Source organism: Caloenas nicobarica, chromosome 3 (assembly GCF_036013445.1).
Source record: "Caloenas nicobarica isolate bCalNic1 chromosome 3, bCalNic1.hap1, whole genome shotgun sequence".
Taxonomy (NCBI): domain Eukaryota; kingdom Metazoa; phylum Chordata; class Aves; order Columbiformes; family Columbidae; genus Caloenas; species Caloenas nicobarica.
In genome coordinates, this window is record NC_088247.1 from 103,094,879 (window position 1) to 103,145,820 (window position 50,942).

The 50,942-nt window shown below is 40.9% G+C and overlaps 1 protein-coding gene across 1 annotated transcript; it reads right to left on the reverse strand.

The window, feature by feature from the left end:
• Nucleotides 1–231: 231 nt before the first annotated feature.
• Nucleotides 232–20,984, reverse strand: LBR (lamin B receptor). Its single transcript, XM_065632775.1, has 14 exons — nucleotides 20,864–20,984; nucleotides 15,973–16,153; nucleotides 14,214–14,402; nucleotides 12,488–12,571; nucleotides 11,650–11,827; nucleotides 10,867–11,063; nucleotides 10,012–10,066; nucleotides 8,373–8,567; nucleotides 6,951–7,054; nucleotides 6,412–6,537; nucleotides 6,149–6,317; nucleotides 4,810–4,890; nucleotides 4,590–4,712; nucleotides 232–3,149 (listed from the first exon to the last, which is right to left on the reverse strand). Exons 2-14 carry the CDS (start codon nucleotides 16,135–16,137, stop codon nucleotides 2,989–2,991), a joined length of 1,827 nt encoding a protein of 608 aa, XP_065488847.1. The 5' UTR covers nucleotides 16,138–16,153; nucleotides 20,864–20,984; the 3' UTR covers nucleotides 232–2,988.
• Between the last annotated feature and the right edge of the window lie 29,958 nt (nucleotides 20,985–50,942).

Consider the following 50,942-nt stretch of genomic DNA (forward strand, 5'->3'; position numbering starts at 1 on the left):
TTTTAAATGGACAGACCTCCTTTCCTTAAAATTCCCCACACAGGCTATGAGAAGCACCATGTATGATCATGTAACACACAATCCACAACCACTGACACAAAAGGAACTTCAAACTTGCATCTTTACTTAATAGATCAATGTGAATTTTTTTTCAGACACCACCAGGAATTGGCCAAGAAAAAAAGCACTTCATAATTTTAAGCAAAAGCTTTATTTTAGTTTATAGGCTTGTTTGTATTAAAAACAATTACTTCAAAAATCAAATTCACAGAAAACTCAGCATGTAAATAAACTGAAGTTATCACTGGTCAAGATCTGTTTCTAAAAGACAAGGGCTCTGAATTACATTTTAACAAACTTGCACGGCAACAGATAAAACTGGGACGGCTGGAGCATCTCCTAGTTGACAGGCTGGGGAGTTAAATCTGTCCCCCCACCTCAGCACATCTGAAAACGCCAGCTGTGAACTGGTGCAGTTAAACAATTGCCCTATTTCCCATTTATCCATGGACCAACCACTGAAAAAAGTATCCCAGTTTAATCCGCTACTTCACACAAGTGTGTGCTCTTGCACGTTGTTAACAGGCACTGGTGTTTTCTTCCAGGAACCAAAGTACTTGTCTTAAAACGTTTTCCTTACAACACCAACATACAGATTTTCAGAGGAGACTATCACAATCAAGCTACATTATATACACTTCAAATGTACAATTATCTTTCAAAAAATGCCTGTGTACAAAATAGAGAGTTCTTTTATTAAAAAAAAAAAAAGAAAAAAAATCACATGCTAGATTTCAATTACATCAACATTTTAAAAGAATTGAATATAACTGATGAATAATAGCAACATTCTGATTTATTAGGAACCTTCCTGCAAGCAAGTGTAAAGGTACCTGCACTATTTAAGATACTAAGAAGCTTTTTTGGACAATTTGTGCTATAAACCTCACGTATGAAATATGTGAAAAGCTATCAGTTGTGACAACAAAAGTTAGTTAATTAATGCAAGATTTTTTCAGTAAAGTATAAAATTGTTCTACTTATGAAGTACATCCTGCAAAGGCATCTGATTTACAGCCAGTTAGACAAAGAACACAACTAGCAACTAGAACACATACATTAGTTAAAAAGTCAAATATATACAAAAATATATTAGAAAGTGGTCGAGCTTAACCACAGGCTCATGTAAAAAATGTTGTTTTAAATAGCAATAGCAAAAAAATAGCTATTTTCTCTATCTGCAACAGTACAAAAGGCAAAACCTACATATGAGGTAGCAATGCCAAATTAAAAAAACCCATGACTTTGGATTGAGGATCATTTCCTACATTTTCATAGCATATCTGTCAATACAAGTATTTAAATGAACACTTCAGTTGTTTCAAGAATTAATACATTAATTTACAAAAATCTTTATTCAATTAACATTTTTTTTTAAATTACTGGAAGTTGATTTAGTTACTGATTTCTCCTGTTTCTAAGAAAAGCTATCGCATAAAGGACATGGACCTGTTGGAGCGAGTCCAGAGGAGGCCACCAAGATCATCAGAGGGCTGGAGCACCTCTCCTTATGAAGGCGGGCTGAGAGGTTGGGGTTGTTCAGCCTGGAGAGGGCTCTGGGGAGACCTTCTAGCAGCCTTCCAGTACCTAAAGGGGACCTACAAGAAAGCTGGAGAGACTTCTTCCAAGGGCATGTAGTGATAGGATAAGGGGTAATGGCTTTAAACTGAAAGACGGTAGATCTAGATTAGATATAAGGTAGAAATTGTTCCCCACGAGGGTGGTGAGGCACTGGAACAGGCTGCCAAGAGAAGCTGTGGATGCCCCATCCCTGAAGTGTCCAAGGCCAGGTTGGCTGGGGCTTTGAGGCAGAAGGCGTCCCTGCCCATGGCAGGAGGGTTGGAACTAGATGGTCTTTAAGGTCCCTTCCAACCCAAACCATTCTCCAATTCTATGATTTTCAAATCCAAACACTGTACAGCAAAAACTTGGAAGCTTTATTATACACACTTGATAAATGCTATAGTACATTAAGCCATAATTTACAAAGATCAGAATAAGCCAACTGTGGATGTTTTATTATTTTCTGCCAAATACGCATACGCTGCACCTTTTGCTACCTCATGTTCAACGCTCAGTGCAGGACTATGGTTCACTACTCACTTCCACAGCTCTGCCCACAGCTGAAACAAGTGTTTGTATCATCTACCTTCAGGAGCCTGAGCCAGAAGTGTGGCTTCTCTCTAGGGTCAGGGGCACTGCCAGGCAGCAGCTCAGAGTCCCCCTTGGTCCGGGCTTAAACTGCCTCAAGCATGTGGGGATAGGATGGGAGGGGACAGTCCTGCCCCTTCACTTGTCCTCCCAATCCCATCCCTTTATCCCTCCTGCAGCTGCAGGGTGGGAGTGGCCACCTGAGTCTCCCTGACCAAAAAAAAAAAAAATCCCATGAATGAGAAGCCAGGAGAGGACAACCACCCCGATGAGCTGTGACAGCTCTAGGCCCTCATGAGGGCCAAATCCTCCGCTTCCAGCTCCACTGACCAAAAAGACCCTGCTGCTCCTTCAATCTGGGCAACTGAGTCAGACATCTGAAGTTAGATGGTACAAGTAACACAAAAAATGAACTGCATGGAATTTCTGTATTTATTGTATTAAGAAAATAATATACTTTACATCACAGTGCTTAATTAAATGCAATAAAAAATGTAAACTCAGGATTCTAGATAAAATTTCACTTGAAAAATTAGGGCTCCAAGACTTTTTAAAATTCACAATTTTTAAAAAATTGAAGCAACAGACAGTCAGTTCACATAATTCACAGATTTAAGATTACTTGCAAATACCTGTTGATGCACTCCACTGTTTGGTCACTTTTTTTTAAAAAAAGCCTAAATAGCAGATAGACCAAGTGCAATGGTAAGAGGTATATTTTTATTTGCAAAGAAACTAACTTTAGAAGTAATTTGCAAGTCGGGCATCTGGAGTGCTCTAGTAGATGTAAGGAAATATGCGGTACGGTACACGCTGACAATACCTTTCCCATGCCAAGCCATATTTTTGCTTACAATGATGTTCATCACGAGCTTCTCTATGAACGAGCAAGCAGATGAAATATATCACGTAGAAATATGGTAAAATGTGATTAAAACCTGTAGAATAAAGGGAGACAGTCACTTTGGATACAGAAAAATCCAGAAGTGTTAGGTATTAACAACATGTACTAAACAAGTAACATATACTTCTTATGGACTGAAACATTTTGTACTTGTATTCTAAAGCATCATGTACTCACCAGGACAGTGCAAAAATTGTGTGACATGTTTACATGCAAACAGGAAAAGACCCACAAGAAAAAAAAAATCCTTAAAATTCAGAGTCTCAAATTCTACCAACTATACGCTCAATGAATGCAAAGCTGGCAAATATTTTACATTGTTTAGTTACCAAAACCAGAGAAATAGTTAAACCTCTGCAGCACTGAGCTGCTCCACAGAGTTTTCTCTGGTTTGTCTGCAGGTGGCCACTCTCGCTTTGCTCAGAGCACAACTTAATTGATCCTCTCCCACCCCCACGCAGCTACAGCAACACTTCTACTTCTGTCATTACAATGCTGACAGAGGATTCCAGACTCTCATTTTCATGGAGAGAAGCGTCTTCCAGGATACAGTCTACAAGTGCACATGCTAATCTAGTACTGTATACTTTCGATTAAAATCCAAAAGAAAATTAACCCCTGGAGGAACACTTGAATTCCAGCATCCTCTCTCAGCTGATGTGCCAGGCCAGGGCCTTAACCGCTTGGTGACAAAGTCCCACTCTACCAAATCTCCGTATGTCTGTCTGCAAACGTCACACTGTGCCTCAGTTCTGCCTCAGCAGGGCAGCTGTCTGCTCATTTCTGTGCTTTTATGGAAGAGAAACTCCTTCAGGCAAGGGAGGAGCCCAAAGCCATTTTTGACACTTGAATGACAGGGGGCAGGACTACCATGATCCCATCTATTCTTTGAAACTCTCACTGCTCTTTCTAAGCTCTTGCAAATAATCAGGGCTATAAAACTACACTGGCTCCCTAATTTCCTCCAAGTGCAAACTTAACGAAAACTAGGAAGTATTCATTAACAAAAATTTTGAAACAATTCCACTCCTTTCTGTTTTATGACTTAAAAGTATTTTGCTTAATGTACTTCCCTATACGTGGTAGCCCTTGTCTCCAAATAAATTCCCACTTTTTGAGAACTTCCTTTGAAAACACTATAGCACAGCCACTAGACCAAAAAAAAAAAAAAAAAAAAAAAAAAAAAAAAAAATCTAAGAAACAACTTCTTAGCAAGCAAGCCCCATCGTTACCGGATGATGAAGTGTCAGAAAGAAGAGTCGAATCTATGATATGTCAAATCTATACTAAGATATAAAGGATAAGATACAACAGAAAACAGGTGCTACATTAAGCTTACAACACAGAAATTTGCCATTCAATTAATTACAGATTTTATTGTCTCAGATAATTATCACTTTGTATTTCAAACCCAGGCAGATGCCAAAACATACAAGCATTTTTGATAAAATCTCCTTCAGTTTCAGGAACTTACCACAGGGTAGGGACCATGCTAGAGCCATGATGATGTCACCAAGATAATTAGGATGACGAACAAAACCCCACCAACCGGTGACAAGAAGCCCTTTTCCAGTTGCAGTGGGTATAAATTTCAGGTCTGTGAATAGAGTATTGTAGTCAATACAATAACAATTGAAATGTGTATTTAACAAAGAGACACTGTATAGCAATTAAATAAGAAAAAATGCACTTACAGGCCAATTTGGGATCTCCTGGATTCCTTCGGAAATTATTTTTCTGAGAATTTGCACTACGGAATATGTAATACCCAATACCTGAAAATAAACATTATTTATTTTGCATTTTCAGTATTTTCCAGTTTTCTTTCCTTCAACGAAAGCACTCTCATGCTCTCTGCCAGTCTTACTACAAAGTATTTTCCTAAGAGACAATAACTGATATCCTTCAGTTCTCACAGCTCTAACAAAATAGCAATGCTATTGGAAGTCTGCATTCCATATGATCTTACACATCACTGAGTAACTTTTAAGATTTTGGAGAAGCTTTATTTTCACATCTACTTTTACATTTATATCTGACTTAGTTTATTAACCTAACGTTGAATTTGAAATTAATATAAAGTGATACGCTGCAGTTTATAAGACTACAGCTCTGTTAGCAGCCCAGTATTTTGGTACAGTGCCTACTTCATAAACTGACCAGCTATTTAAAAGTTCACAATATTAAAAGTACCAAACGATGAAATAATATCTGGTTTTAAAATTCATTTCCCCCATCATTTTCACAACGCAGCTTAAATTTGCTTTTTTCTGAGGCTGTATTGAAAAAAACACGTCCACAACATAATTCAAATAAAGATTTAAAAAAAAAAATTAAATCAAGAAAAAAAACCCCTGAAAATTAAAAAAAATATGTTGTTTTTCTCAGGATTGCACATACTAAGTTGTACACCTTCATATTCTTTCCAAGTGTTCAAATTCTTTGTCATGTCTACAAAAACTTTTTCTTTTAGGTTTACTAAGATAAAAGGGACAAACTATAAGGTCATATTGGTGCAAATTTAAGGTCCCCTAAGGATACAAGATCCCTTCTCAAAGCAATTGTCCAGATCAAAGCACATGGATTTCCATTGACAAGAGTCCAATTATGGGCATCGGGGAAGGAAATGCAAATTAAACAACAAAACCTCTTTTTTTCCCCCTAGGTTCAATAAAGTATAGCTAACAAGCTATTGACTTACTTTTTATAAGGCACTCACAATCACTGACGCTGACTTTAAAAGACATCCGCTACACTTCATACAAAATGTTTTAAGTTGCTCCTGCAACTCCAGACAGCACCCACCAAAAGATGCCTCTCAACAGAACAATTACGTGTCCAGACTCTCATTTATCCTTCATTCAATAAAATGAGAATTATATTTTGTATTAAACAGTAGCCAGACACGTTTCCACCAGCTCTGATAATACAGAAAATTTGATCACTGCATCTTACCTGAAGCTTCACCTCACAACTCAAAGAAACAAAGCCAGTGCTACATTGTTACTACCAGTAACATTTTTTATAACTTACAGTTCAGAATAGTAATTGCAGCAGCAACAGGCCAAGAAATTGCAGTAGGATGACCAACTAAATAGAAGGCCTGCAGACTGTAGACAAACGGAACCCACACCAAATCACCGAATGCTAGCATGAATCCAAAGCCATCATGGGTAATATCCATTGTAGTCAAAACAGCTTCCTAGAGACAAGCAGAAAGGAATTTAGAATTCAAAGCCTCACTCATTTAACACTGTAATTAGAAATCCTAACAGTTTAATGCAATTGCCATTTACCTCATTCCAAAGAGCATCCACCACGTACAGAAGCTGAAAGCTGTTGACAAGTATCATGGACAGAGATGGCATACTTTGATTGTGTATCTTCATCTCAGCCAAGAGCATCGCCAAGTTTATAACAACCTAGTTTAGAAAATATTTTATTACAAATTTTCCTTGTAAAAGTAACTGGTCTTTTCTATTACACTACAGAATATTTTTATACAGACGTTTTTGGCCAATGTTTCCCTTAAAAAAAAAAAATAACCTATCTCACAAGCCAGAGTTTGCAACTAGCTACACTTCTGAAGCTGTACAACCTGAATATATGAGTACTTAAAGGTTTTCATTTTCCACAAAGCAAAGGAGACAATGTAGACATTTTCCTTAAGTGAATAAAACCAGTCACTAAAAATCTGGCAACAGGAAACTGTTAGTACTTTTTTCCTGTTTATAAATACATACTGTATACTTAATACCAATTATACGTGTATATATTAAAAGAATCTACTTGTGTAATATTTAAGCAAATAAAGCAACTAAGATTACTGACTCACCCAGCCCATTAATCCTGGACGCAACTCACAGAAGTATTTGAGGTCAAAACTGCCAATACGAGGGTTTAATTCATGTCCAGTAAAAAAATCGTAAATAAAATACCCTGCAGATAAGACACAGCCTTTGTTATCAATATTCTTCTTTTTATCTGCCACTACACTCCTCCCCCACAAAGCAGTTCCTACTTTCTACTAAAATTGTCTCATTACAAATAATTTTTTAAAAGCCTTTAGATTGGCAAGAAAAATGTGGGAGTATAGGCAAAATGCAAAGAAAACCCCATATGGTTTATATTTTAAGAGGCAAAAATACTGTATTTATTAGGAGGACTAAACACTTTAGAAGTTACTGCAGCCTTATTTCTCCTTGATAGTTGTTCCTTCTTTATTTTCAGCCTTATCCTGAAACTCACATCACAGTTTCCATGAACATGATCTTATGGTATTAATTAATACTACTTCTCCTCCTACTTCATTGCTCATCTCTGGGAGCAAGAATTCCTTTTAGCTGTGACAATTACCTGTCCATCAAAAGAGATGGACAAGAAGGAAAATAGAGTACCTTGACTTCAAAATATCCTGCACTGAGTCAGCAAATAAGTGCTTTGCAGAACAGCTACGGAATGCTACCATACCACTTACAGAGACCAGAACTGCACTTTTCAAAGAAAAAGCTATTTCTGATCATTTATTATTTCCCTTCACACACATACATGCTGCACTGACAAAGGAACTGAGGATATTAGAATACTTCATTTTAATACGCTAAATGTTCTGTCCATTAACTCCCTTTCTTAGTCACCCTATGATCATTTAAAAAGCGGTTTGTTTAATGTTTAATGCTAATCAACTTCTCAATCTATCGTTTATCCTACAAAAACATAAGCATATAGTCAATACTTTCTAGGTAGGTAGTCTAACAATTGCATTGAAATTTCTTCTGAAAACTCAATTTAGCTAACCAGATTTCCAAGTGCACAGTAAGAGTTAATAAATTAACAGTAATTTCAAGTTCTGTATCTAACTTCCCATTGCCAAAATATCTAGATTTTTCAGTTTTCCTTTCCATGCCCAGCTGTTTCAGGACAAGGCCCACCAGCACGGGCACTACAAAGCAACCTAGACAAGCCTCTTAGAAAAATGCTGAAAGGAAGGAACTGGGCCTCTCATCGCTAGGGGACTAGACCAGCCAAGAAATCTTTGCGTAAGCTATTCAAGATAATCCCACTAAAATTTTAAACATTTTACCATATCTGAGCGTGAACAAAAAATTGCCATTTAACTTGCAACATGAATTTGACATTGGTAGAAAGTAAAAGACACAGTATTATAATAACCAGCCTGAAATCTAGCCTCTTATTAATAAAAATGAAACTGTAGCAAACAATTGGAAAGAAATTATCCAAAATATTTATAACTCACCAGAATTTCCACCAGGTGCTAGCTCTTCCTGGGGTGCTTTCAGGGACCGAATATACAGATAAATGCTCAACACCATAGAAAAAGCTGCAGCTGACACTGCAAACTGCATGAAGTGATCATACAAATAATGAAGCTCAAATTGAAAGTATAATAAAGTTCCAATAACTGCAGCAGTCAAAACAAAAGCATAAAACCCTAAAGAATGTAGAAGAAAAACATATTAGCCAAAATTTAAAAAAAAAAAAAAAAAATCATTCTAGCAGAACCTACCCAGTCCAGTCTTTCTGCTTTCTTACTTCTTCCGAGATTTGTCTATATTCCAAAAATGTCTAACACATCCTGTGCTCCTGAGGTTCACACTTCTGGGCCACAGCAATATACCTAAAATGTTCTATCTATACCTTGAAATTTCCTGTGCTTCTGACTATTCGCAATGACAGAGACTCCACAACTTCTCTGTGACACCCATGCCAGAGCTCAGTTACCCTCACAGTAAAAAAAAAACTAAAGTGTTTACTGATGTTCAGATGGAACCTCCTGTACTTCAGTTCATGCCCACTGCCTCTTGTCCTGGCACTGGTCTTCTTTCTTTCCTCAAGATGACTTTCAAAGTTGCTTTGAGAATTTGCATTTGAAGCAGCAAGAAGACGGCTTCTTCCCACCCCTCCTTTTTTTCCCCTCCATTTTTAGTTTAAAAAGGAAAGAATAAAAATAAAACAATCCAAATCATGTAGCTTATTTCTTCCCTTTACCAGAATACAGAAAAATATTGCAGGACTATGTCTCTACTAAAGCCAGAAGTCCAAAACCAAAAACGTTATGAGGCGGCCTCAGTATGACTCAAATCCACATGATGTAATTCAATCTACTTCTATGACTTACAGCCCTACTCCAACTTTAACATGCTGCATCTTACCAGACTATGACAAAACCCCAGTCAACTTTTTAACGTAACATTTGGATTCCACTACCACCAGACAGTGTCCTCAAACTGACTAATTAAACAAATAGGTAGTCTGGAATACCTGCAAGGCAAAGTACACTTTTTTATTTAAGCCTGAAAAAGCAGGGCTGCTGAAATTTGTTAAACCATACCCTAAATCTAGACAAGAAACTTGCCTTATTCATAGGAAGTGAAATCAGGTTTAAATAAAGACTCAGAACTGTTCTTTGCCAGGCAAGATTAAGAACATCTTAAATCAATTTAAACACACTTCTTATTAGTCTGTAAACCAGAGACATTCAAGACTATCTAGACACATGGTTAAGATCTTTTCAGATCACTCCTGAACATCTCTTCCAGTGCAACAGTCCGTATTACATGACCATTACTAACACTGCCGATAGGCAACTGTCCATTTAGCAATGACACAAGGAATATGACAGGAGTCACCAGTCACAACTGGATGCACACCAGGTGCTCTGTTTAGTGTAATGTCTTGCTCTTGGGCAGTTAGTTCCTAAGCATTACTAACCTTCTTCTCCCAAAAAAGGGCTCGTCCTGTTTTATGAAAGATTTAAACCAGATACCTGGTTTGACCAGAGAGTGCATAGTTCATCATTTGTGTCTCATGGTACTGAGCACTGCAAATCAGATGGTAGCATCAATTTTCAGAATAAGCAACTGCAACTTGCTTACCATTTATCCGGTAATGCAGTTTCCTTCCATTTGAAAGAGGCAGGCCTTCTACAACCTAGGAAGAATAAAATACTAGTGTTTCAACAAAGGACGTTCTGGGGGCACTGGCAGAGGAGGGAAGTCAAGCATAGGTCTGCCACAAAGACATTCAATCAAATTAACCAGCTGGACACATTCAAATCTGAAGATAGGCATTGTTTTTGAAAGTATACTCTGGGTATCGAGAGAGTAACAATTTCAAATAAAAACATTAAAACAAACAAACAAACAAACCAAAACAAAAAAAACCCCTCTTCCTAACCAGACTCAAGAAAACAGAACAGCTCCAATCATTGTAAACACATACAGCAATAGAACAACATGACTAAACGATCTATTTATTCTAGTGTTCTTTCAGAATCTGCCAGTATCCTTCAGGTCATAAAAAGAGGGAAACCGAGTATTTGCCTGATACACATATGGCAATTATGGTTTACAGCTTCCCATAAGTAAAGATTAAATTCCAAAACACTGGATATCAATAAGAAACTGAGTATCAAATAGTTTGTGGATTTACAAAGTCAGATACCTGAAATACCTCTAGAATTCTATCAAGCAAATTTTATCCAAGCTTTGACTTGAACTCCTACATAATGCCTTCTGCCTTTTCTACTGTAAGACTGTGAAATGCACAGCCATCAAATTCTTAACAAACTGTACTATTTTAAGTTTACAGAATCTGCAGCAGCCATATTCTAGCTTAATATTGAAAACTAATTCACTTTCAAATTCACTGCATTAGGAACATACTCCACATTCCAGCCTGACGCACATATTAATTATCCTTAAGGGCTCAATTGCTACTGAACAACTTACCTTTCCAATTGGCAGTAAGTAAAAGAGAGCTTGCAGGAAAAACCACAGAAGAAAAACACCAAACACTCTGGCCTCCCAGAGACTTTCAAGTGGTGGGAGAGGAGGAGGGAAGTTCATCAGACTAGGGTCATCTTGTTTGCACATCAACAGCAAGTAGAATACAGCAGCCGGCAGGAAAAATATCAGTGTGAATGTGCCTGTAAACAGACATCATGCCATATTAGAAGATAAACACAGAAAATAAAAATAGTTTAAATCTCACTAATAAAGTTCAATATTAACTTCAGTAACAGAGGAGAGGTTGTCATTATCTATTCCTGAAGCAAGAGAGCAGAAATCCCTCAGTCACGTAATGGGATACAGAGACATTCTTCTCACTCCCATACAGGGTCATATAACTAAATGAAAAGATAACACCCATTGCATGCCTTTAAAACTGTTCAAAAAACTGTATAAAGAATACTGTAGAGTTTGAAGCACATAGGTTTTGAAAATGTAAAAACTTAGTTAGATAATTCTTAAATTTAGTTTTGAAATATTTAAATTGTACAGTGCAAGGGAAGCCTCAAGACCTTCACTATATTTCACAAGAGAACCAAGTGTAATAATGGTACTTTGACTGCCAACACCAGTACAGACTACATGAAGCACTGTCATATCACTCTGGATTCTGCAACCAGGGCCCAAAAACTGGAAAAACAGTTCTTGACATGACAGTATGGTCAGTAAATAAAAAACATAAAAGTACTAATTTTCAACTATTACAACAATCTGCACACATACCAATTCTTCCACCAAACTCCAGGTCCTTTGTTTTTGATGACGCTTTCTCAATTGTTTTTATTGTCTCAAAAACCTTTTTCTCTGAATATACTTCTTCTTTTTTCTTTTCTTCTTTTCTTGGACGCAAACTGTACTGTTCAATCACACGCTCTATTTGCAGGTCTGGTTTCAACTTTTGCTGTTAATGAATAAAAAGAATTTACTAAAAAAATTCCCAGTGATTTTACTGTATTTTACTCCATTTTTTATTTAGGAGGACATTATTCACTATAAAACACCAACACACAATGTATTCTACTCCTATACAGTACTTAAGTTTATGCATTCACATGAAGAGACTGCTAAACCCAGTTTCATTGTGATCACTTAGGACATGAATACATAACAGCAGCAGTTTCAGTACAAGTCATCCATTTGCACTCTCCTCCCCTCCCTTCTGCCATAACTTTGTGCATTAACTTACAATTGTGACTAAAGAACTGATTTGGCTTAACAAAATTTAAAAAAAACACCACACCACAAAAAACCACACCACACACTTTCTATGGACAAACATTCACTTTGTAAAAGCATGGGAATGAACACAACTAACCAGTGAGGGCTTCATGGAAAGCAAATAAACAAACAAACAAGATAAATGAATGCTATGCAGCTCTAATACTCTTCCCTTCTGACAACATCATTTCCCTCTGTCCTGAACTTAGTTAGCTGAACTGTAACCTATTCGATCTCTGAGCTCTATCTTGCATTCTATTTCTCCTCAATTATTGTATTGCCCTTTTCTAGGGACTTCTGAGAAAGCTAAGTTAGAACGTGACATAAACCAGAACGTTCATACCTCTGAGATTACGCGGGATGTGTCATTTCTTTCTGTACTGTCAGGTTCACCATTGTACCTTCTGGTGTTATTCTCACTCGGTTTCTGATTAAAAGAAAAAAAAACTAATTTCAGTTTTCTGAAAACAACAGCTGCATTAAGTGTAAGTATATAATGAATAATGAACACTAACTACCTAGTGGGTTTTTTTCAACTGCAACTGCTCTGGTTTTCTCCACAGGAAAACAAGTGGGTTCAATAACCAAAGTATGGACAGTTCCAGCTCACAAACAGGGGAAGAAAACTCATTTAAGAAAAGGAAAAGGTTACTAATTCTTTTTAATTAACAGTGAATCAAGTGAGAATACAGCTTCCAAGTTATTTTTAACTCATCATTAGAAAGTGTTAAGTACAAAATACACGTCTATTTAGTAATTCTATTAGGAAAGCATAGCAAATTTCAGTGTCCTATATATGACATTGCTCTGCAGGACTGAAAGTTTGGTTTTCCACTAAACGTCTTTCTAAGAAATAAATTCTCTTACAAAAATTATTTTAATGAGTCTAGGTTGCAGAACTCTGGGAAGACACAGCTCATCTGTTTTGTTTTATTTCAACTTCAGCTTTGCTGAAAAGGACCAGGTCCTTCCAGTCCTACATCAATAAAAATATTTAAACCTTTCTGTCTAAAGTGAAGTATAGCCACTGGCTACAAACTACTTAAAATGAGTACTTGGTCCACAGGCTACACACAGGGTCACACAGGTCAAAGCAGTTCACCACAGAACAAAAACTCACCGCAATTTCGGTGCCAAAGAATGCTTTTAGTAGTAGCAATTTACTAAACTAAACCCATCTATTTGGTTTAGATTGGTCTCAGTTTAGTTGAAACCTAACTAAAACCTACTTATTTTCAACAGATCAACAGAAGGTATTTCTAATTCCAGGGACTGCATCTCAGACAAGTATCACTTGCACAAGAGGCAGAAGAAACACTGTTTGTCTCTTAACAAAGAAGCATCACCTCTACTGTGCTTCACTTACAGAACACCATGACCATTTTTAGTACTCAACAGAACTTTCACAAGAAGGTGAAGAACAAACATCATACATTTCAGCTAAAAACCAGATATTTAATAAACTTACAAATCCATACAGAGTAATTTTTATTATGAAAACACTTCTGCAATATTATCAAGCAGCAAGGCCATATATATCTATATCCCACACTTGAATTCTGCAGTAATTCTCCTATAGAAGCTTCATGTTTTCCATTACTATTTTAATGAACTGTGTATGAAAACAAAACTCATTTTATTTCAAATTCTAATACCTATATGCTATGTATTGATCAATACATCTTAAAAGTAGGCTAACTTCCTTGGCCCCATTTCACAAGTAGGAGCATATGGCTAACAATGATTTCAATATTAAAGAACCTGTGTTTGTTTGAATTCTGAGAGCTTCACAGTACCACCAAATTCATATGGAACTTAACAATATAGGTTTACATTTCAAGAATTTCCTTACAACTCTGCAAGCTATAAAGTGTATTTTCAAAGTAAAAAAAGGCAGTTCTGAGATACACTTTTGCAGCTAATTATGTTGTTTGGGGAACATGAACTACAGCTTTCACAATAACAAACCCAGTACACGTGAAACAAATCTTTAGCAAATAGCAAAAATTTGTTTTTAAAAAAAAATCCAACAAACCCACACACAAAGAACACACAAACAAAACTAATACCAGTAGATCTAAGCTGGTTTCCTGAATGATTTTCTTTTTGTCATCTCTATGTTCTCTGCTTTGTGAAGAAGAACGACGTCTGCCTTTTCCTGGCCGACCAGGAGATCTAGATCGAGATCTGCTAGTACTTCTTCTGGAGGGAGAACTTGAAGAGGACTGGCTCTTCCTGTGTTTGAATGATGATTGTGACTAAAAGAAAGAGGAAGAAAGCAAAACGTTATTTTAGACATTCCAAAGACCAATTTGAGAAACTTGCTTTTTTTGCGATGAGGACTCTGGCATATAGTTCTAAAGAATTCTCTTATTTCCTTTATTGATGCTGTACAAAGGTTGTTAAGAAAGAGCAACTACAGCATACTCATTTCGCTGGTAATACCCAGATTATCCTGTCCCAAGTCTGACTGCTGACAATTCCTCTCCGAGCTACAGCAATCAGCACACATCAGGACACGGATGTGGGCTACCAATGTGAGCACCAAGCTCTTAAGCGTACCACCCTCCTTAAGCCTTTGCCTAAGTCAATGAAATGATAGCCACCTCTTAAGCCCTAAAGAGACGGCTATCATTTCAACCACTTAGCTTTATTAATACATTTGGCCTAGCAATCATCTCTTTAAGGCAACATAGCTCAGATCAACATCCAAGTCATCTAAATCATTAAATTAGATGACATAACTGATTTCATAAACAGTTTTCCCCAGTTTTTCATAAACGGTTTTTTCCCCAGTACTCAGTTTTATTTTTCTGTGAAGTCTACAATCCTCATTTTCCCATGTAAAACTTTCACCATACTTTTATAAGGCACAAATGCTTTATGACAAAGGAAAGTATTTTCTCAGCTCGAGTTTGCTAACATGCAAGCACAAAGTAATAAATAAGTTAGAAAGTCTTAAAGCACTGAAAATGTTTGTCTAGCTCAAACATTATTTCCCAAACAAAGAGGTCAATTACAGGGCACGTACACTGCTACCAAAGAGAGAAACTACAGTTCACATAGGCATGTTAACTTTGAAATCATGCAAGTTTCAGAACAGGCCTTAAAAATCAACCATAGCGAACATTCAAGTAGCTTTTTGTCTCATGCATTATTACATTTTAAACTGAACTGAAACTTGTATGCAGTTTTAAAGGCCTTTATTAGTAACAAAAAATGAAATAAAGATACGTAAAGAGGAAGGAATATGCTCATAAACATACGGTATGACCCTTTTTTAAAAGTCCCTAATTGTCACAAATAGAACAAAATACCTTTGAAACCTTTGGGGACCTAAAACAGCACAAGCTAAGCACAGATGCTTTAAGTATGTGCTTAAAGGGTACGCGTTATTTATATTTACAGTGATCCTTAACTACATGCTTGCATCTGTTTTCAAACATTTTTATTTAGAAGTGAAAAAAGTCGAATTAGTATCAACCCTCTGATTACTAGCTTTATAAGCTACCTGAAAACAATTTTTCATGAACAATCATGCTACAGAGTTCCTGAACGATCAGACTACTTTTTCCCCAAATGTATCACTGTTTTTTTCAGCATAAAGAAAACAATCACACTTGCTTGAAGATAGGATCGGCATTCTGAACTTCTACTTGAGACACCACATAGGAAAAAAGCTATTATTTAGTACCAATTCCTTGAAGACACAGTTAATCAAAACATGCAAGGCAACTATCCAATTATAAGTTTCATTTTTATCTACATCACAAAATCAAGACAATCTTCCATTAGAAATAATGATAATTATGTGAATTGTGTACTTACCCTTATATCACTTTCTTTCAATGCAAGTTCAGTCCCATCTTTGTACTTAACAGTATAAAGATGAGAAACATCATCGTAACTAGTCACTTGTACTTCATAGTACAGGACACTGCCAGGCCAACGGCCCATCACCACCTCGCCATCAGCAAACCTCCGGCTTGGCATTTTCCAAAAGGAATCTCTATGGTAAAAAAAAAAAAAAAAATTAAAAAAACCCAAACATATGCCAGCTAAACATTAGGCTTGATTTTTCCCTACTCTATTTCCATATCATCTAGGATGGAACAGGGAACTTTAAAGTAAACAACTCTTTACCTTAAATAGGCAAAATACTGCCTGATAAGAAAAAAAACCATGATCTGTTTTCCAAATTAATAGTAGACAGAAGAAATAGTCTTCAAATAGAGCAAAGATTGAAGTTAGATGTTATGCAAAAGCATTCAAATGTATTAATAGTATGTCTAGACCAGTATTCAAATGCAACATACAATCCCCTTTAGCAGAGAATCAAACCCAGGCAAAGTATATATTTGACCAAAATTACGTAATACAGTTGATCTTATCTAGAGGGGAAAGAGTAAACTAGATGGTATCTGAGTGTACTCTAACCCTCTCTTCTCCTGGTTCTACAAAAATTACAGCAGTGATGATTCCTAAATGTTAAAATAAAATGTCCCCAATCTGTTCAATGCACACAGCCACATTACATACTTTCTTCAATTTATTATGCCAAACACTCAAAAGTCAGGAAACATCAGAATTTAGGCTCCTGTCTGGGCTGGCTACTTTCTCTTTTCCAGCTATTTAGCACAAGGCCTGCAATGCCTTTTGCAAGGCCTGTAGGAAAACAAAGTACAGCATCAGAGCAATCACATAATGTCCTGAAAAACTAAATTCTATCCCCCTGACTACACCATAAGGTTTTTACCTGATATTAACAAAACATGGTTTAAGTGACTACCACCACCCTTGGCCCACCATGTCAGGGTGCTAAGAAAACTGCAACTGCAACTTAGGCAAAGTTATGGTTTTAAATGTAAAGCCCCATGTAACTCCTTGAATAGTGCCTTGCATTATGTCATTGTCTTCTGAAAATACGTATCCATAGCAAAAGATACTTGTAATCTGAACTTCTGTGACTCAGGCCTCAACATATAAAGTGAGGGTATCTTTAAAGTCTAAGGTAAAGTGCATACTAACATATACTATCACTATTTGTATGACAAACATAGGAACTAGGGGAGGGGTGGGGGAGCAAACCAATCAGTAAATGCTTTTGTCTCAAAACATTTTAACCTGTTTGCTATAAATAAGATGTGAAACCACACAAAATGAAGTGAAAACAAATATTTAACTAGATACTCATTCATTACACATTAACAAACTTGTAGGGAAAGTTAGATTCTTTGGCAAAAAATACCTTTAACATGCAATCACAGGCCTTCATAACACATTGGGGGATGGGGCTACATGAGGTTTTTCAATCAACTTTCACTCTGACATTTCCTGAAGTTGCTGCTATTGTTAAATTTTACACCTGTATAGCTCTCCAAGTCAAAGAAGAAACAAAAAACTCAACAAAATTCCCTCATGTGGATGTCACGGCTAATATTCCTAATTGCTTCAGAACAGAAACATCTGGCAATCTCCTTTGCTGTATAATATTTGATGGAGCAAAAAGAGTAAGTTTTATCATTTGGTTTCACTGATACTTGCCAGTTAGAAAAACTGTCAAGAGTTCTAGTCTATCCTTGTAGGTGCATGCTCTTTCAGTTCATCTGTCTTCTACCTAGTGTTTCTTGTCCCAGTCTCTTTGTACTTTCTTGTTCTTTCCGAATTCCCACTCCTGTGACTCTGTTTTATCCCAGTCAGTTTAACTCCCTCAAATTCATGGCCTTGTTTCTTATGACTCCATGAAATAAAATTTCCATATTTTCATTTTAAATTCTCTCTCCTTACACCCCTTTAATTCCTTGGGGGTTTTCTGCCTCTTCTGCCCTTGTTCACCAACTTAGTTCCAGTTCCTCTTCGCCACCTCTGGGCTCAAGATCTGCTCTCAACCCTCTTGTCTGGCTCCTTGTCCAGTTTTCTCACACAAAAGACAGTTCTTAGGAGATCCATGTCTGTTACTGCCCTTTCCACAGTCTTTCACATAATTCCAGCTTTTTCCTCTTCTTCCATAAATAGTCTAAACACCGGTCCTCTACCAAGTCCAGTCATAGCTTTCACCAGATGTCATGACCTGATCTAATGACTTCATTTCCTCTTTGCTGTTGTACTTCCTACACTCCAGCCAACTGTTTCTTCTCTTGACCTGAAACTCCTCAGGCATGGTCTGTAAACTCAGAGTCTGACCAAGACAAAGCTGCTAGATCCTAGGACAAAGTTGTGAAAAACAGAACCGTAGGAGTTTAAGTCCTTTTTGAAGAAGGGAAACATTTTTTCACAAAGTTGTTACTAAGGACATGTAAGCCAATTTTACGATTTACAAAAAGCACTTCAGAACTTAAATGTAATTTCATAGGGATAATAAAATGCAACTCTCTGCCAAACTTCAAACCCAGCATTTTTGTACACAAACATGAGGACAGCCCAAATAAAAGGTAACCTGATGATTTAATTCTTTTTAATGGCTGAAAGACCTCCTCTCCTCCAACCTTGTTCTCAAAAGGAGCTGAAGTTAGTTTTAAGAAGCTGGAAAATGTGGTTGAAGGACCTTAAGTTAAATCAATGTTATGTAATTCAGCCTGATGTAGATACGAAATACAATATGAAATACATTTAAGCAAGTGGAAATATCATCCTGTGATTCAAAAGTAATGAACAATCTTATTAATGGAAATACCTACTTATTTTTCCATTTTTTCCTTAAATATTAAAGCTTAATAGTGAGATTAAACATTAAACACTAAAAAAAGTAAATATTACTTCTTACCCTATCAAAAATTACCACCTTGTTCTGCACCCCTGTGCCTCTTGTGAGGGAGGTTTGCAATCCTCATTCCATATATCCCACTTCAAAAAACTACACCTTTTAAAGGCAGCCTTCATCTGTTCAGATAACAAAAACCATTACTGGCATCAAGAAAAATACAGATAGGAAGTCTTAAAAAAAATACAGTTTAGAAATCACATTTTTTATTTACTTTTCAAGCCCTCCATACACCTCTGCTAATTTTCAGGGTATCAGCTGGCATCAGCCTAATTACAATAGTCCTACATGAACTTTTTAATTCATATATCAAAGTGACCTCAAAAGAAGACTGCTTCATACAAAGAACCCTGTACTGTACAGATACCTGATTCTAAGTATGTCCACTTACTTCCAAGATGAAATTTGTGTTTTCTGCACCATTATGATTTTCCTTTTCGAACCCAGACTCTAAGAGAATGGCTCAAAAGGATTTTGTATCCTACACCTGCACCAAGCCAAGACAATCAACACACAAGTCCCTGGAGCTTAAAAGTTGGTCAAGAAGAAAAGTTACTGCTGACTCAACCAAGAACGAAACAACTAAAGTGAAATATGGCAGAGAAACATATTGGCCCATACACCCACTTCTGGTCTTTCTTAATGACCTTCTCACTAGATATGTGGAAAGATATTTTACTCCTGTCAATAAAATAAAAAGCTGTTAGCTTGTAGCCACTAGAAGATCATACCACATCATCAGAAGTTGAGTGCACGGTTTAAAGAACTAATTTAAAAAAAACCCAAATAACAAAACAAAAAAAACCCAAAACCCAAACCAAAAAACCCCCTAAAGTTTTCCCTCTTGGATCAGCAAAGTTCATACATATTCAGTGATTCTACTTACTAATTCTGACATCGCCCCACTGGTAGATAATTGTGTATGTCAGAGGAGGGAGCCAGTTGAATGCAAGAAAACAAAAAATCCAGGAAGATAAAGAAAACTTTGACAGTCAAGACCAACCAAACACAGCTTTGTACACGCAAAGTTACTACTGAATTCACCAGAGACCAAGCTGTGCAGGACCTTTTCAGGATCACCATTACTCACTCTACATTTCCAGCTCTTTTATCACCAAGCTCTCTTCAAGTGCTTGCGTCTTGAAAGCTATAGAGTCCTTTAAGTACGAAATATAGACGTGTTTGTGTAATCTTTATGGTCCTCCCAAACTGTCTGAATTTGGACACAGGCTGACAGGTCATATTCTGGTGGAAGCATCTACCATTGCTCAAGCTTGGCTCGCCCAAACAGCCAAATTAACTTCACCGCTATAAACGGGCACAAAAAAATCTCAAGGTAAAATAAAAACCTATCAATCATCAGACAGGGAAACGAGGTTCTTCCCTTTAAAACGGCTTTTCAACACACGCACTGAAAGCGGAGGGAACAGGCCAGGAAGGTGAACTCCGCAGGCAGGGCGGCGAGAGGCGGCCCGGTGTTGACAGGAAGGGACCTGCGTCCCGGAGGCGGGGGGAGGCCGGGCCCCTCGGCCCAGCTCCGCGGCTCCGCCCCGACCGCCCTCCCGGGCCGGGCCGGGCCTGGCGCGGGGCCTGCGCCGTGGGGGCAGGGAGGGGCCGCACCGCCTCCCTGAGCCTCTCCCACGGCGCGCCCCCGGCCGCGGCCTTTCGCAGCGCCCGGCGTCGCGGCGCCGCTGTGGAGGCGGCGTCCCGAACAAAACGGGGGAGCCCGGCCCCGCCATTCTACCCGCAAGGGCCCAAGCAAGCGGTTCGGACAGCGGAAAAAGGCGCCGCTCACCCACCCACCGGGAGAGAGGCCTGAGCGGGGCCGCGGCCCGACGCCCGCGCATGGGGGCGGAGAGAGACGGCGGCGATTGGCCGGAGCGCTTTCCCCCAGGAAGGCCGCGAAGCGGGGGGGGTGTGTCCCGGCCCGTGCCTGCCCCGGTGCCGCCATTCCCTTACCTGGTGCCCGCCCTCACCGGGCCGGGCAGGAGGCGGTTCCGCGGAGCGGCGGGAGCCAGGCCCGAGCGCGGCGCTCTCCGCTGAGGGGAACAACCGCCCTGAACGACGGTTACGGCGCGCAACGGTCCGCCCCTTCACCCCACCCCTTCCCGCCCGCCGACGGCGCCTATTGGCTGGGACGCGCCGTTTGAATCGTGGGTGGCCGCAGCCTATTGGCTGCCGCCCGATGGCGCGGTCCTCCCACCCGAGGCCTGCTGCGCTCCCGCCCCGGTGAGGGGACGAGCGGGGCGGCTCGGCCTCCTCACGGCAACGGCGAGTTGATAACGGGTGCGAGCGCGGAGGGGAGAAGAAAATCGGGGAGGGAGAACGGGGTGGAAAGGTCGCGGTCGCCGTCGTGGCGGCGGGGGCCGCCTCAGGCCGCCTGCGCCACACAGGCCCCGCCGCAGGGCGGTAAACAAAAACGGCGGCGTTTTGCATACGGGCGCACTCGTGGTCTGGCCGCCTCAAACGCCGCCTAAGGCGGCGTTTGAGGCGGCCAGACCACGAGTGCGCCTAAACTGACTGAACAACTGGCCGTGCTCCCGGCAGCTGTGCACCCAATGAAGCTGAAATGTGGTAAAAATACCCTCTCCAAAAAAAAAAAAAAAAAGGGCAGCAGTATGTGGTTAACACTGTCCTTTTGAGGCAACTTTTCTAGAAAAAGGCCATTCAAGTTCCTGGCAGGTTTTGAAATCAGGAAGGCTAAGCAATACTTAGCGGGCAGAAGAAAAATAGGTTGTGAAAACGTTAACGAGTCGTCATGACAGTGAGTTTTAGTGTTAAATAAGTTTGTTTTGTTTTTTTCCCAAGTATTTGGGTCTTGAAAACTATTCAGCCCTTTAAGTATGAAATACGGACGTGTTTGTATAATCTTTGTAGACCTCCCAAACTGTCTGAATTTGGACACAGGCTGACAGGTCATATTCTGGCCTAATAAAGCTTCCTAAATCAAGGAAAAGTCACAAAAGCCAAGACTACAGTTTTCCAATATAGAGGACTGGCAATACCATACAGACATAGCAAAAATCTCAGATTAAAAAAAAAAAAATCAACTGAACCAACAATATCACCACAAAACCACTCAAACACCGCAACCAAAACTGAACAGACATAAATAGGGCCTATGGTAACCATGGGCTTAACTTGTCCATGGTTTACTGTTACTTATTTGCTCACAAATTCCTGAGTTTATTATTATTTTTAAAGTTTCTAGATATGTTGGAATTGGGAGTATGGCAAGCTTTTCATCTAAGTAAACAAATGCAGGAAATAGGCCTTCGTATGTCAATTTTAAAAAATGTATTTTACTATATATTCTGCCTAGTTTGGCCCTGAAATTTTTTATTTTCTCAAACAATTATTGTTTTTTTATTTTATAAACCCCCCCTTTTAAAACAAAATAGGTCAGGTTGTCTTATGCATTCCTGATATTTTTACTACATGATGCAATAAGCAGCATCTAAGTGAGATTAAAAGTTTCTCAGTGAAACCAGGGTCATTTTTAAGCATAGATTTAAATAAATGCAGTCAGAAAAATGTTGTTCTTTCGTTGCATTAAGGCAAACAGCTTTTATCTGAAAGACATTTGTTCACTAACTATATTAAAGAATTCAAGTGAAGCTTTGTTTCTGGCTTCAGATAATGAATGTGTTTGGTTCCATCTAAGATTTTTGCTTTATTGCTATTGCACAGTTTACAATTATAATACTAAACTGTTTTCGGTAGATGTATTAGTTACAGAAACTGATGCTTGGAATGAGCCTGCTTCGTTCTGCTGGCAAGAGAAGCCTACAATTAATATGCTTAAATATGAAGTTTTTTGGTTGTAATCTCATTTAGAGAATAAACATGCCTTCAGAGTAATGGTTTGGCTTCGGGATTTTTTATCAAACCTGGTTTGGAAAGCTATCGGGCCATTAAGATCTGTTTATTGCAATTCTGCCAGTGAACCTGTTGATAATTGGTGTATATTTGAGAAGTTATTTTGGAAATATTTATGGGAGCACCTCACGTCAATTATTAAGTGGGGCGAATGTGAAATCCAGTCATACCGCCACTATCTGTTTACTGCTGGAGGCTGAGTTTTCGGTGTCTGTATGAAGGACTCGGAAGCAGAGAAATTTGCCAGTCTACACATAAAGCATCTCGATCCCATAGCATAAAACTGTGAAAATAATTCCCCAGGCTTTCATTTTAACCATAAATATTAAGCACTACAACATCTACTTGAGAACACTACAACAGCTGAAAATCCTTCAAAATTCAACCCTCGGTTTTCCTTTCAGTAAGAAGTGTTAAGAGGGCTCTGGTGCTGGAGCTGGTCCCACCCAGGCTGGTTGTCGCCTTCCTCTGATTCCTGTCCCTGAAATTCTCTTCAGCTGGAAGTAGAAAGAGGGGCAGGGATTTGGGAAGAAGCTATTCAAAAAGAACTGAGTGGAGGTGTTAACTGTGCCAAGGCTCAGGAGAACGGTGGACAGCAATGCCGACAACCAAAAATGGGACTATTTTACTCTCCTCCAGCAAAGGCCAAGAAAAATTGCATGTCAGTTACTCAAGTCTCCTCAGGACACACAGCAGTGAAAAGTGCTTGAGTTTAAGAGAAAATATAAAATAGTTGGCTATGTAGAAATGTGAATAATGTTATCTGTACTCTGTAAAATCTGAGTGCCGTCAAAGTAGAAGTGGAGGTTGTGTGCAGGACTGAGGTCTCAAATAGCTCTCATTAAGAGCCAGGAAGGGCCTGTATAGGCTACGCTCGCTCGCATGGGCTTATAGACTCCAGTGGTCCTGGGCAGTTGAGTTTTACTGAGTGGCCTTGGTAGAACAGGATAGCTGTACAGAGGATTTCTCTCCAAATGATGAACGCTTCTAAGACTGGAGGCACTGAATTTAGTGTCCCAAGATATTAACTTATCTTTAGTTTAATAAAATACCTTTTAAAAAATCTTGGCATATTAACTGAAGTTAATATCCCAAGAATTACAGCTCAGAATTGGTCACCATTTGAGTCCCCCAAATTGTTGTTAACCAGGTTATAGCTGCCTGTGATATGATGAATTACTGGTATTACTGTGTGTACTGATATTTAAGCTAATACATCTGGAGACTCATAACTGGATGCTTTCTGAATGCCATATGAAAACTCAGGTCTCTCAGTAGAGCCCTCAGATAAGTCAATGGAATTAAATCCAGGTTACATCCAAACTTCTTTGATTAATGATCTGTAAACACTTCCTGAAACATGAAATTTTACTATAAACCCTTTGAACTTTAGTTTTCATTGTTGCACAGTAATGTTTGCATACGCAATATCTATCTTGCACTTTTTTCACTTACTCTTTTTCCATGAAGATGTTAGTTTGACAAGTAAAATAAATCCCATCTCAGAAGTGTTCTCATTCAATAGAGTTTAAAGACCAAAAAAGTAACAAAATGTCTATTGACCAGGCAACTACAGTTCTTACATTCATTTTTACACTGTTTCTGCCCATCTGCTTATCTCTTTTAATGAAATAAGATGCTGATTTTGATTTTTTTAAATTATAAATTAAAAAAAAAAATACTATTCTGATATCAGTACCTATCTTTCACAGAAAAAAAAAATTCTTCAGTTTATGCAACATTAAGGGAAAAGTATACAAATATTTCCAATATTCAGGAAATACAACCTTAAGAAGATGACCATGAACTCCCTAAATTTGTTTAGCTCTGAAATACTTACCACATTTCTGGTCAAAGTTGATCTTTTCCAGTGCCACAGCCAGATCTAACAGCCTAGCTGTCTGGGCACCTCCCGTGTCTCTGTACCGCACCTAGCCATCTCTGTGCTTAAGACAAGTATTATTCCTACTTTGGGGTTATTTTACCATTATTTTTTTAATAGGTGCTGTAAAAAGATTGCAAAGCCCAGTTCTCCTGTAAAGTTGCCAGCCCCAGAAGGTTGAGAAACGTTATAATAAATGGCTTTAGCAGAGCCTTCAGAGGTGGGTGGGGTAACCAGCTTCTCTTTCCTCTCCTGATTAGCCCTTGTCTTCTGTGGAAGAAAACACCCGTAAGACTCACCGTAAGGTGGGGTTTTTTTATAGTCTATACTCTATAGACCATAGTATTTACATACACACTATGTGCTTTCTCTCTCTTTCTCCCTGTCGTACTATATATGATCGAAGCATCCTAGCCTGTCTAGTGGAAAGACCTGCACTGTCTGCATGAGGAGAAATCTCCCAGCTGGTGTCACAACACAGGCAGCCGAGCAGTTATCCGCTGTAGCTGAGCAGACGGTGATGAACGTGGGTGTTGTCTCTTTTAGATCACAACTTGGGAGAAAAGACAGGCTGAATTCTGCTCATTGACAAAAAAAATGTCTTGCTGCTTCTCAGACTGCTGTTGAAAAACTAAGGATGAGCCACTTTTAGAAGATGAAAGAATGTGAATGCACTCAGGCACTTTGGGGATTGTTTTGATAAGTGTATATCGTTTTATTCATATTTTTTCAGTGATAGAGTGGTTCTTAAAAAAGGAGTGGGAGATTCATGATAAGCCCACGAATTTTATTGGACTAAATCAATAGAGGTTTTGTTTGCATGGATCTCAGTAAGGCAGGGATTCCACCCTTGACCACAGTTTCTTGTTATATATTAATTTATGATACATCGAATTTGAACTTAAAACCCCCTATAAAGGAGCAGCCTGCTAACAAACAGTACAGCTCTGGGTAAATTAAGTTGGGCACTTGCATTCTGGGAATTTTTGCCAAATGTTTATCTTTAGAAACAGCTTTAAAAAAAATGCCACAGGCTATCAACAGTGCTGGGCTCAGCAATTAGGAGAGGGATACAGATACATGCGAACTGACTGCAGTTCTCTAAACAGGAGAAGGAGAAAAAAACACATTGCAACTTTGATCTCCACAAGAGTGCAAGAAGTTTCCTTTCTGTATTGTGTGTGAATTTATAAATAAGGCTCATTATTGACAAAGGGAAGTTGCTGCAATTCTCCAAGTAATGGGCATTGAGATAAGAGTTTTGGCTGCTCTACCTTCTGCTGGGCCACTTACCTTCCCATTTTTGCAGCATGAGTGTTACATTACTCCAGCAGTAAGACCTTGAAACAGTCAATTTTCCGAAGGCTTATAGAAAACCCAGACTACAGTATTTCCAAATATGTGTAAGACAGGTCAGAGGTATGTGCCTTCAAAGTGTTTAAACAGAAAGTGATTTTGGTTCTGGAGAAAGATAGAAAACTTTATTACTTTAAAATACAAAGAAAAGCCACTCTCGCCTCCTCGGCCCCCCCCGACTCACAAGTAGTTTCACAGAAGGCTTCTGGCTTTTGAGCCGGTCTCTACTCTTCAGAAAGAGGTTACAGAGCAGCGAGCAAGCTCAGCCGATGCTGCAGCCATCTAGGATCTCGCAGGATGGGAGGGACAGAGCGTCCCTTCCCCTGGTTCGTGTGTGACAGCCTGCCCGGGGTGAGGGGAGAACCTTGGCCTCGGTCCCCACATACAGCACGTTAACAGTCTTACATCCCAAATGCCCTGGTGAGACTGCATCTGGAATATTGTGTCCAGTTCTGGGCCCCTCAGTTCAAGAAGGACAGGGAACTGCTGGAGAGAGTCCAGTGCAGAGCCACAATGATGATGAAGGGAGTGGAGCATCTCCCTTATGAGGAAAGGCTGAGGGAGCTGGGGCTCTTTAGCTTGGAGAAGAGGAGACTGAGGGGGGACCTCACTAATGTTTATAAATACGTAAAGGGTGAGTGTCAGGAGGATGGAGCCAGGCTCTTCTTGGTGACAACCAATGATAGGACAAGGGGCAATGGGCACAAACTGGAACACAGGAGGTTCCACTTAAATATGAGAAGAAACTTCTTCTCAGTGAGGGTGCCAGAGCCTGGAACAGGCTGCCCAGGGAGGTTGTGGAGTCTCCTTCTCTGGAGACATTCAAACCCGCCTGGACACCTTCCTGTGTAACCTCATCTGGGTGTTCCTGCTCCGGTGGGAGATGGAACTAGATGATCTTTTGAGGTCCCTTCCAATCCCTGACATTCTGTGATTCTGTGTGAAAATCATGAAAGCACTCTGGTACTTGTGGAAAAAAACCAAACCAAAACAAAAAAACAAACAAACAGACAACTCTTGGCAAATGCAAAACAGACAGAACCCAAAGGCTTTGAAGTGATAACCCAAAAGAGTACACATGTATACGCAGACATATATATGTACAGTGAGTGAACAAAAATGCCAGCTCTCCAGCCTTATTTTTGCAAGCCGTCGATGATTTTTGTGCCTGAGGCTGGCAGAATGCACAACTCCCTGCGGCAGCTGAAACTCCGATTGCAGAGGCTCTGCGGTACACGCTGGAGAGGGCCACACGCTGCTGGCCCGGGGTGACCAAGCGGCGGAGCTGCGGGTGCGCGGCCGGGCACGGATCAGCAGCCAGGCTGCAGAGAGCCTGCATCCAGGTGGAATACTGCACTCAAGGCCAGTTTTCAAAATCGTATTAGAAGTTCACTGTAATGTTTTAAATAGTATTTTTAAAAGGGAGAGCGTTATACTTCTGGGGGGAATATTTAAGGAAAATAGTTTGGTTAAATTTGGACAGAGATATGTAGAATAGATGTTAAATACCAGACACCAAATAAATGATTTTATTTAACATGGCACTCATATTCAGTCTCTTGTTTGTGGTGCTACTGCTATCCTCACACTTCTCATCTTCTTATTCTATGGAAAAAAAAAAAATTAAAAAAATTACTGAAATGTGCAGGCCCAAACCAGAAGCAATAAATGAAGAAATCAGCTTGATGAATCTCTCAAAGATGAGCTCACATACCTTGGGTCTAGGAGCTGGTATTGCTTCATATCTGCTCTCAATTAAACTGACTTCTTCTCTCATTAAACCTGTTCAACTAGTCCTGTTTATTTTTTTTTAAACAAAGTAATTTAAATGTTAATTAACTTTTTGAACTTCAACGGCTGTATTTCTACTAACATGTTAGAATGTATACACATACTTAATTTTTCCACTGTGTTATATGGAGACAGAGGATTTAAACAAATGCTGGCAAGAAACAAACTGAAAAATGGAAGATTCATTCAGATGTGGCATTCTTTCTTTAAAAAGCTTCTAAAAACCAAACTAGCACACATGCATCAAGTTATGCATTTTCAAAAGTCTTAGTAATAACTGTTAGAGCAGAGCTTCAGTGCATACGTGTGATCCTTCCTAGGCATTTTTCATTGCTCGACCTTTAAAATTCTTTTTACAAAACAGATCCACAGAAAGTTAGTTTTGTTCAAAGCGATGTCAAGCACATTAATTGGAGCCCTTCAAGGCAGAATTTGCCCATACAAGCCTACACCTCCCTCATTTTCACACATCCCTCTTACTTTCCTTCCCTAGATTTTAAAGTTGATCTATACGCTGGCCACCACTTTATATGTGGACCATTTATAACACAACAGCAAATTCATCTCCAGTTTCTTGGTGAAGCAGTGAGCCGCTCACAACTGGAACAGAGCAGCTGAAAGACAATATGAGTGTGAACAGTCACAGTGAGGCAGGACCTGCAGACAGATAAGCAGCAAAGAGAGCTGCATCCTTCAGAGCCTTCTCTTTGTCTCTCTCCCCATTTCTCTCCAGTTCTCTCATTTGCCAGGCAGGACGAGCTGAGCCCAAAACATGAATCATGGGAAGAAGAGGCTAATGGCAGACTGTTTGTTTAATTCAAGGAGAAAGGACAATTAGGATGGGTTTTAGCCTGAACCATACAGAAAACCGAATCCATAAGTAATTCTGGCACTAGGCAAACTGCCAGTTTTCAGACACTTCTTTCTTATGCTAAATGTTAAACGTGCAATCATCCCTGGCTGTTAGTGCAATAGTCATCTGCTCCCACTGTGGATACCACTGTAATTTTCAAGTTTTGGACAGCAGTCACAGGCATTCCCAAGCAATAAAGAGGTCAGTGTTCTGAAACAAGTCACCCCAATACTTTAAAAAAAAAAAGAAAAAAAAGTATTTTTCTTATGACCAATTCTCACTCAATGTTTATTTGTTCAGCACTACTTAACCACGTACAAACAAAAGAAAACTATGTTTTGTTCTCAAAGAAAGCTAGTGTTGCCGCAGACACCAGTGCTTTGGCTTGGAGTCCCGGTGGGGCAATTCAGGCAGCTCACAAATATTTTCCCCATTCTGTGCAGAGCTCACCAGTCCCAGAGAGCTGTGGCGAGGTTTTTACGGTCAGAATTAGAGGCCGTGCACACAACGCACCTGGCATCTTTGTGGGCGGGACTCTGGTTTAAGATTCGCTGTTGTGAAATACAATGTTAAATGTAAAGTAAAAAATAAATAAATAAATAAAGATGCAGGTACCTGATATTGAGCTGCATGAAATTGCCCCCCCCTGCCAGGTAGGACAGTCTCGTTGCCAGAGTGAGCTGTTATATCGCTGGCCAGAAATGCACCTTGGAGATAACCTGACCTGAAAGCACCCTCCTGTGCAGAAAAACAAAGACGCTTCCTGCTCCTACGTGCTTTGCGTTCATGCCAACAGGCAACATGACTCACTCTACTTTTACAGCGGTGCTTTCGCTTCCAAATGACTCCGGCTGACCTGGTCTGGGTGGATGCCTCCTGCTATGATGGCTAGAGCTCTGGTGGTGCCCAAGCCCACGTGCTGGAAGACCCACAGATCTTAGCAGAGCATAAATCCAGGCTGTGCTGGGCTCGTTTTCCCATTTTCTCACTTTGTTTCTCTAAGATGAAGCTGCTGCTGTGTCGCTTGGAGGTTATTGTTGTAAAGCACTGGTGTTACTCTTCTGACACTCACACAGACTCCTGATGAAAGGACACGGCGCGTGGCAGGAGGACCTTTCAGTGCAAAGGCGATTGGGGAACCGAGTCTGAAAAACACACTGTAATCTGAAAAACACCGCATTCGCTTTCTTACTTCTCTGTTCCTTTCCTCTCTGCTCTATATAAAAACATTACTCAGAGCATGTTTCCCCCAGTTATGACCTTTGCGGACGTTGCACCAGCCTCATGGTGAAGCTGTGGTGGTGCAGGGCAGCCGGTTGCAAAGCCGTGTCCTGGACCAGCTGAGTTTGGGCTCCGTGGAGGTGCAGCATCCACCCCGTTTTCTCCTGCCACTTCGGCACTGAAACACTGTGGGAGAAAAAAATAACACCCAGGTGGAGTTGTGGAGCAGCTACTGATGGCCAAAAACTGGGGCTGCTTTTGTAGGCTGAAGCAGATAAGGTCTCCGGTGCAGCTTGACAGAAATCAGGAGATCATTGCTGCATCCTCAAGTCTTACTTGGGCTTTTAAAGCATTTTCAAGTTTGCAGTAGAGAATTTTTTTTTGTGTGCAAACAGAAGAGGGTGAAAGAGCATCAGCTGATAGGATAATGTACCTTCCAAATGGTCCGGGTGGCTCACATAGGCTTGGGTGGCAAAATCTTTCCAATTCCAGGTAATCAGAAGCACCTTGCCGCTGACGGTGGTTTGTAGACAGCTACTGAACCACCCTCTTTTGCAGTCCCACCTTCCCCTGCAACCCTCGCTTTACGAAGGTCTAATTCATTATTGCACAATATCTGGGGAGGCTTCTCGTATTGCTTCGAAAGAAAAACCTCGGGGAAAGGCCTTTTTCTAAATGCTTTCTTACCTACGTATTTACATCTCAGTGGAGAAACTGTGTAAGTCACCCAAGCTGTAAACTTTGCCAATTGTGCCACTGCTCTGCCGTTCACTTGTAACTGAGTTTTGCTTTCAAGCTCAAGATGAGACGATTTTCTCTTCCTGCACACAGCTGCCAACCGCTTCTTGAGCCTTCTCAAGCGCAGCACGTTTCCTCCGCTGGGAGGGGGGAATTTCCGCTTTTCAAAGCACCGAGACCCTCCCACGCCCCCCAGTCTATCCCGGGTCACTGTCTACGGCCTCACAGAAGACCAAAAAAAAAAAAAGTGAAATGCTAACTTTTTGGGCCTCTTCATATTTATTTGGTTGCTTTGTTCATTATCTGTAAGTGTCTGAGCCTTCCTTTCCTCCCTGGAGCAGGCACAGGGAGGTCACATCAGCACTTGCCTGCAAAAGGGAGCCCAGCTTCTGGTTTGCTTCCCTCCTTAGTCCCCAGTTCTGTATAAATCAGCACAAGTGATTGCCACCGGCTCGCCTTTGCAAAATGAGAGCGCTGCTGGTCTTTAGACTCCTTACCCTCTTTCTTTTACCTTATTTTTATTAGCACAGTGGAGCTGGCACACGTGCTGTTCTGTTTTGGCTTTGCAATACTGCACTTTTGTGTACATGCAAACAGAGCTGGTACCGCAGCTCCCAAAGGGCCAGGGAGGAGCCGAGTCGTGTACTGGAGAGAAGTTTTCTTTAAGTCCATGGTTAACAAATGATGCTGAGCAAATCAGAGATTACACACTTATGAACATGTAAGAAACCGTGTTTAAAAATAATTAAGAAATTTATAAATGCAACTTTATATAATCATATAGGCTACATATTGCACATAACTCACAATATATAATTAATAACTATACAATTATGGACAATTATATAATTTATAATTATGAGATTTGTAATATATAAACTCATTTATTATATATGTGTAATACAAACACTTCAGAAATTTTATAATAAAAACTTTACTTGGTAAAGCCAGCTATGAGCTTCTCTGGGATTCTGGAGAGTACTTTTTAGTTGAATCTACACAACACAGTTAAAAGTCTAGTTTATAGCTGCAGCACAGACAGTGTGTAAAAATGTTGCGTATAAGCAAGCGTTTCCAGAAGCAACATGTCTGGGCCTTATTGTTTTGCTCCTCAGACCGGAAAACTATTGTACCGCCAGCATCCTCAGCAGCTGCCCCGGCAAGGGCGATTCCGAGATACCGTCTTCCGGAGTCCTGATTCTCACAGTAATTTTCTCCTAAGGTGCTGCAATTTACCCAGCTGGAGAACGTGCCACAGTGCAAGTGTAAAACAAAACACAAAAATAAGAAGAAATTTTTTAAAAAGAAAATAAGAAAGAAAATAAAAAATAAACAAAAGGAAAGAAGAAAGAAAAAAGAAAGAAACTGGAAGGAATATAATAAAGAAAAATGAAAGAAGACAAAAGAAAAAGGAAAGAAGGAAGGATCAAAGAAAGAAGAAAAGAAAGGAAGAAAGAAGAAAAGGAAGGAAGGAAGGAAGGAAGGAAGGAAGAAAGAAAGAAAGAAAAGAAAAAGAGAGGATAGGGGAGGGGAGGGGAGGGGAGGGGAGAGGAGAGGAGAGGAGAGGAGAGGAGAGGAGAGGAGAAAAGAGAAGAGAAGAGAAGAGAAGAGAAGAGAAGAGAAGAGAAGAGAAGAGAAGAGAAGAGAAGAGAAGAGAAGAGAAGAGAAGAGAAGAGAAGGAAAAAGAAAGGGAAAAAAAGAAGAAAGAAAAGAAAAGAAAAGAAAAGAAAAGAAAAGAAAAGAAAAGAAAAGAAAAGAAAAGAAAAGAAAAGAAAAGAAAAGAAAAGAAAAGAAAAGAAAAGAAAACAAAAGAAAGAAAAGAAAAGAGGAAGAAGAAAGAAAATAAGAAAATAAGAAAAGGAGAAAGAAAAAGGAAAGGAAGAAAGAAAAAGAAGGAAGGAAAAAAGAAACAAGAAAGAAGGAAAGGAAAGGAAAGAATGAAAGGAAAGAAGGAAGGAAAGAAGGAGAAGGAAAAGGAAAGAAGGAAAAGGAGAGAAGGAAGAGGAAGGAAGGAAGGAAGGAAGGAAAGAAGGAAAGGAAGGAAGGAAGGAAGGAAGAAAAAAAGAATGAAGAAAAGCACTTCAGGCTTTTGATTTTTAAGCAATTTTTCTTCATTTTGTTACTTCTCCGCACATTTCTTCCCACCTCTCTTTATCCTATTGCAAAGTAGCCAGACTTGCCTGCCATCGCCACTGTTGGCAGAGGAGCAGAGCTGAGCTTTGCTGTTGGGCGCTGGGTCGGTGCAGCTTCACGTGGGTAGGACAACAAAACCTCTGCCATTTCTGCCACCTCCATGTCACGCTCAGGTTATTCACACCACAAATGTACAGACTTGTTTCCTACACTTACAATATCAAGAGGCTTTGATTTGGGACCATCCATTTGGGGCCTAGAAGCCCCACAAGTTAGAAGATTTTTTTTTTTTTTAAATGCAACCTGTTACCTGTCAGTAGAAATACTGTTTTTTAGAGATGTTCTCAAATAAACCACTGACACCGAGATCATGGTGAGCTGCATCTTGTCTTCATCTTATGATCTCAGGGCTTGTTTTACTGCAGGATCATACAGATAGGGGGAAAAAAAATGGGACAAGGCAGACAGGAGGGATTCTACAGCAAATTATGCATATTTTGCACAAAATACAGCTAGTTTATTCACAACCGTGGCACCTTTACAGTCTAGTCTATACAGTCTAATCTAGAATGTATTTGCTCTCTGGTATAGTGATACAGAACAAAATAGTCTTAAAAAGTTTGGGGTAAAATTAACACATAGATCATTAAGGAACAATCTTATTTTTGGTAATGAGAATAAGACCTTCACCTGACTTGCTGGCAGCTGGAGCTGCGCCTGTCATGCTGGCAAAAACCACAGGAGCATTGACCATCTCCCATAGGACACCGGGGCTGTGGGCTACTCCACGTCTTACTGGTATTACTAAAATTTCACATTCCTTTGGAGTACATATTTCAACTGCTGTAGCTCATTACTGAGCTGGACACCAGCAGCCCCCTCGCCTGTCTACTTTATGTGCTTGCACTGAAGTCCTGCCTTGGTGGCTGGTTCCCTGTGGACATCAGCCACTATGGGCTGGGGACTTGTTTTAGAGATGAGCGGCCCACAGGGAGTTCACAGCGTGAAAGAAAAAGGCATACCAGAGTTATCCTGGTTTCTTCCTTTTCTTTCACTCAAAGTTGCTCCTCTCAGCCGTCCCCTTACGTTCTTCTCTGCTGAAGCCCTCTGAAAGGCGATGGAGGATGCAGAGAGCTCACACGCTTGGCCGGCCTGTCTGCATGAGCACATCCCTGTGCTCCTTCCCAAAAGGACACCAAGCAGTGATGACCAAGTCTTCTCCACAGTTTTCAGCCAAACCAAACTCAAGGACTCTGCATGACCAGGTTGTTATGGGGCTTACATGAGACCAAGGGGGATGGTTTTCAAGCCCTAACTGGTGGCTGGGGACTGGGGGAAGACGTCAGGATCCAGCTGGGCAGGTGTTTTTAGCATCATCTCAGCCAGCCCTTCCTCTTCTTGCTTTCTGAGGCCCCTTTAAAAATCTTTCAGGGAGGCAGAAGAAAGAACAATTCTTATGCAACAGTTTACTTGTCCTGGTATCTTGACAACGTCAGGAATTGTTCTGACTTAAGAAAAAAACCAAAACAAAACTACAGGCTTTGGTTCACTAGATTGATAGATTATTTTAATCTAGTGCTTACACAAAGTTTCCTCTAAATTTTGTCTGTTGAAACTGTAGCAGCAAATTGAGTCTGTTACAGCTTCAGTAGCCATCCCAGCTCTCCATCCGAAGAGCTTTAATTACTAATGCTCGCAGGGAAATGTCTGTCACTAGCTGAAATCACACGGTTCAGTGACTGCACAATTTACCATTTAGCTGAACCAGAATTAGATGGTTGCCTGATGTGCTTTTTGAACCCTGCATCTACCGCCCTCTTTCAATACATGTATTTCTTTTTCCTCTTCTTTGAGGAAGTCATCTGAAAGTCATCTCAAGTGCAGGTTTAGACAAACACGCAGGGGGACGATACTGGGTAAACCTATTTTTCCACATTCTACCTGAAAATTAGGATTTCTTTGTTGTGCACGTTTAACAAGCTGATGACTACAGCACTGTCTTGAGTTGAAAAGGCTGCCCTGTTCCAGTGTTGCTATTATTTCTCAGTGTTAAGGCAGCCTCGCAGTTTGCTGTTACAAAATCTATATCTGAGGGCAAGAGATGAGTGTTTTTGTGGTTTTATGTCTAACCCCAATGCTCTGCCATAGCCTGCAGGTCACACGAAGCAGCAGGTTGGCCGAGGGGTGTGCAAGTGAGTTCCCCTCGTTTTTTGGCTCACTCCCGTCATTAAAAAACCATCTGAAACAGCATTTCACACACGTATGCACACAGCCAACCTGTAAACATCAGAGCTGGGAGAACGGTTGTACTCCATTTGCTGCCCTCTCAGACAGACTGCCATGCAGCACTGTGAGAGTTCAAGGTAAATTACGGTTTTCTCAGCAAAAATCCTGAGCAGCATGTTCCCACAGCAACCTCACGTAAGAAGAGCAGAAGATAACGCACTCAGAGGGCAAGGGACCATTTACTGGTACCGCTCCTGCACGTCAGAGCCCGCACCGTGAATATGCGACTTCTGGCTTAAGTGCTGCAATTAAATCCGGGAAAGCAAACAATCAGTGTAGGCTCTGACCTCTTCCGCTAGGTGTGTATTAAACACATCACCATTAGCGTGCCAATTATCTGTGAGAAAAACGGCCTGTAAAGCCTCGGTCCCTGTCTTTTCCTAGAAGGAAAAAAAAAATAAACGCGTTTTCCATCAACTTGCTAGACTTCGCCTGTATCTCCCAGTATTCAACTTTTTTTTTTTTTTTCCTGTTTGCAGACTTCTAGTGGGTTTTTCAATGGACGTGCACGCCACTGCTTTGCAGAGGTAGGACTCTGAACAAAAGGCTTATGTTCCTTCATTCTCCTCTGTGTTTTTCTTGGAGTCACTGGCAGATCACCCCAGGTTCATCAGCTGAGAATGGCAGCATGATGCTATAGAACAATCTGAGCCAGGAGCCTGCGAGTGTCCCCACTGCCATGCCAGCGGGGGGTGACAGCCACCACGCCACAGTGGAGAACCCACATGGTGAACAAGGAAGGCTTTACTCACAGAGTCCCCAGTTCCCCCCATATACCTTTGGATGAGATGTACCTTTGCTAAGCAGCTTTCCTGGGCAATCTTGTGAAAGAAAACAGGGTTGTGACACAGCGAGATGAGTACAGGGGGAGAGCATGAGTGTACGTGTGTGTGTGTGCATGTGTGTTTGGGGGCCCAGGGGTGTGCAATCTTTCTCGCACGCAGCTGTGACCTTGTCCTGGCCTATTTAGATGTTGTTCATGGGCTCATGCCCCACTTACCCAGTGAAACCAGGTCTGATTTACCAGAATCACAGAATGTTAGGGATTGGAAGGGACCTCAAAAGATCATCCAGTCCAATCCCCCTGCTGGAGCAGGAACACCCAGATGAGGTTACACAGGAAGGTGTCCAGGCGGGTTTTGAATGTCTCCAGAGAAGGAGACTCCACAGCCTCCCTGGGCAGCCTGTTCCAGTGTTCTGGCACCCTCACTGAGAAGAAGTTTCTTCTCAAATTTAAGTGGAACCTCCCGTGTTCCAGTTTGTACCCATTGCCCCTTGTCCTATCATTGGTTGTCACTGAGAAGAGCCTGGCTCCATCCTCCTGACACTCACCCTTTACTTATTTATAAACATGAATGAGGTCACCCCTCAGTCTCCTCTTCTCCAAGCTAAAGAGCCCCAGCTCCCTCAGCCTTTCCTCATAAGGGAGATGCTCCACTCCCTTCATCATCTTTGTTGCCCTGCGCTGGGCTCTCTCCAGCAGTTCCCTGTCCTTCCTGAACTGAGGGGCCCAGAACTGGACACAATTTTCCAGATGAGGTCTCACCAGGGCAGAGTAGAGGGGGAGGAGAACCTCTCTCCACCTACTAACCACCCCCCTTCTAATACACCCCAGGATGCCATTGCCCTTCCTGGCCACAAGGGCACAGTGCTGGCTCATGGTCATCCTGCTGTCCACCAGGACCCCCAGGTCCCTTTCCCCTACACTGCTCTCCAACAGGTCGTTCCCCAACTTATACTGGAACCTGGGAACAAGATATTGGTCTTAAACAGGCTGTGAAAAAGAAATCTTGAGGCTGAAGCACTTCTCATCCCAGCTTTTTCTCCCTCCCCAACCTTGTTCATGGGAAATAACTTACAGCGTAAGATCTTGATCTGACATAAAATTCTTTTGCAGTCTTTTCCTTGCCTGTTTTGTGACCTCTACCTGATGTTGTGTAGAGGCCTCCAAGCGCAAAGGCTGCATTTGCTGTGCCACAGCACTGGCATGTGATGAGCCGTATTACACTTCTGCAACATGAGTTGCATAAACTGAAATGCAAGTATATTTCTGTACCGTTTAATGAGAGCAATTTCAAGCTGTGGTAATACAAAGTCCCAGTTTTTATCTGTGATGTCAGCATTGTGAGATCTACTATTTGCACATAGGTTAATTCACATACAAAGATGCTGAGCGGCGCAGAATAGATTGACTTTGTGCTTACTGGATTCACCATCAGCTTCCATGTAACACAAAAAGCTGGAAAGGCTGCTTTAGCTGGTAAATTGGAGGAACTAATTGGATACACTCTTATCGGGAAACAGTGTCCAGTTCTGTGCATCACACTTTGAAGAAGCAGCTGAATTTTAATCTGGAGACAGTTCATAAAACCAGGACCCCGAGGGAGTGGGTCTCACCAGAAGCTGTGGGTGATGCACAAATCAAAAGCTACAGTATGAACGCACAAGTATACGCTTTTTCTGAAAGACCAGGAGATTCTGAGGGCGCTAATGGAGTAAGTTGCTGTGAACTGGATGCGAAAATCCCAGGCACCATTAATGCCCCCATGAAGCAGCCCTGAGACTGCTCTGACCTACATCGCTCTCACCAGCCCTGCTCCAGCTGCAATTAAGCTCTGCAGACATGACCACGCAGCCCGCAGCTCTCGCAGCGCCAACAGCCGATGGATGCAGCATCATTAGCAGGTCTGGCAGCCCACAGAGAAATAATTACGTGCATTATGAAGCAGCGACAGCGATGACAGGCTCAGAAGGCAGTCCCATAATCAAGTGAACATATAGATAAGAACGATAATAGTATACGGCAACTCAGAGGAAAACAACAAGCGGGTTATTCAAATATGCTTCAAGGACTAGAAAAATCAGCTCAGACAGGAAGAATCAAACTGGCATTTCTTTTGATTCAAGTTCGACCTCAGCTATAATCTATACGTTCATGGTTAGGTCCAATTCAGACTACCAACATACATCTCCCACTCGTCACCACTTCAGCTAGATCACTTCAGACCTCAGCTTCAGTAGAAAAAACTTTAAAATATGAAATAGCATCCCAAAAGCATTCAAAAGTGATTTTTTTTCTTTAAACCATTTTATGTTGCTCAGTAAAAGACATAGAAATCGTTCTGATTGAGCCTTAGACCCAAAGGGCAGAGTGATAATTTAAATCTTGGTTTCCCCCCTCCTCCAAGTTGTCATGAGTCACTGGGTCTGTATGAATTATGGCACATTGAAACGTATACTTTATAAGAGATTTGAAAGTATTGGTAGGCTTGGGAAAAGTTTTAACATACTGGAAGATACATATGAAAAACCAGTAGCGTCCTGTGCTGGTTTGACTGAAAATGGGTTAATTTTCTTCATGCAGTTAGAAACCTTTCTTTTTCATAGCTAGCACACTCATTATTTGGACTTAGTTTGAGAACAAGAAGATAACACCCCAGCACAGAGTTAATGTTTTTAATTGCTCTGGTCTGAAAGCCAAGGACACGCTGAGCTCTGCCCACAGGTGTGAGGTATCAAGGAAGCGGGGTCAGAAATGGGGCAGAGCTTGACTGACATCCAGACTGATCAATAAGAGTATTCCATCCCATCAGCGTCATGCTCATTATTTAAGGAGAGTTGGGACCTTCTGGTTGGCTCTCTCTGTCTCTTGCTCTCTGGGGTGTCCCTGCTCTTGTTTGCTCTTGCTATCGAGCTAGGGGAGTTTTGGTCAGGGACGTTTAGTCCGGCTTTTGCTGTTTTGCAGAGGCCTCTGAGCTTTTCTGCCTTTTTCCTCTCTTTTCTATCTCTGGGATCATCTTTGGGACCAGGTGTGGCTTGCTGGGACTGACTGCTCAGCCTGTTCATGAGGAATTGCCTTGAGTATCTTTTATTTCTATTTTAAATATATATTTACTAGTAGTGTATTAGTATTTCGTTATTTTATTAAACTGTGTTTATCTCAATCCAAGTTTCTCCCTTCCCTTTTGATTTTCTCCCCTATTGGGGGGTGGGTGGGGAGGGGATGAGTGAGCAGCTATCATGGTTGCATTGCTAGCTTGGGTTAAATCACGACACATCCCTTTAACATTATACCTCTCACCTCAACAGCTGCACTTGGTAGTAGGTTGCACAGGTTTTGATTTTTGAGGTGAGCTACAGAGTTTTATGCTAAATCCAGATGCCTGTCAGTTTTCAGTGTATCCATTTACAGTGGATACTTCTAGACAGAAATGCAGCAAACCAACATCAGCTCTTGCAGTACCGACATTAGGAAAAATGAACAGAAAATAACAGCATCCCTGCAGACTTCCTGGGTGTAGGTATCCCTGGAGTCCTCTGGAGCTTTGTGGACATTTACTGCTTTCTTTCCTCCCCTTCTCCAAAATAAGCAGCACACACTTCAATGTCATGTATTTGAATTCCTACAGTTCCAACAGCCAAGGCAGGACCTTCCCCTCAATGGGGCTTTTTCCACTCCTAAGTATTGAGCAATCTAATAAATTAAATTAAATTTTAAAAAATCTCTGATTTGAGTTCAGTAAGTTGGACAAAGTTCAGATCGTTCCCTATCAGCATGTCTGGAAGCTCTAGGTGGATCGCAGGAGCCCAGATGCAGAACAGATGCGCAGCTAACCCATGTACGAGCACCCGCTATACATCCAGGACTCCTGCGCCCATTCCTGCACCTCGGCTGCTGGGCTGCATGAAGTCAAAGCCTCTTCCACAGGACCCGGATTAAGGAGGAGGACTTTACTACTCAAAGCAGAAGAGATGGTCAATATGAGAACAGCGTATTCGGGTTCAGTGATTGTTCATGTAAAGCCCCCGTTTAAGCTTCCAGGTGGAGCCAGACCCAACACGGAGTCGAGCCCTTCCCAGGATGAAAGACTCTCACGCTCGGGACGTGGTGCAAAGGCTTGCAGCGCTGTTTCCAACTTCATTCAGCTCTTGGTTGCCCTCAGGACAAGCTGGTGGCATCTGAAAGGTGGGGAGGAAATGGCCAGCGCTTTTTTTTTAAATTATATTTTATGCTATGTCAGCCGAAAGCTTTTCGCAGCGCACGTAACTGGCCATCTCAGCAGCAGCGCGGTTTCTGTGCCTCAGATCGTTTCCTGCACACGGCCACAGCTCGCTAATTTCTCCACGTTAGTGCTGAAGTGCTCACCCTGAGCACTTGTTTTTTATCAAAAAACAAATGGAGCTTCAGTAAGCTGTCAGGAAGCAAACAGCCAGACAGTACAGCAGGAGTTATTTTAAAATAACACATTGGATCATTTAGGTCAACATTAAGCTCTTTTATGCCTTTTGTCATTCTGTTCCAAAACAGATCCCATTGAAATATTCCTAAAGCATAATATACTGTGTCAGAACACCAGTCCTATTGAGTTGCCTCAGTAAAAACTTCAGACGCTACTTCATATCAAATGCCACTCTATTAAAATAGTCCGAGTGGTGCTGCGTTCATGCTATTGCAGCTCTGAAAAATAACACAGGAAACAGTTTCATTTATATAGCACCAAGACCGAGCACAATAGGTTTCACAAAGCTTCCTCAGTTCTTTGCTGTATAATTTCTCTATTGTTTCCTGCTGTAGAGAATGTTACACATACGAAAGGCTCTTGCAACTCCACAAATAAAAGGTAAAGAGTATTTTTATTATGCCTTTGATTTATACCCCAACAGTACATTTACTTGCCAGATTATGATGCAGTACAGCAGTAGGCCCATCCAGCTAATTTAGTCTTTAATTTCTATAATTATTAAATATATGTCTTTAAAAAGCATGTACTATGTTCTTCTGCTCGACGTGTGAAATTCAGATGACCCTGGACCTTTTCTGGTATGGAACCTTGAGGGAGAATAAAGGAGAGCTTTGCTTGTTTAGTTTAAATCACTGAATATTTGTCTAAAAGTGACTTCTTTAAGCATTTAAAATGAACTGAGTCCCAATTGGTGAAATACAATTCCCCGAACTTGCATGGTATTCACAGTTTTCACAGCAGCTAATTCAAGACTGATTTGCATTACATCCACCCTCTCTTGTATGCATCCACATCAATGACTTAAATTAATCTCTGAGAGACTGCAGACATATGGATGAGCACCAGGGAGATGCCTACACATGCAGCTGGAGATGTGCTCGGTATTCTTCAGGTACCTCTCTTGCTTGCATTGCTCCTTTCTGAGGATGTATTGCTTGCTTTGACAGTGTTCCAGTGGAAAATACTGAAGTTACCTGGCCGGACTAGGGGAACACATTCATGTGGTTCAGCCATTTTTCATCTGTGCCAGACCTCAAAGAAAGGCGGCTTCTGCTGGGCTGAGATGTTCCAGGGTTGACATTGATTCAGGGAAAGCAAATCCTTAAAATAAATAAGTAAATTAAAAAAAAAACCAGTGAGTTTATTCCATGACATTTAAAGTAAAGAATTACACTTGTAAAGTGGATTACAGGGAAATTCCAGCTGGAACAAACCTGAGGAGTGCCATGTTCAACCTGTGGCTGAAACCAGGGTCAGCTGTAAGGCCAAGCCTGCTCACCCAGAGCTTTAAATGTCCTTGATATGGCATTTTAAATAGGCCAGTAAAACATTATTTAGTGCCTGCAGTAACGCCCCGCTATCCCACCTATGATCACAGAAAACGCTGCAGTTGTAAACCTTGCCAGCAGATGCCACTGCAGTAAAGTGGTTAGAAAACACACAGACGTCAAGACGAAGACCTTTTATTCCTTGGTGTGTCTGAGTACCTACCCAGCAGCTTCACAGAATTACTTAAATCAGAAGCTGGTCATTGGAATAAAATCCCCCAAATGCTGCGCCACCACCATCCCTCCCAGGGCACTGAGTTTTCTTGTGTTTAGCACAGAAAGACACCCACAGCATTGCAAAACACAGACGTACTGCCTGATGCAAGCAGAAGGGCTAGACGTGTCGGGCACTGATCCGTGCGTCCAACCCGGCCTGGCAGATGCGGAGGTGGGCAGGGAGGGGCACGACAGAAACTTCTGGAAACAGCCAGACTTGGAGAACGCCGCCTGCGGTTTGTGCTGCCTGAATCCTCGGAGAGCTGCTGGCGCTCAGGCAGCCTCACGCATCCCGGCTCCTTCCGTAAAGAAAGGACTAGAAAAGGGCTTGGGTTTCAGTTTTGGTTTGGTTTTTTTTGTCGTCGTGTTTTGGAAGTTTGACCATAAACTGTTGCTTCTTGATACAAGAGACCCGGCTGGGCCCAGGCATCAGAAGGCAGCAATCAGCGGGCACCAGCGGCCTTGTCTGGGGAAGATCAGGCCCCACCTCAGCTGCAGCGTTTTCTTGGTCGGGTCCGTCTCTCAGGTTCTGAACACCCCCACACTTTTCAGAAAAGGACAGAACAGCGCTATTGCCAGTAAACCAGCCGGACAACACACGTCTGTCCTTGAGGAGGCTGTGGGGAAGCAGTGCAAGAACCCATCTGCTTTTCTTGGCCCACATCAGCTAGAGACAGTTCCTCCATGACAGGAGAAGCCCAGCCGCAGACCCGCTCCTGCCTGATGCCTGAGAAGCCTGATAAGGCTCAAAATGCCGTGCTGGGACTTGACAGCAGTGGCCTATGACTTATCCAAGGAGCAGCTTTGCCACATCAGCAAGGCAGAGACACCACACCCCGACCTCCCGCAGCCGCCTGGGGATCTTGTCTTTTTTTTTTTTTTTTGATGAAACTTAGGGTTACGAAGGCGCCATAAAGGAGGCAGGAGGGAGTTTACGTACGGTTGGTCATGTAGTATAAGAAAGGTTGAATGATATGGAGCGGTACCTTCAAATCACAGAACAATCATTGATGTATCACCGCTTCTGAGCACAGTTGTGGTGGGCACAGGAAGGCAAGAAAACACGTTTATAATGGCTTTACTTAGAAGGGGGAATAGGGCCAAGGCAGACATTTAAACAAGAAACATGGCATCCACACAGTTCCTGGACATCCTATGAACTAAGGCAGCCCACCAGCTTCTAAAAGAGATGGAGAAGTATGCTGGAGAAAAGCACCCTCCTCCTAGGAGGAGAGACAGAGAAGTCTCCCCTGGGCTCTTGGGCTTCTCAGCAGGGAATTTCTCCACTCACAATGCCCTCAAGAAAGGAGGTGCATCCATGAGTCTACCCCTTGTTCAATGAGTCTCTCTTCCTCTGTAATCTCACTGATCTGAGGTTGGATGATAGAAACCTACTTACAATAGCACCCAAACCACCAGCTGCACAGCAGTCAGGGAACTGGAACAAATTCCTTGGGAGAAAAATAGGCAAAAGGAAGAGGTCCTTGAGCAACTATGGCCTCATATTGCCACGCCGCAGCCTGAGAGGAAGACTTCATCCTCCGGAGATGGCCGTTTCTCTCCATTGCCTGTTATCTAGGCTGAGTAGTTTAGAGTTGAAGATCTAACCTGTGAAAATAGACATGGTGCCAATCACTCCTGAAGATGTAAGTTTTCTTTAGGGTTATCAGCACTACCTTTGGGAATTAATGCTCCTGATCTTCTCCTGTTCTCAAGAGGCAGTGATTTCTTCCAGCCACACATGGGAAAAGAAGACACCTCACTACCACTCCTGAGATGTTTCTCTATCTCTCTGTGGACAGAACAGACTTTTAGGGAGACTGCAAAGGGCATCTGTTCTGCAGCAAGGTGTGCAGGATGCAGTAGCTCCCCAATACACACCACTGTGTATTAGCACCAACGTTCTGCTAAACAAGTAATATTTCCAGGCTCCTATCAGCAACAACTCTAGCTTTACTAACTCCCCAGAGCCTTTCTGCCTTACCAGCCTCAAACTCCACCGGCCACGGAATGGTACCACTCGTATGTCTCAATTCTGAACACATTGGCGGGATTAGCGGCTCTCCACGAGGTAATTTTCTATGCACTCAGATGTGCTTACGGCACATGAGCGTGTTGCCTCATGTCAGGAAACAACATAACTCAAACCGCAGAACCAAGATTTCCTTCTCCCTTTCACTCTTGCAATTTTAGCAGGAGGTTTTTGGGTCAGCTCTTAGAAATACAATGGTGTCGCTGTTGGATTTTTGTTAGAAGGGTTTTTTGACTGGTCGAGTGTTTGAAGGATGATTATTTTTTGCCTTTCAGAAAATTCTACCTGAACATAACACCAAGGGCTGAGATCAAGAACCACCCAGGCACTGGAGTAAAACAAAAGAAATAAAGGAATCCTTCAATAAAATCACTTCGAAGAATAAATGCACTTGAGCAAAAACCTCACTAATTTGCACCAACTGCACAGGTGACAGAACTGAAGCAGAAGATGCGGACCTCGTCTCCTTTCCCCCCACAGACTACTGGTATTTGATGGTATTCTACCATCATCGCTTGACATTTTAACTGCTCCTTTTGTAACACAACCTAGTGTTTGTGCAGGCTCAATATAAATTTTGGGCCACAGGCAATGCAGGCTAAACACACCAAGTACATCTTGCTGCCCAGGAACACAAAGTCCACTCATCTGCAGCTTTTCCGCTCTTGCAAAAAGCGGAAGCCATTGTAATTGTGGGCTTAGGTTAAGCAAGAGTTAAGATTTATGGATGAAAAGCCCATCAAGAATTAAATTGCTTTGCTAGATTAATAAAATAGCAGATTCTGACTTAATGAGAGGAATGACCCGAGGTTTCTTGTGGTGTTCCCTATATCATTTCCCAGGAATATTTAACGCATGAAAAACTTCTTTTAAAAAGTCAAATATTGCAGCCCTCAAATAAGAAAAGCTTCAGCTTTGTATGTGAACTAAAGGATTAGATCCTCTAATCAAGATCTCTTTCTTGCCACAGGTGACTGTGTTCTAGCATAAAATTTCTATAGACAAAATCTCCACAAATGCAACAGAAATGTGGGTGTGGATGGGACCTCCAGGCATCATCCAGTGAAAATCCTGTGATGAGAGAGGATCAGGGAAGCCTCTGTCAACATAATTGAGATCTTATAAAATCCTCCAGTGAAGGAGAATGCAAGACTTTTGTAATCCATTTCAGGATTTCACCCTGTGAAATAATTCTAAAACTTAAATAACTTCAAACTTTAAATTATATATTAAAATTATTTTAAATTAAGATATTTCTTAATAATCTAGGTCTTCATTGCATCTGAAGAAGATGACGATCTTACCGAAAAGGAGCCATGGAGAACATGGATCTTCATATCTTTATAAAGAAACTTTTTGTGTTGGAAAACCAGTGTGCCTTCTTGATAATCTCTTTTCTCTTGAGTAAACTCAACTAATCTATTCCCCTCCTCCCCAGTTCCACATAGGATGGAGTAGACACTATCCACACCACCTGTATATTCTGCTTTTAAATACCTCTCAATTATTTCGCAGGGGTCTTGTTGTATCTTCCAACAATATTACATCATGGGCTCCCATCAGGTGTGACACCCAGCTCACTAGCCCCATTTTCCCCACTTCAGCCCACTCCCCACCTCCACAGCACCAGGTGAACATAAAACAAGCGTGTTTGCGCGTTTTTCTTGCACTCAAGTATTCCGCAGTTCATCTGCACCGAATGTTGTATTTAGATTTTCGGCCATCTCTTCAACTCAGACTTATTCTGAACCCTCAGTCATTTATTTCAAATGACTAAAAGCAGCAAGCCCAGGCCAGATGTTCATCTGGACTCCACTTGACAACACAACTTCTTCCCTCTTCATTTGGGCAGGGAAATAAATATTCCTTGCAAGTATCTTCCTCCTTTCTTCCACCAAACCAGTTTGAGCCATTACCATAACAGTAGTGAGCTCCAGACTACCCTTTCTCCTCCCTTATGTGGTAGTGGGACACTCTCAGAGCATCATTAAAGTTAAGATACAATCTTGATATCTTCCTACTTACCAGCTAAGCAGATGACCTCCGTCAAGGAAACCGGATGGGTTCACCCTCTTCAAATCCACAACAGCTTTTTTCTTTGTAAGTATTCAAAAAGTAATCTGGTTTAAAATCACGTGTTTTAATAATTTCAGCATCTTTTGAGGATCAAAGCTATACTGATGCATCCACAATTCCTCCAGTCCTCCTTTTTTAGCCCTCTTCTCATTGGTAATGCAGACTGTGTTATCAAAATCAGCTGGTACAGACAGAACTTTAAACAATCACTTATGTTCAGACATCAAACCACGACTTTCTGGAGCCTATCGAATGCAAATTGGAAGATGAGGATGCCTTAGAAAAGCCTCTTTTTGCATGCAGTTTTGCTGCTGCTTACAGTGCAGTTGTTCTGCAAAAGAGATTTACAAGAGCATTGTAAAGCATCAATGTGTTTTGCATCAATTATTCTACAACTTGTTCATTTTACAAACTCAGAGACATCTCTTCCAGTTCTCAGTTCTAAAACCTGATCCTGCCTCTGGAAGTCAGCTGTTTCTTTTCTTGGAATCCCACACTATCAACGGCAATCAACCCTTATTAGCAACAGCAATCCCACAGCTGGAAATATCCCAGTTAACAATTCTGGGGGCAATGCAGAAACCAGAGCATAGTTCAACAGGATATCATTCACTCTGCAGGATAACAAAAGCCAGTAGAGGCATTTGAACTGAAATGCAATATTCTACGTTTACTTACATTTAGGAAAAGAAACGAAAATTATGAGCATAGATGCAAGCACTCAAAGGCTTTTTTTTTTTTCCTTATGCCTATCTTGGTCCAGATTTGTCAGTGATACTTGTGTCTCTCTCCATCTCATGCAGACTGCCATTTCATGCATCCCTTATAGCCTGAGATCTTGGAAAGATCTTCGTTCAGTCTTTTCATTTAAACAGAATCTTGTATGTTTAGGAATAGGGATCATATGCAGGAACATCATCTCCTAATTGCCCCATCGTATTTTTGCTAAAGCTGGCACAGTGTAAACACACATACACCCATTAAAATTAATGCCTTTGTTCCCACAGACCTTATTTTTCCTCTTCATTGGCTCCAGCTATTTTACACGCTTCCCATGACACAGCACAATATTAGGCATTGTTTCTGGAACGGAACCGCCCTGTGATTTACTCCAGCTGCTGCTTTTGCTGGGTGATTTCACAGCAAATTTTGATTTGCTCATTAATATACAGCCCTGTGAGTAACACTCCAGTTTGAGCTTTCTTGGGGGATATTTCGTAAGCTTTTATTTTCAAACTGCTTTCTTGATACCGGAGTAAATGCTTGGGTGTTTGTACTATTGTGTCCTGAGGCTTGTCAGGTATTTTTTTGGCTTGTTTAATGGCAAAGAGCATTATGAAAAGCAGTATCATCCACATCGCCTACCTCCTCCCCCCTCCTCCGAAACTGCAGTCAGACTCTTTTTCCATTCATTACAGCATTGCTATTTTTGGATATAACTGAAGAAGATCCTGTTATAGTGGGACTCCCGCTCCAGTGAACCAACACAATAGTAGTATATGATTGCTAATAAAGCCCCAGGGAACTATGGTGAGGTGCAGGTCTTCTGGAACCTAAACTTAATAACTAATTACTATAACCAAACTCACCTTAGCAAAGATTTGCAAAGTAGGTCGCTATCTAGAGGCTCAAACCCACTCCTTGGCTGATAAAGTGCACTAGAAAATCCCAATCTCTGACCTGAACTGAGCAGGACATCTCATCTGCTGCAGCCCCGGAAGCTCAATGACTCTGAATTATTAACTCTGGACCAAAGCACATTAAAAAAAAAAAAAAAAAAAAAAAAAGGAGATCCTGAAGGTCATATATATGATTGGTAGTGTAGAAGTGTCTCTAAACTGAGTCGAAGACCCTTTCTTTGTACAAACCTCTACGAATCCCTTTATGCCCCAAAACATACGACTTAAATATACAGCACGCAAAGGAAATACCACACTACAGAAGAAGAGTAATTGAGGCATCAGCAGAAAATAATGCAACTCCATAATCAGTATTGCGGCTTGATACCATTAAGTACCATAAGTGAAAGTTAAGAAATCAAATAGTCAAAATCAAGGCAGAAAACCAGAGTACACAACCAGTCCCTTGAAGGAGGCTCTCCCTGCTCCAACAGTCTTAGAACCTGAAAAACCTATATGTAAGATAGCTTTATGTGGGTTAGGTAAGTGTTGCTCTCAAGAGCAGCCTCAGCACACTCCCTTGTTTGTATCATGATGTTCTAAAAGGCTGTGGTACACAGCACAGTCAAAACATTACCTGAGAAATAATATCTGACTGTAAAGAGACAGTTCCTGATTGAAGTACAGGGAAAAGTTCTTCATTCTCTGTAGCCCAAAGGACAGAGTTGGAGGTGAGGACCGTTCATCAGCTGAACTGGTGGGCCCCCAAGCGAGGGGAAGGAGGTTCTAGATCAATTTAGTGTTCTAGATCAGGTTCTGGATACCATTCTAGGTTGTAGGGTGGTTCTAGATCCAATAAAATGGAATTTTAGTAAATGCTTTGTTCAGCAGCCTGGACTTCATTAAGTTCATTTCTGTAAATTGTTGTGGTATTGACTTTGTATTTCTTCTGTATGTCAAAAGGCCAACAAAACCAGTCAAATCTTGAGCTCCTAAGAAGCTACAAAACATCTTTTAGTAATATTTTGGTAGTTGAGCAATGAAGTCGCATAATCTGTGGCAATTTCTAGAGTATATTCTACTACCTTGGCACAGTGATCTAACTTGAAAATTAAATAATTTATGTTATCCACAAGGCCTTAGCACTGCAAGGGAAAAAAAATTAGGATGGCTCAAAGATCTTAAACGAACAACACCCACCCCCCAACACAAGACCTGCCTTGTGCCAGCAAACTCCATTTGCTTTGGAAAGAAACAATGCTGAATCCCTTTGCTAAAAGCAAATCATCACAGAGCAGACACTTTCTGTCTTTTGCCCTTTCTCCGTTGCTAGAAAAAAACCTACACATCTCACATTCATCCCAAACAATCAGTATTTATTTCAAGAAGAAAACTGATATTGTGCTGTATCAAAATAGCACCTCTTCTAACCAGGAAAAAATGGATATGAGGAGAAAAAGAAAACTTAATCTGTTTTCACCAAGAAGCTTGTAATACAAGCTTCTCCCCCCACATCATAATTTCAGTTTCTCCTCTTAAAAATAACAGGAACATGAAATCTATGTGCAGTTCATAAAAGAACCATTTTAAGTCACTGTTTGCAATACAGAATCTTGACCCAGCTGTGATGCATCTTTGCAGCACTGTACTGAAGTTTTCCTCTGTAAGCATCAGCTTTGGCAATGACATCAAAAAAAAAAAAAAAAAAAAAAGAGACTCTAAGATAACTCTGTAATTGGAGCATTTTAATTCCTTTTAAAACAGACACCAAGCCATTTCTGAATTAGCAGTAAGGAACTTCTCCAGAAAAAGCTGTTTTCCCTACCTCTAGCAAGTTTAGTTCTACTGAAACTCAGTAGCAGAGTTCAAAAAAATCCTGTAAGGCTTGTAATAGCTCCACCACTGTGACACCAGCTCCAAACTGCACCAGCTGACAATGCCATCCAGTTCCTTACTCAAAAAGTAGACATTACTTGTCGGTAATTGCTATTTATTCTCTCAGTATCTGTATATCAGTTATTTAGCAAATCAATTTTAGTTTAGAAATACCACCAAATGCCCTTCATTCTTTACTCACAGCATACTACAGGTGCTATTTTGTAGTCATGTTATAGTATGTGAAATCACTAGGCCATTCACAACACGCAACACCGTATGTAAAAGGCATGTCATTCTGGAGCATGTAGATGGTAAATAAGCAATTAAAAATAGTTTGAGCCATTCTATTGCACCCCCAATGTTATTAGAAGCACGATTCCCAGCCTCCAGTAAAGAAGCCATGTCCTGTAACTCAAGTTATATTTTATTGCTTACATATTTTTCATAGATGCATAAAAAATGCTGGGCGATATTTACTAGAGTGTATAAATGCAAAACAATTACATCTGATATCTGGAAACATTTCAGACTAAGACCAACCTCCGTAATACAATGCATATTGACTTCAGAGAAGCCAAGAATACACAGGGCTTGAAGACGTGCAACATTTTTATTCACAATAGCTGAGAGCATATATAGAGAATTATATGGGGGTCCAGTTAAAGCACAAAACCTATTGCCTTTAAAATAACGTAGAGGGTAAATATATAATGACTAATTTGCTTCTAAGATTTCCAGGCTGACTGGCTGACACTTAACGGCATCAGGTTTTTTTCCCCAGAAGACCAATGACATCATGGCAATGAAGTTGTCCTTCAGCAGACAAACAAAATGTAATTTATAATTTGTTATGCAATGGAGGCTGTGCTGGGTCTGTCTGCAGAGTGTTCTGACCCCAGGCCGTAACACAATGAGGCTCTGCACTCAAGAGAGTGGAGTTTCGGACCTGAAATCCTACTTATATTAGTCAAATACATAAAAGATACAACTTCAGTTATGTATTTCACCTTATGTTTCTATGCTGTTAATGAAAAAACAAATGCACGTAAGTGAAAAGTAATAGAGCAAGAAAATGCCGTATTTTATGAAGCACCCGTTCCGTTCCCCTTGTTTATTGTTGATTGTTAAAATCATCACCTCTGGTTTCCCTCACACACAATGCTTGGAAACACATGAAACCCAGATGCTCCAACCTACGTTCATTATTTTGACCACACTAAATGTGCCACCATCTTCAAAGCCTTATACAATTCTATTCCTTCATTTTTGAAGGAAGGCATTTGCATTTTGGGCTGTCAGAAACCTTATTTGCCTACCACCACTGTAGGCTTGCGATTTCTTTACCCCTTTTCCCTAAAGTTGTACTACCCCATTCCCATTCCTCAGCTATCTCTAGAGATCTCTACCTTTAGGTGACTTTCAGATGCACTTTGTTACACCAGGTCAAACAGCTCACATGAGGATTTTTCATTTCCATCACCCTGCTCTGCTACGAGTGGTAACAGAG

Excerpts from the sequence above, each read along its gene's own strand:
- LBR (XM_065632775.1), bottom strand. The coding sequence starts at position 16,137 with ATGCCAAGCCGGAGGTTTGCTGATGGCGAGGTGGTGATGGGCCGTTGG. Across the intron at positions 11,828-12,487 it reads CATCCCGCGTAATCTCAGAG|CAAAAGTTGAAACCAGACCT; the intron begins GTATGAACGTTC and ends ATTCATTAACAG. Across the intron at positions 10,067-10,866 it reads ACTTACTGCCAATTGGAAAG|GTTGTAGAAGGCCTGCCTCT; the intron begins GTAAGTTGTTCA and ends TATTCTTCCTAG.